Source organism: Vulpes lagopus, chromosome 24 (genome assembly GCF_018345385.1).
Source record: "Vulpes lagopus strain Blue_001 chromosome 24, ASM1834538v1, whole genome shotgun sequence".
Taxonomy (NCBI): Eukaryota; Metazoa; Chordata; class Mammalia; order Carnivora; family Canidae; genus Vulpes; species Vulpes lagopus.
Window position 1 is genome coordinate 11,992,201 of NC_054847.1, and position 72,089 is coordinate 12,064,289.

The following is a 72,089-nucleotide window of genomic DNA, read 5'->3' on the forward strand; positions in this document are numbered from 1 at the left end:
CTGATGATCCCTTCCTCATTCACCCACAGCTGAATGCATCAGCAAGTCCCAATGGCTCCTACTCTTTGACATGTGTCTAGAAATGGAGCTCTTATTCCCATTACCTTGATAACCAGGTTTATGTCATGTTCATACCTCATCTAGACTGCTTCAAAGATCTCTCATCTGATACCCCTATGTCCACTTTTCATCATCCTATGGACTATTCTCCCTATGGCTGCCTGAGAGGTCTTTCCAAAGGTAAATCTGATTATGTTGCTCTCTGATCTAGAGTCTTCTAGTAACTTCCTAGCACATTTAGAAAGAGATCTGATGCCTTACTATATTCTATAAAGCTCTGTATTATCTGTACTCTGGCTTCGTCTCTCATTTCATCTCCTATAGTCCTTGAACCTGAACAAGGTTCTAAGAAACTGCACTGAATGCTTTTTGCACTGAGGTTTGTTCCCTTTGGAGTACACTTCCCACATCATGGGTGTGGCTCACTTTCTAACTTCATTTAAGTCTGTGCTCTAATGTCACCTAACCAGAAAGGCTGTCTGTGGTCTTTCTATGAAATACCACCTCTATTGTCTGTCTACTCATCTTATTTTGTCTCCCCACACAAATCACTCACATATCCTATATTTATTTGGTTATTGTCTTCCCTAGTAGGATATAAGCTTCATGGGATCAGGAACTTTGTCTTCTTTAATTCATTCCTGTGTCTTCAGTACTTAGGACATTGACTGGGATATAAGACATGTTCAATAAATCTTGACTTATTGAATGAATGATATAATTAATGAATGAGAGGATTAATGAGCAGCTGACTTCAAGAAACTTGGCTGCTAGAGAATGAGGTATTTGTTGTATCATTTTGGATCGTAATTTCTGGGACTGGGTAAGTAGGTAGGTATAGGGAGATTTAAAGACAGCCTTTCAGATTAGCACTGATTCATCAATAATAGTTCTAAGTTAATTATCTAATGCTTACTATTAGATGGATGTTCTAAGTACTTACATGTATTAATTTTCACAAGTTGATGAAGATCTATTATTTTCAACATTTTACAGATGAAGAAACTAAGGCATAGGGAGGTAAGTAACTGCTGAAGATTAAGGGTAAAGATGTAAGTCCATGTGCTCTGACTTCAGGGGTCACTATCTTAACCACTGAGTTGTATTGCATTTTTTAAAAATTTTTTTAAAAAATTTTAATTTATTTATGATAGTCACAGAGAGAGAGAGAGAGAGAGAGAGAGAGGCAGAGACATAGGCAGAGGGAGAAGCAGGCTCCATGCCCCGGGAGCCCGACGTGGGATTCGATTCCGGGTCTCCAGGATCACGCCCTGGGCCAAAGGCAGGTGCCAAACCGCTGGGCCACCCAGGGATCCCGCATTTTTGGACTAAAAGAAAGGCACCATGCAATAAAGAATCTTCTCTAAGGTCTGGTAGTACTGATAGGAGGAGCTGAGTGGTGGCTTCCAAGATGTCTTTGTAGCCCACAATGGAATCTTCATTGGATTCTTTTTTACAGAACTATCAGGACTACCTTGGCTAAATCAGGGGTAGGGGTTGGGCTTCCCTTTGTACCCCCTGGTGGGCCCTGACACACTTTTTTGGTTAATGGGACTCTGGAGAGTCATGGTGCCATGGGGTAGAATTGGAGTCACATAGACCTAATCATGAACCTGCTATTCCTCTGCTCTGTAGCCTTGGCACGAATCTTCTTTCTGAAGCTCAGTGTCCTCTTCTATAAAATGGACTTAATAACACTCACCTTCTCTGGCTGTCATGGGGTTTAAAATTTATGGACAAATAATATATACCTGGCACATAGTAGGCACTCAAACCATCGCAGATGTATTATTATTATTTGTAATAATAATATTTGACAAAATTGTTATTATGACCAAAAGTTACTTAAGGTGTTTTTTTCCTTTTGCTTGGAAACTGTTCCTCTGGTGGAGCCTTACTGCTTGCAGTTTTTCCCCTGGTAGTCTGGGATCCATTACTCTTCCAGGTCCAGTGGGCCTTCCTGGATGGGAATCCCTGCTACTGACCTTTTCTCTTTTTTACGAGAAGCTCCACTTAAGTGTTCTCTGAACTTTGTGACTATCGTCCGACCATCCTACGGTCCTCCCTTTATGGAGACTCATATCATAATCCTTTGTACTAAGTCTTATCTTTTAAAAAAAATTTTTATTTTGGGCACCTGGGTGGCTCAGTGGTTGAATGTCTGCCTTTGGCTCAGGGCGTGATCCCAGAGTTCTGGGATCGAGTCCTGCAATGGCTCCCTGCAGGAAGCCTGGTTCTCCCTCTGCCTGTGTCTCGGTCTCTCTGTTTCTCATGAATAAATAAAATAAAATGAAATGAAATAAAATAAAATAGATTTTATTTTTATTTATTTATCCAAGAGACAGAGCAAGAGAGAGAGCATGAGTGACAGGAGGAGCAGAGGGAGAGGGACAAGTAGATTCTGTGCTGCGTGTGGACCCCCATGCATGGCTCAATCCCAGGACCCTGAGATCACTACCTGAGCTGAAATGAAGGGTCAGACACTTATCTGACTGAGCTGCCCAGGTATCCCTTATCTTTCCAACTAAAATAACATATTTAGCATTGGGCACAAAGAAGGCAGTTACTAAATACTTGTTAGATAATGAAGATATGACCTCGAACAGAGGATATGTCACAGAACTTGCTTCCATTTCTGGGGCACCTGTTAGATCAGATCCTAGTACCTCAAATTCTCACAATGAGGATAGTACCATTTTATCTTCTTTACAAGATGAGGAAACTGAGTTTACGATATCAAGTGGTCTTCTAAAATCACCCAAGTGGTAAGTGGTGAGAGGCTGAGTGGACTGTATGACTCTCAAGTCTGACTCACGGCCCTCCGTCTAATCGGGAGGAAGAGCACCTGTGGGAGTCAGGAAGCCTTACCCTGTAGCCCACTGTTGCATGCCTATGATATTGTATCCTTGAGGCGCAACTGCTGAGGGGGCCGGGAATAGAGCAGGGCTTGTTGCCAGAGGAACGTGCACCAGCATATGGGAACAAAGCACAGATTCAATGAAAATGGAAGAGGTACACAGGAGGAGAGCAGGTATGCAGGGCTGAAGAAAACCATCCAAGGATACAACGTAGCCTGGTTTGGGCTGGGAGCAAATTTCTCCCAAGTGGCAAGGTCCAGGAAGGAAAAGGCAAACATACGCTGGTTCTTTTGTACCTCTGCAAACTGTGAACATGGTAATTAAGGACAGTGAGAGGAGCATAGGACGGAGAGGCTCTGAGCAGTCTGCAGGCAGGTGACAGGGACACAGGACATCTGACAAAGTGGCTCCCAGCAGACTTTCCCTCTTACCCCCACTGCTTTGAAACAGGAACCTCCATCTCGAGCCTTATCTGAAATGCGGCATGGAGAGATCAGTGCTTTTCAGAGTGTGGGTCCCTGACCAGCAGCAAAGGAATCAGCTGGGAATTCGTCAAGAATGCAACTTCTTGGGTCCCACCTCAGGCTGAATCAGAACCTGGGCCTGGGCTTCAGCTGTCTGGGCCTTCACGAACCCTCTGGGTGATTCTAATGCTCAAATCTGAGGACTCCTAGTATACGCCATTCTCCTGAGATTGTAATTCTTTCCTTCCTGTGTTCTAAGTTATTACCTGTTCTCTTGTATCTTTCCCCACATATTAGGATTATTTCTATTTCTCAAAGCCCTATTTAAGTTCCTCCACCTTCCTGCAGCTTTCTCTGGACCCCAGTCACCAGGTCAAAGCATCTCCTCCATTGGTGGCCTTGCATTCTGGATGATTTTTCCTTCCTGTGACAATGTCATCTGTGTCTGGGCTATGCTGGAAGTTTCTTACTGTTTGTTACACTTATTTGTAGTCCCTACAATTCCTTGTACATAAGAAGTGCACAATGAATGCCTTGCGGTGACTGATGGAACACTGAGCCTAAATATTTTATTTCTGACTATCCATCATTTTACGTGCCTGTGTGTAACATAAAAGTGGAAGAATTCTTCTGGCAACAAAGGGAAAATCTGTTTTTACTTTGTTATATTGCTTCTTGTTCCAGAAAGGATTTAAGGAGGCTTAAAATGCAGCAAAATAACATATATTAGAAATAAGAAGGGGAGAAAAAAGGCAAAGCAAGGTTAGGAACATAAAATGGATCCAGGAGTGAGACCAATCCAAAAAAAGCTGCTACATAGTACAGTAACCTTACTATAGACCAACCAAAAATGTAGCTCTTAGCTTTCTTGTCAGGGATTTGGAAAATAATGGCTTTTAAGCCGCAAACAGAAGTCAGAATAGATTTGCCTTTCATGAAGTCATATAAACCCTCAAGTTATTTCCTAGCTCCTTTCCCTGCCTTTGGATTGGCCAAACAAATCCAAGTTGCCAAGAACCTATTCTACATCGTTTTGAAAGAAGATTCCAGAACATGATGGTCCTCATCACTTGCAGATGGCAAGGTAGTCACTATTGCGAAGGAAGACAGCAGAACATTTTGCCTTCTCTGCATCTCAGGGGCTGGGAAACATCCCAAGGGAAATGATTGCATGGAGAGAGAGGGCCCTGGCCTCTGTGGCACCACTGCCGAGCAAGGAGACGTGGTCTCTGTCTTAGATATTGTCTCCATTGTCAGAAAAAGCATTTACTAAAGTGGGTACTTGTATTTTTTAGAGCTGGTTTTGGATGACAGTATCAGAAACTCATTTGAACTAGCCAGTATAGAAAATGGAATTTTAATAGAAGGACAGTGAAGTGTTTCCAGGAATGTGCAAAGGCCCAGGAATAGACAGGAACCAGAACATGGGAAGCTGTTGGGCGTACTTTTATTTGGCCCCTGTCAGCGTTGCATGTTTCTTCTTTCTCAGCAGATTGGCGACTTTAGTCATCACATCACAAATTCTTGTCACTTGAAGGAACTTTAAATTGCTCTTCACACCAAGTCCTGTTTCCTCTGGAAAGGACTCTGGATCAAGTGTCCATCCACTCTTGGTCCATTAGATACAAATGCTCTGCCCAATAATCTGTATGAGAGCTGAGACCCTAACTTCTGGAGAAGTTCTGGGTCTTGCATTTGGATCATGACAGCGTCTCCTATTTATATGTGAAGTGTCCAGTTATTTTCCCACAAATCAGCTCATGTCATTCTTGCCACGCTTCCATAGGGGTAAAAAGACTAGAGTCCTCTGTCCATTTGATATACAGGGAAATGAAAGTCCTGAGAATTGAAGTGACTTTTCTACAGTTACCCATCTGGTTACCAGCAAGGATGATCGAGGGGTCAAAAAACCATTCTAGACCTGTCTCTGCCACTCACTGATTCGTTATTTTGTCAAATCTCACCTGTTCCCTCTTTTCTCAGCTATAAAATAGATTAGTGATTCCATCTGAAGCCAGCACACAAGGTGACTTCAAGAATCAAATAAGTGGTCCTTGAATCTGATTGATCATTAGAATAATATAGGGATCTTTAAAAAAATCTTTGGATTCCAGCTCTGTATATTCTGATCCAGTAGATCTGTGGTAGGACCCAAGTCTGTGTTCTTATGAATGTCCCCAGGAAATTGTGGTGATCAGTCTGGATTTGTTAATCCTTCCACAGCTTCAGAAAATAGTCCATAATTTGCACAGCTTTCTGTGCAAAGAAAAATAGATAGAGAACAACCTCCCCTGAATTACATTCTGTACTGGGTGCAAATTGCTTTCTCCTCCAGGATTATTTAGAGAGATTACTAAAGAATTGTGGGGTAAAATGGGCCCCCATTCTAGGAGAGGCCCATGTGTTTGAGTGTGTGTGTGTGTGTGTTTGTGTGTGTGTATGCACGCATACATGTGTCTGAATGTGTATATATGCATAGGAATGTGTTCATGTGTGTGCATGTGAACATGAGTGTGCATGTGTGAATTCATGTGTGTATATGAGTGTGTGTGCATGTATATGAGTGTGTATGGGGAGTGGGCAACGATCGTGTGTGGAATGTGTTTATTGTAGGACATGCTTCTGCCTTAGGTTGAAGAGGCTTGAATAATTTCTAAGTTCAAAGAGACAACGCATCTCAATTATTTGTGGCACCCTTCCTAGGAACCAGGCAGTTTAGACATGCTACATTGAATTTCTCAGATAAGCATGTGGTGTAGATACCATTACCTCCATCTTACAGAACAAGAAGTGGAAATAGTTTTTCTTTTGTCCGAAGTTGGACAGACAGGAGACCGCAGAGCTGGGATTCAAGTTTAGTTCATGGTTTGATTTGATTTCGAGAATTTTTCAGGAGATAAAGGTTAGGAAGGAAACCTGAGTAAGCAAAGAATGTTGACAGAAGAGCCTTGACATCACCACTGAAACAAACTTTTGAGGGTCACCACCTCCTGTGACCACTATATTTACCTTGGCCTTGGACTGATGTTGGCTGTCTCGGGTATGAAATAATACTGGGGTACTGTCAAATGAGGCTGACATTTTAGCCAGAGTAGTGATGACATGACTAGTAGCTATAAATGTGGCATTATTAGTGGTATCTGCCATGTATTGCCCAGACGTTATGGATCAGGGACTACACTGGAAGAATATAGCTATTACTGACAGCAGCTCTATGAGGGAGATATCGTGATCCCATTTCACAGATGAAACAGGCTCAAGGAAAACTAAGCAAACAGCATAAGGCCATGATGCTCCCATGTAGCAGAGTGAGGACTGTTTAGAAGCCAGGTCTGTTTGGCCCTTTGTGATTCATGCAGCTGCTTCTGTTTTCTGCAGCTTCCACTGCTGTCTGGGTGATGGGGCTTCATACAAACCTATTCCATCTGCTTTTCCCCACCTCAGCAAGACCCTTTCTTCCCTGGCTGGCACTTTTGTTCCTTGATTCAGAAAGTGAAAGAGACATCAGCTGTACTTGTGATTCCTTTATAAGCAGAGTTTAAAAATTTAATAAGTGTCTTTTGGAGTTAGTCGAGGAAGTAATTAACACCAGGGCATGGAGGGCACCCTTAGCCTCCAACGTCTGGCAATAAGGAAGTCGACTCTTCATCATTAGCACATGATTAAGTAGTTTATCATGGGAAGGCGCTGCTTGTAGTGTGAACACACTTATTTGTATTTATTTGAGGCTTGATTTTGTGGTTTTTTTTTCCCCCAAGGCCTGGAGAGGCTGGAAAAGGGGCCATCCCCGAGGGCCAGCGCATGAGGAAGGGAGGTCTCAGGTCTGCATGGGGCCAGGTGGAAGAGCAACAGGGTTGGTTGGGAAGGAAGGTATCAATTACTGGGAACAATGACATTAGGAGGCAGTTTCATCCTCAGTTTTGTCCAGGTGGGGGGTGAAGATCAGAAACGTGAAATGATTTGCCTAAGATTAGTTGGGTAGCAAGAAAGGAATACTGTTTTGCTTTCCTCTGACCCCAAATTCAAGCTGTTATGCCTTAAAGCTGTTGGCAGGTAACTGAGGTAAAGATGGAGACCTGGGAGCAACCAGACTGCCATCAAAATGGAGGTGGAACCAGAAGAAGAGAGGTCAAAATATTGACCAAAGAAGAAAGGTAGATGGAGCAGATTGTATTTTCTAGGGATGGCCACACTGTATCTCTTCCACCCCACTTGCTCCTCTTACAATGCATTGAACTTTACCATCAAGATGTAGGGTCCATTTCCCTTCCGTTGAACCCTGGCTTATTCATTCTTGGAACATGTGCCTTCGGAGTCCTGATCCAACAGGTATGAAATCTGACTACCCTGAAGCTTCCTTCCTGGAGAGATCTCACGGAGAGAGCATGGAGAGAAGAGAATTCTTGAAAAGTTTCAGCTGTTTAAGGACCCAGCTATTTGAGCCTCCCCAGCTCAGACCCCGGACATGTGAATAAGTGAGATTTCACAAGATGATTCTAGCTCTATCTTGGAAAACTGCCCCATCTGTTAGAGTAGAATGGGACAAATGATCCCTGTGGATCATTTGTCTGCCCTATTTGCAGATTTGTGAGCAAAATAAATATTGTCATTGTTTAAGCCACTAAATTTTGGTGTAATTTATTACACAGTCATAGTAATTGCTGAAGTAACTGGTGAAGCAGATATTTCAGACTCTAAGTTTGTGTGATCTGAATAGCTATCTGGGTGTCTCTTCTATGCAGGCTCAGGCACAATGTATGAAATGAATTAAGAATGCCAGGAGGCTTTTGATCCTCTTCTGAGGATCATTCGAACATGGCTGCCTTCATTTGACTCCGGGAGTATCCTAGCAGTGTGCGGTTGTAGGCTAGTACACGTGAAAATATCACCGTCAACACAAGGCAATGAAGTCCAAAGGCAAACTCAGAGGGAGCCAGATGGTTGTAGGTTGGGCACGTGGGGAAGAGCCATAGTAGACTGCCAGAGCAGTTGAGATTTGGGTTAAGTTCAAAGGATTTTGTTTGGCATGGGATCAACAGGGCATCCTGCTCAAGAGACTGATCTGGGCAAGGGTATGGAGTGGCCAAGCTTGAGGTCTGAAAGACCAATGTGGCCAAAGTAAAGGGTCCAAATCTGGGAAGAGGTCAGGGGTGGGTGTGGAAGATTAAAGCACCTGAGGGAGTTCCAGAGAAAGACATTGAGAGCGGAGTCTAAGGGAGAGCAAGGACAAGGTCTCCTGAGGAAGGAACATGAATTCTAATTCATTCATTCATTCATTCATTCATTCATTCACTTGCTATTCTTTTGTTTAACATTCCCTAGGATTACAAGGTTCCCAGGGCCTGCTCCAGAATCATGGGGGATACCATACATTTCCTTAGCAGAGCACACAAGGAAAGATCTGAGGGCCATTGTAACTTTTCCACTTAGTCCCTAAAGGGCACCTCTTCCAGTATCTTCCAGATTCTTACTTCTAAAATTAACTCTTCTCTGGCCCATTCCATCCTTCTTTACTCCCTTTAAACTCATATAGCATAACCATAGCTAGTATCTTAATTTTTTTTTATTGGCATTCTTCTTCAACAAATGCAACTACTGTTTTATTTACTCTTCAAAGTAGCTTTCCTTAGCTCTTTTTAGTTCAGCACCGGCCACAGAGCTTTTCCACTACCTATGTATTTCCTATGGCCATGAGATCATCGATGGTGTTCTTCTCTCTGTTGCATTGGAGGATGCCAGCCACCTTCTCCGAAGTAGCCCAGTCCAAACCATCACTCTTCATTGCTGCCAACTGCAGCCCCTTGTCTTCTGCTTGTCCATATCTCTTGTGTTTCTTTCCTCTCTTCCTAAATGCAAGCATTTTACAAGGGTGTTCGAAGACCTCTGCTCTCCCTTATACCTTCCCCCTAATACATTCTCCATCATTTTCCATCCCCCAGGCCATTCACACTTAATGTATTCAACTATCAGTTCTATGCGAACAGCTTGATAACTGTGACCACAACTGTCAGGGCCCTTACATACTGTGTGCTAATGGGTGCTGCCTACTATGAGCACTTCATACTCATTAATAAGTCCCTGTGAGATTGCTGTTATCACCATCATCAACAAGTAGGCAATCTGAGGCTCATGGAAGTCTAACTATAGCCAATAAGAACCCAGTATTGCCTGCCTTTGAAATCAGTGTTTTTAGTCCTTGAGCTGAATTGGTGTTTTCGTCACTCTCCTGAGCACCCCAGCTGTCAAGGGATAATTTCACCGGGATGGCCTTCTGTCATTTCTAGCTTGTTTGATGGAAACCAAATATCTCCTCCTCAGAACTGCCTCCATTCTCAAAACCAGAACTGCCTATAAACTTCCTGAACTATTTTTGTCAACCCTTCTGCTATGTTACTAACAGAATGTCTTCACATACCATCAGGGCGACGATGGACAGGTCAATGTGAAAGACAGTGATCACCATGGGGATGAGCACCACTCTGCCCCCTTAGGAATGGTGGCCACCTCATGAGCTTATGATTCAGAAACCAGGCTGTAACCTTGAAAATGCACATTCACTCATTGAATCAGAGTAGAGGATTGGAGGGTGCAATCTGCAACCATCATTATGGGCCTCTCTGATCAGCATCCCTAGCAGCCCTAAGCACCTTCCTCTTCCTGTTCTTGTGGCAGACCAGAGAAGAGGAGCCCATCTGTTCTGGATCACTGATTGTGCAGTGTTGGACCTTGTGTGCAATTTTAATTAATTTAGGCTAACCTCTTTCTTTTTATGGATGAGAAAATGGGGGCTCAGCGGCATCCCTTCCTCCATGAAGGCTACTCTGACCACTCTATTAAAAATAGCTACAGGTTCCCGTTCCCACCCACACTCCAGACTCCCCCCGCTTGGTGCTACTTCTTCTTTGTCCATGGCTGGTGTAACCGTGCACCCCTGTTTGCCATAGATAGTCCCAATGTGTCATTATTATTTCAGAGTAATAATTTTTTTCTTTTTAAAAATTCAATTAGCTACCATATAGTACATCATTAGTTTCAGATGTAGCTTCCAGTAATTCATCAGTTGTGTATAATACCCAGGGCTCATCACATCGTGTTCCCTCCTTCATGCCTATCACCCAGTTACCCCAGCCCCTCACCCCATCCCCGCCAGCAACCCTCAGGTTGTTTCCCAGAGTTAAGAGTCTCTCATGGTTTGTCTCCCTCTCTGATTAGTATAATAATTAATGGTGCTTTCTTTCACTTTTGAGCTTCCCAGTTTGGATGATAAATTATCTGGTGACCCTATCCATTGGCCTTAACACCTTCTAACACCCTGTATTATTTACTTGTTCTCATTTAGGGTCTATCTGTTGCTAATTGTCTTACCATCGCTCCCCTAGAGTTGAGGGTCCCCTCAGGCAGGGATCTTTGTTTTGTTGATTGCTGTATTCTTCATAATCAGAGTGGTGAAACCACATAATCAATAACACTGATAGGTGGGCTTCTGACCTCTCCCTTCCCTCCCTCCAGCTCTTCCCGAACACTTGGGGGTGGGAGTCAAAACAAAGTAAGTGGAATTCAGTCTTATAAAAAGCCTGCACCTGCAAAATTCTGAAGAGTGGAGGGTGGGGATGGGCGCCTGGCTGCCAGCACTGCAAAATCCCTATATTTTCCACCTCTATGAGGGATGATGAGGAAGTCAGGGATGTGGGAACAGAAAGAGTGACCTTCTAAGAAAACCATATTTCCTCCTGCTTATTTTGTTCTTCCATCCCCTGGCTTCCCACTTTTTCCTTGTTCACCCTTGACCTTGCACTTGCCCTTCTATTTCGTAATTATACTTAATTTCTTGAGTTTGGTGTGATGTAGGGTCATCAGTCCATTGTGAAGTTTTTTTCTGTTAAAGATGCTTTAAAATGACCGTAAGCCAAAAGAAGACTGTAATTTATTGAGGTAGGCTTTTAGGATTTTTGGTTTGGTTTGGTTTTAGAAAAAAATTGAGCAAGAGCAAGTCCCCACTCCCTCTTTTCTCCCTGTCTCTTCCTGGACTATCTCCAGAAAACTGCAGACTCTCCTGGACATGGGGAATGGTTGGTTATTTTTACCAGGAATATATTTTTGTCTTTATTCCTTCCATCTCTTCAGATCAAATGCTGATGCACTGGCAGATTTTCAGTGTGTTGCAGGCTTGTTGCCCCCCAACCGCGAGATCATACTTTTTCATTTAGAGTCAAATCATGGAAAGAATCAGGAAGGATTATATTGTCAGAGGTAGAGGAGGGAAGTAAACAAATGTCTTATTAAACATCCTCAGTGGAGCCTCCAGGTGCAGGCTGATTTCCCTGTTGAAGGATGGAAGTAAAATCCCTGGCATTTCCACAGGGCCCTGGAGACCCGGGCTGCAAGGTTGTCTGTTTGTGCTCTTGCCCTACATGGCTGTGGTGTCAGCATTATTGATACATGTGTGATTCAGGTGCAGCCCAGGCCTTCCCACAGCTCCAGAGGTCCACAGTAGGTGGGTGGGGATGAAGGGAGTGAAAGTGGGCAGCCTAAGCCCCTGAGGAGGGAGTTGTTTGGCAGCTTCCAGCTCCAGGGACTGACTGGATTCTAGGCACCACAGCAGCTGCAGAATGCATCCCAGTGAGGCAGGGCATGGTGGGATGAAGAGGAGAGTTTCTTTATCAAGCTTGGTGTGTTACTAATTATCACCCAATGCCATGTGTATTCTCAACCCTGTGCTTCTCTAGAAAGTCCTTTCCTGCCCTTGGCTTATCTGATTCTTTCCTTTATGGTACAGCTGAAAGCCACATCATCTCAGGACACAGAGGTCTCTCCTTTATCATTCTGTCTCTTTATCACAGCTTAGGTATCAGTGATGGCATGGGGTGCTGGATTCTGAACCTGGAAGGGGACATGGAGATCATTTTGGATCACCTCTTATTTTACAGAAATGAAACTCAAGAACATGATTGAAGAAATAGAATTTAAAAAAAAATACACAACTAGATAGAGGCAGAGTAAGAAGTACCTCATAGGTTCCATCTTCCCTGAAGTCTTCCTTCATTAGGACACTCTGAACCATACTAAAATTGCTACAGTTTTTCAGAGACTCAGGCTCATTATAGACAGGGAGCACTCTGTGTGCTTAGCTCGGTGTGACTTGTCTTGCTGATGTTAAATTATTTTACCCTTGATGTACTCTACTTTTGTGTTTGTGTTTTCCTGTTGTTCTGACATTTTTCAATTATTCTGGTAATGGTATGCAGCAAATGGGAGGTAGAGGGGTGATAGAGGAGATGATAGTTGGCAACAGGGTCAAGAAATTGAGACATTTGGGAGATATGTCATCTATATGGATAGAAAAGTCATCCAGGGTCACGTCTGGACTCCTCTGGTGAGTGACCCTCAGCTGGTAGACTAGTGAGGTTAGACCACAGTGGATGATGTGGGTTTAAGGTTGGCTACAAGGATGTTTTGGATCTAAGGTTGTATTTACATTAGTTTCTCCAGAACCAGCAAAGGATATATGAAATTGAGGGTGTCAGTGAGGGGCTTCATGTCTTTCTAATTTCCCATGGAGGTACAGTAGAAGCACGACAGCCTGCATAGCTTGATCAGAGTGAGGATTGACGGAGCCAGAACTCAGATTTCTCTGCCTTTTATATTAGTGCCTCAACACCATTCAACTAAATCTTGCTGCCATAGCTATATTCTTCTGCTTCCTGTTTCTCCTCAGTCCCCAAGAAGCCTGTAGAGATGACAGTGGTATGGAGTGCAAGTGGATCACATAAGCAAACGTCATACATTTCAAAGGAGGAGAAGCGATTGTTTGCAAAGGCTGTAGGAAGAAGAGAGAACTGTTATAGCTGGAACATGAGAGAAACAGTAGCTATCCAGGCAAGAAAGCCAGGTTACAATGAACAGAGTAAGTAAGTAGAGGGATTTCTCTGGGAAGATGTTGAGGAGCTGGAGAATCTGTTGTGCATGGAGGCCATAAGAAGTGTGGTTAAGCGTCCAAGGATTCCGGAATCAGATTGTTTGATTCAAATTTCTGTTCTGTCATTTGGTATTTGTGTGACCTTGGGCACTTCATTTAATGTTTTTTTGGGGCAGTTCCTGAGGGCACAGGGGAAGGGTATGGGAAGTGATGGAGGAGTGGAGAGCTGGATGAGGTCAAGGATGACTACTGGGGATGATAGTACAGAGGAAATTGGCCAGGTTGGCATGCACCTCAGCTATGGAATGCTGAAAAGAGTGAGAAATGGCCTTGTGCACACGGTCTCAATAGTCTCTTCAAGAAGGGGAGGGGTCGCTGGGACTGCTGCCTAGGGGATTCAGGGCACAAGTCCACAGATTATCTCTATTCGTGCAGCTCTGGCCTAAAAAGAGCAAGGAAGAGATGTATGGGTCAAGGGATACAGATAAAATGATTTAAAAAATCATGCTGATAGAGAAGGAAGTAACAAATGCATGAAATCAAGATATTTCTTGCATTTGTTACCCAAGGCCATGCTCAAGATAGCTCTGAAAACAAAGAGAAGGCCCGTTTACAACCACCTAGATGAAAAGATTGCTTTTGTTAGAGTTTGTCACAAAGTATTACATATTTTACTCAAAATTTAAAAGTACAGTTAATTTCAAACTCAGATTTTTCTCATTACTGGTGAGGGGAAAAAATCTCAGTTTGCTGCTTTGCAATATGAAGAGTGTGATACTTAATTTCACAGCAAATGGGTTTTCTATTTTCAGATACTATTCTAGTTCTTTTTTTGAGATTTTCCTACTAAAGACTTTATAAAACCATGTTGCAGCATTTTTCCCCACAGTACTCATGAAATATGCTTCTTAAACTTTCTTTGTCCATGGATGGGATGGAATTATGAGAGGTGGAGTCTCTCTGGTTCACACAGTAGATGCTGAAATGGTCCTTCACAGTAACACAGACTTTCTGGCTCAGCAACCTTGCTATTATCCTAGACGTTGGTCCAAACTGGTATTCATGGAGGGAAATATCTATGCACACTAAAGATTGGTTCATTGGAATACTATTCACCAGAATTGTTAGCATTTTTGCACATCTACAGATTATATATAGTTACTCTGTAATAAAACTAATTGACATTCACAAATACCATTGGAGTTTTAAAATGCTATTATATATTGTGTTTTGTTTGATCCTCAGAAACCCTGTGACATGGGTGGGTTTGACTTCTTAGTTTTGTAGTGATCTGAGTCATCTGCATCAAATGGCCCATCCTGTCACATTGCTAGTGAGTAGGGGGTGGGCATCCCACCCACTCTCTAAGTTTCAACTTTTTAAATCTAGTTTCTTTCGAAATAGTATAGAGATGAGTGGGGTAGGATTTTGGTATTAAGTGTAATATCTTTGAAATTGCTTTGATATGATAATATGAAAGGTAAGTATTAAACCAAAATATTCAATCATCCATTTTCTCCCAAGTAATAACATTTGCTATGTTATTACACATTAGTTCAAGTAGCTTTTGTGGTAGAAAAAAAAAGTCAGGCTGTTATGGGCAGGCAATTGGCCTTTGGATATTTCCTCTTGACCAAGTGCTGGGGAAACCAAAACCAAAACCAAAGCCAAAGCCAAATCCAAGAGGATTTGGCTCCTTGTGGCAGTTATTTAAGCAGGGCAGTTATCCAGCATGTTAAGTGAATCAATCAATGTTCCCATTAAACTTGGGGGAAAGTTTCAACAAGCTTATTCATCCAACAAAGACTTTATTTCCTTTTATTAGAAGGAATAAAGCCAATAACACCTGGCTACCTTCATTAAAATTCCTAATAAAACATAATCTGATTATTTAAAATGATAGACTGAGCGAAGAAACAAAATATTACAATACCCAAACACACATCCCCCCACATATGCACTCTAACACATCCCATACAAACTCTCATATGTTACCCTTTACATCACACACAATCCCACCCAACAAATGCAGTGAGTCTCTGATATAATCTTCTATCAGCTCCCATGTATAAAGAGACATACTTAGACACAGACACACAGATGTACACGCCTCTACCACACACCCATATTTTACACACATTCGTTAACATACATACTCTTGATGCTCACTCATTTCTACCGGTTAATGTTGGCTTATACTCCTTGGGGTATGTACCACAATTCCCACACACATATCACAAACACCTCCAAATACCATATTCAATGACTATTACAAACAGATGAGATGAGGTTCCTATCTCCCTCCCCCATACACAGATACAACAGGGTTTTTAATTCCTGTGTCTGTGAAATTGTCCTCTGCCTAGAAGCTGCTGATGCTTGATAATGCATCTCATGTAGCTAATTTTCTATTTTGCAAGCACAAATCTCGCTTGATCCCTGCTAATCTAGAGGATGCTGTTATCAGGTAAGAAGAAAAAAAAGTATAACTAAATGAGTCTCTTCTATTTTCCATTCAGGAGGTTAGCCCATGTTTCTGGGTAAATAGATTAAGTGAAGGAGTTCAGAAGAGTCTTCAAGGAGAATGGGGACACCAAAGGGTCTCTTGATTCTCTGTGTTGTGTACTAGAGAGCAAAATACTTCCTCAGTGATGCTTTTTAAAAAAAAATTAGTTTTCTATGACTTCCAAAGAAGGTGTGTAACATGTATATACATATATATGTAAGTTATGAGCATAAGCAATAACTCTCCATCCACCCTAAGTTCTAGAATATAACCAGCACTAATGCTTGCTTTTCTCAATCCATGTGTTTTTAAAATTGCTGTGATATAAGAACTTGAGAACATTTTGCTTCTGATCACATACCCACTCGCAGCAGATTTTTGTCCAATATTTTATTTCTGTTTCTTTAGGTCCACAAATTCAATATTATTACTTTAAATTTTTTATAAGATAATGTTTGGTTAGATTTACATACATGTCATTTTATTTGCTCATATTTTTTTTCTTTATCTCTCTCCATCATTGTCTTTATTTAACAGCTTTTTCTTAGGAGTCTGGTGATACAATACTAGGTTTGGTGACTTTTTACCAAATATTATTCCATTGTTTTCTGGCTTCTGTTGTTGCCTCCAGCTTTGTGTTATCTTTTTTCCCCCCTCTTCCTCTTTTGCCTTTTCTCTGGTCCTGATATTGTGTTTTCACTAGATATTGTGTAGCTAGGGATAGATTTGTTTATTTATCCTGCTTGGGATACATTATGATTCATGTTAAGCAACACCCTATTTTCTGCTTTGAGAATCTGATTAGTTGGCTGTAAGACCATATCATTCTATTTCCCGTATGTCTTAAATCCTAGCTCCTGTTCCCATCTCTGTGTTGTGTTGTGTTCATGGCCAGTTCTTTTACTGTGCTGTTTTACTCTTCATTATGTGTAATTTGATATTTAACCCAAACTCTTTTCTAACAACTTTTTTTTTAATTTCTGGAAGCAATTAAAAATTGTGTTATGCTCATAATTATATAATTTTCTATATATTGTCATTTCAGAATTCAAAGTCCTTAGAGAGCTAAGCCTGTTGTCTGTCGTTTCTGTTGAGTGTCACTCATGATGGTTTGTTTCCCTGTTTTGTGAAATTTACAATGAATTTGTTTGATTTTAATTTCCAGGAATGCTAGAAGTTTAAATTGTGGAGGATTTCCTTCAGAGAAGATTTGTGTTGGCTTCTGTTGGGGGATTCTCAGAATTTGGAATTATATTGTCTTCCTTTGATGGTCTCTGGCTTTATTGTGAGCATTTAATTTCCAATGTCTGACTTTGCTGCTGTCCCAAGATAGGGTCTCTGGATTTCAGTGTCACTGTTCTCAGGGCAACCCCACCTTTAAATTTGCTCACTACTTCTGGATCTACTTTCAGTGTTGCTGGAAGGGTAAGAGCCTTGGAGGTTTCCATTCTTCTTGGAGAGCTAGCAATGTATTAAAAAGAATATTTCATGTGAGATGTAGATGTTTTCATATAATACTTCTTTGGATTAAAAAAAAAATACTTCTTTGGATTATGTAGTCCTTGACTCCCCCCAAAATGGATTTGCAAACTCTGCTTTTCATTGGTAATCTGCTCACTCTACTGATATTGAGAATCTTTCAGTAGGTTCTCTGCTTATAAAAAGACTTTGATAAATATTTCAGGGGATATGACCATGAGAACTTAGAGAATGATGAAGGATATAGGCCAGACATATTAAAAAATATGTAGCCAACAATGATGGAGTCATTACTGCTGAAGAGTGAAAACTGACTTATGCCTGGGGCAAGGAGGAGGAGAGGCCCAATCTGCAATGGAAGTTATTTTGCACATTTATTGTTAAGATATTATTACAATCTCTTTGATGAAGACTTCTCTGACTTCTCCTGAAAACTAATCTCCTGCCAGCCCCGACTCGGCCCAACTATACTTCGTCTCTCTTTATGAAAGTATTAGGGGTTCCAAGGATACTCAGTAAACTCCCTGAGTCCAGTGGGAGGACTTTACATCTTTGTCACATCATCCCAGTATTTGGTATAGTGGCTGGAAAGTTGTGGACGGTCAAAGCATATTTACTGAATATATTAGTTCTATGCTGTGTTGTAACTATTTATATTGTGAGTCTCTAGACTAGGTTTTACTTATCTTTGTATTCTTTCAACACTTACCCCAGAGCCTTAAATAAGATAAGTATTGGAAGGTATAAGTAACTGAATTAGGTAAATGTCAAATAAATATGGCTTTGAGTATTGGATAACTATTTTAAGTTCTTATGCCTTTATTAAAGGTATTAGAGCTTGTAAGCAAGTGAAAACACAGTTTGCATTTCTATAAGTATATGTGATCATCTCATCCCACATTTTCTGGTGAATAATCATAGCAAGCCATTCTTTCATGTGCTGACCCTTGTACTTTGTACCAAAAATGATTATTTTCCAAAATACAAGAGTAAATAGAATTTAGGATGCTAAGCTTCCTGCTGTTCTTATGTTTAATCATTACAGGTAATATAAAATATCATAATAATTTATTCCTCACTTTATCCATGTCTGAGTGCTTGGAGGACCTATAGAAGGAAACAACCAAGTAATGTGGGATACTTCTTGGGAAGCCTCTACTTTTATTACGTTTTAAAGGAGCCTAAAAAATGTGGTTTATTTGAGGGGGGCATATTGGATTAGGAAGAGATATAAAACTGAGGCTTTTTCAGAATGATTTCAGAAATCATTAAGATTTCTCTTAATGACTAATCTTTCAGTTAGTCATTAAGAGAAATTACAGACTTCCTTCTGGTGCTGGGTGTGGAGGCCCAGCTTTGGTGAAACAAGCTACAAAGAAACTCTGAGAACATGAGAGATCCATTGATCTCACTTGAAGAGATGCTTTCACCTTCCTGGGTATGTGTAGTGTGCTCATTAGTCTCCTTAACTATTTTGGGTCAAGGATGGTGCACGGGGAGGGAGTCATCTTACAAAGTATTTTTATTATTTTTCTATGTTTTTAATCCCTTGTTTGGGATCACATGCTTAATTAAGAATTGCAGTCAGCCTACAGTTTTTCTTTGTGTCACCTCATTTCATGGTCATTCTTGTTGTCGGGAATGGACAAGAACCTCACCTTGACCTTGGACAGCTGGATAAATTTCATGTAGGGCTATCTCTTGAAACAATAAATTGCTTTCTTCTCTGAGCTAAAGTATAATGCTTTCCCTGACAAATGAAGCCCACCAACTCCCACCTATCTGAAATTGAAAAAGAAGGGGCATCAGATTACCCCTGAACTCCTTTTGAGAAGGATCATAGAGATGGACTTTCAGCATGTGTGAAACTTAATGACCATACCTAATAACCAGTATAGCCCATCAAATGGTTTGCAGAGAAAAGCTGTTCTGTTGTCATTGATCTTTACCAGCTATAGTTACAAAAGAACAGAGTTAGACCATGAAATAATCATGTGTCCTATATTACTGCTCTCTTTCAGATTGCAGAAAAGCAAGTCTGCTGCCTTTTTTGGAGATTTAAATAAGGCAAAAGATTTTATTTCCCTATAGGAGGTAAAAGAATAATTGTTGCCCTGCATTTAGTTGTTTAGTGTCTAATTCGAAGCAGGGGCACTTGGAATGGACTTGATACTGGCATTTCCCTCCTGTACTGACTCAACACTTATTTCAGAAAGATTTAGAGGAACTCTTTCTGTCTCTGAAATTACAGTAGGCACTGAGAAAGGCAGGACAGGTTTACAACATTGTCTCTGCCCCCTGAAGCTCTCATCTGTGGTTCTAGACAGAAGAAACAGATAAAACTAAGTGCTAATGTTACTTGGTTCTGGAATTTTTGGAGTGCTTTCTTTGGTGCAGATGGTAGTATAGGGCCGTAGGGTAGACCTGTTTTGGAAGAAAAACTAACCTTGACAGTACTCTTTCAAATGCTGTCTGGTTGTAAAGAGGACATAGCATGGCTGAGCCAGGAAAGCTATCTCAGAAGTGAACAAAGGCTGCTTTTATTGAAGTCATTGTCTGTTTCTGATGGTCTGGTTCGCTTTTGATAGAGTCCTATGAACACCTTGGAGCAACATGCCAGGGCTACAAATAAGAACTCTTATTGCTTTTTATAACCACAAAGAAAGGCTTTTTATTTTTTGGTAGAAAAATGATGGAATCCAGAAAAGGAGAAAATTAATAAAAATCACATGAAATTTCACTACCCATTGACAAAAATTAACTTTTAAATGATTTACACTTTTAAGCTACACATAAATAGTTGTGACTAAAATTTATCTTTCACTGGTTATTTTGTTCTAGTTTATTCTATTGTCTTTTCAGGAAACACCAATTATCTGCATTTTGTATTGCTCTCTTTCTCTCTCTTTTATATATCTTTAATCCTGTCCTTCCCAGTTTTTTTTTTTTTTTTAGCATTATGTGTGGTACACTTCTACTTCTAATTCAGTTTAAATCTCAGCAGTTATATTATTTTTCTTTTCAGTTTTCCTCCTTAGTTCCTCATACTCCATTTCATTCATTCCATTGTCTCTCACTTCTCATCTTTTTTTAAATGAAGTCTCAGTGTTCAATTTCTTTGAAAGTTCAAAGCAGTTGTTTGCCTAAGATAGTCTTCATCTTCCAGAGAAAGGTTTTTGTTTGCCTTTTCTTGTTGCTTTTTTCCTGTATTTGTCTCATGATTTTTACGAGATGCAGTTAATTTTTTTTAACGTGTTTTCTTTTGCCTTCAGGCAATTTTTTTTCCTCCCAGTGGACCTTTGTTTGCTGGTGTTTTATGCTATTCAAGACAATTATTTCTAGATATGCTCAATCTTCCCTCTGCTCATGCCGGCAAAGTTGGTTGGCTTTTCTTTCCTGGCTACAGGATGCTCTTTATACTCAGTTGGAGAAAAAATTCAAGTGCATTAGGCACATATCTCTCCTTGTCCACCCTCCTTCTTGTCCCCACGTTACAGAGGAAGTAACTGAGTCACAGAGAAGCCAGATGGCAAATCTTTGTTTATATAGTCAGTGACAGGGTAAGGGCTTGAGTGTCTTCCTGATAGACTCTTATCCTAGAGTTTATGCTACAAAAGCTACTGTGTCACAAAATTCATAGGGATTTTGACCTTCTTGTTAAGCTAGTCAGCTGCGACAGATGGTAGTTTTGTTCAGGTATCTCATTCTAGGCCTGATGCAGTTTACATGAGCTGGCTGTTTGATTGGGTTTATTTATAAATGTAATGGTTCAGTCAAAGGATATGTGGTTCTTACATGTTGCACCACATGTAACATGGATCACCATTTTTTTTTCTGGCTTCTTATGTAGCAGATCTCTTGTCATTTTTCCAGGCGTGTCTAACAATTTCTCAGGACTTTTTTCAGGATTCTAAAGTGGTTTTCTCAGTATTTTCTGGTCCCTGTTTTAGTTTGAGATGCTATAACAAAGTGTTATGACTGGATGCCTTATAAACAACAGAAATTTTTCACAGTTCTGAAGTCCAGGCCAGAAGTCCAAGATCAAGATTTGGCATCTGATGAAGACTTGCTTCCTGATTCATAGATGGCTGCCTTCTCTGCGTAGCTTCATGCAGTGGTAGGATAGAGTGAGCACTCTAATTCTCTTCTATAAGGTACCAATTCCTTTGACAAAGTATCCACCCTCAACTCCTGGTTACCTCAAAGGGCCCACCTACTAATACTATCAGGATTAGGATTTCAACATACGCATCTTGGAAGGACATAGTCAATCCATAATACCTTTTATAATAATTTCCTTCCTGCCTGTGGTTCATTCCCAAAACCAGTTCCATGCACTTTAGGTTATTGTTATATCAGAGCTCACTTTTGGTACCAGCTTTTGTATAGTTACCCATTGCCATCATATAATGCTGCATAACAAGCAAGGCATCTGATGATGGATGATCTGGGTAGAAAATGTAGCCCCAGCTGATTAATTCAACAGGCAACATATATTGAGCAGCTCCTAGTCTTGAGTATAGTATTGTGCTAGATGCTGAGATTGTCTTTTAAACAAAATTGATGACAACAGCTGTCCTGGAGGGGAGAGGAGGACAATGCAGCAGGAGATGGAAAATGCAGACAATCACAACCTTGCCAAGGAAAGCATGGCAATAAAACTCAGCTAACAGTTCCTCAGGGACACCACAACTACTTTAGACATCGTCAACCTTTCTTTACAGAGAGTAACATGACAAATGCTGTTCACATGGGAGACTTTCCCACAGATGCGTTGGTCTTGTTATGATTGCTTCTTGGCATGCTTGGTGTAATGTCCTCTCTTTTGCTGCAACTCAGAGAAACCTATCACAAGGTAACTAAGTGTTATGGATATCATTATAGGCCTAACTTTGAATTTGTAGTTTATTAAAATAATCAGGTGAAAACATCAGTTGTTTTAGCTTTTATTGGTCATATATCACTTAGGAACTCTCTTACACCTTCACATCTTCTCTGTTTAACACCCTCACCCTCCAATCTAACTGGTCTGCTCTTGGTTTATCAAACTTATTGTAGGGACAATATTGTGCACAACATCCTATTTCTAGCCTACACGTGTGTATCCATGCTCAGCTGTGTCTCTGGAATGATCTCTTCTTCCCTTCTTCCTCCTCCTCGAATTGGTTAACTTCTAAGATTTTTAAATTAGTTATTCAACCATTTTTTCAGGAAGTCTAAACTTCTCTCCCTTTATATGATTTCCCCATATCCTCCTCTGAGTTCTTATAGGATCCTATGCATATCTCTATCCTTAATCACATGGTTTTTGTTTGCCTTTTCTTGTTGCAAAGGACCAAGGAGAGACTCAGCCAACCTTCTCGTGCTTGAACTCCTAGGAAGACAGAAGACAGTTCTCTCTAGAGGTCTCAATTCTATTGCTTTCCAGTCGAGGGTGCTGCTGATTTGATTATCTTCCAATCCTCCTGCCACCCTTTTTCTTTTTCACATAATTAAAAATGCTTAACACATAACTATTAAATTGTTAATAAGCAGGAGTAAGTATGTCATTAATTTTAAAATACTTTATTCAGAGGATGGACTTGCTGCAAGATTTTGGTGGTGGCTGCACAATAATTAATGAATTTAATTTCCAGTGCTAAATACATCATCATTTGAGGCTGAGTTTATGAGCTAATTACAATTAGACCCAAAAGACAGGATATTTTCTTGCACTACCATCATCTGTTTATTTATATTTGGTCTTCCTTTTGAAAAGCACATTCCTAAAATGAGAACTTCTAGGAGGTAGAGTTGGCAAGAAACCTGTCACACTGGGCCTCACAATGCCCTGGCTTTGTGTCTGCCAAGAATTGCGACTGCTGGCTCTGATATGGTCATGCAGGCAGGCCTGGATCTGAGGGTCAACTTTGGCTCTTGCTCCCCATCTGACTTTGAGCAAGATTTCACCCCCTGAGCCCTCCTTTCCTCATCCAGCAGAATACTTAAACCACAACTAAATGATGCATGTTTAAAGATCTGCCACACAAATGCTTAGTACACTTGATGCTACTATCATAATCTTTACTACAACAGAGTTGAGGATTTCTGTATCAGTTACAGGCTAAGTGTTGAATACATTGAGATTCAGGCCTACCTCTCCAACTCCCTCATGACCCACAGCCTGGCTCAAATGCTTCAACTTTGAACTGTTATTCTTACAGCAACTTGTCACTTCCTACCCTTTCGATCCATCACCTGCTGCTCCCTGGGTGTACAATGAGAAGAGCTGTCATCTGCAAAGGCTGGATCACCGATGGAGGGGACCCTTCTGGCCCTGGGGCTTTGGCCTTCACTCCTGTGACCTCCCTGTGGCTCTCGAATGCCCTGGCTTCCCATTAGGAGAGCCCATTTTCAAAACTCCAGAATAAAGGCAGGCATTGTGTGTTTTTTAAAATGTATTTTTCCTGTGCTGCCTACAATTGCATTCGATGCTGCAAAGTGAAGAAGAAAGGGAACATGGTTGGGGGTGGGAGCTCTGTGGTGTTTGATTCCCTGAGATGCAAGCCCCTGCCAACCAACTGTTTGGCCACCGTGGGCTAATTGCACACCACATCCACCAGAGGAACCTCAGCGCATCCCAAACCAGACTTAGCAGGCAGTCTCCACCTTCCCAACTAATTGAAAGGCAGCTGAGGGGCTAGGCTGTTCCTGTTACCAGCCATAAAAGGCTCCTGGGGTTTGTGTTTGCAGTTCACCCTGAGGGAGCCATTGTCTCAGTTCAGGACAGTGAGCTTGGGTTTAATTAATTCAATGTTTCTTATCAAGTTGAAGTCAGGAGGGTTTTCAGGTCTGCTTTCATGGGAGGCCATTTCTGGTTTGTTGGGTAGTGAGTTCGTTAAATAAGAAAAAGATGGAGACCCTGTTAGCTGTGGATCACGGAAAATGCCCAAACTAAGGAAAACACTATTTAACCAGATTCCTCAGTTGACTGAGTTGTTTTGTTTTCAGTTTGAGTGGGAGAGGTCAGATGAGACCTTTGCAGTTTAATAATATGTTTTTCCTCCACAGAGGAACTTCTGGGCTGTGATCTAGACTTAGAGTTTCCCTTTATAATGATCTCCACTGAATGGTCATTTTAAGACTGGGATTAATTAAAAGAAGATTGAGCTATCTTCCATAGGTTGAGTTGGGATCAGCCTTAGCGACAGACAGAGTGCTCTTTGGTGATCGGCTATGATCTCAGTGGAGCTAGTAACATACCTACCTTTCATTTCTTCTGTGTTTATTGTCTCTTTAACTGAACGGAGAACCTTTTATTCATCATTTGAGGGAAAGCTTAGAACACAGATTTGTTACAAAGGAAGTAACCTTAGACTGACAATCACCTTTACGTGATTTTTCCTTGTTCTGCTGATGGGAGAGGAGGTCAGGAAGAAGGCCCGGTCACCTGGGGTGTACACAGAGCCACCTAGAGGGCGGACCGAGGAGGTTGCAGAAAGGAGACAGGCTCCATCCAGGGTCATTTTCTAACCTACCCTCAGCTTTTCTTTAAAATACCCACGTGTGTGTTCGTTTTTATTCCTCTTGCCTGAATCAGATGGTAGCATAAGTGGATAAAACTTCAGAGTCAGTACTTGCAGAAATAGCTGTTGTTGGTTTTTTTGTTTTGTTTTGTTTTGTTTCTTCGTTTTTGTGAGGGAATAAACAGGGGGGTGGCTTATGTTACAAATGGTTTGGGAGCAAAATCGGGCTTGAATGCCTTTGGGAATGTCGTCAGACCAATCATACATGAGTCAGGTACCATTAAATGCCACAGCTGAAATTTGGAAAGGTTAAATAATTTTTCCCAGGATCACAGAGACCAGAAACTGTGCAGTGGGTTACTTTGCTAACTGCCTCTGGAGTCAATTACAGTTCCTGGTTCTCGAGTCTTCTCCAGCTTACTTAGAGACATCACAGAACACTATCCTTGAGTTTCTTAGGTTGGTGGGAAAGGTTTATCCACTCTGTTGGCCTTCCTGTAAGTTTCCAAAATTTTCCTTCTGTTTCTCTCATTGTCTCTTGCTCTATCCCCTTCCTTAAAATTATGCCAGCCTTGTCTTGGTCTTAGGAGAATCCCCATGATCAAAGTACCTTATTACAAAGAAAATAGATTTCTAAGAACATTAGATGAAGTAAAAATTTCAATTAATTTACAGTCTATTTTATCAAAAGTTGTTTTCCATTCTCTATGGACTCCAATCAATTGGAGCTTTGCTCTAACATGCCAAAAATATTGGATCAAAGAAAGGAACAAAGTGCAGTATTCTTGAGATGAGTAAGCAGTGTTTTTTGACCCTGGAAATCTGGATGTTGACTGCATGGAGTACGATAGTTGGATATTATGAAATATCACAAACCAATGCGAGATTTTTGGAGAAGATGAGGAATATCTCACTAATGGTACCAGGCACTTGAAGCTCCACTGAGAAGGGCATGAAATATTTACCATCTCTTTTTAGGTGAGAAAGAAGAACCCTCATTAAAATTTCATATTTACATTTCCATCCATCAACCAGCTTTCCACTTTGTGCCATGTTCTCAAATTGTTCAAAGAACTCATGCCTTCAGGGAATGAATTGTGAGGGGAGCCTCTACAATATGTGTGCTGAATTTTCCCTCAACTGGGATGGCTGGGGAAAGCTTGAATACTTTTTTGGACAGGGCAGGCCACTCGTTTCTGCTTTTATAAAGAGCCCAAATCTCATAGAGAGGACCACAGATGCAGTGGCCACTCTCATTACTGCACTTACAAGGCTAGGTCCTTCCTCCACGACTCAGAAGAGTTGAATTGACAAGGATAAATGGTAGTGAATGCTGACTTCATCTGTCTTAATTTCTGAGTGTACTGTAGTTTGCTAACTATTTTTTGAATATGCTGACATATTTTTATGTGGAAACTTTGTATACAAGATAGCAGATTATCTATGTTAGTCCTCTCCACTCAAATAAGGAGCTTCCTGATTACACATGTTCTTCGTGATGTGCAATTTGCGGTGCTTTCATTTGTAGTGTACACCTCCTATAATCATTTTCACAGGTTAGTAACTAATTATTCTATTTGTTTCAGGGATGCCCAACTCATATTTTTGCTGGAATTTGGAATTTTCTGTAATTATTAAGCATTTATTTATTTATTTATAAATTTTAAAAAAAGATTATATTTATTCATTTGAGGGAGAGAGAGTGAGAAAGCATGCATGAATGGAGGCCGGGGAGGTGCAGAGAGAGAGAAGCAGACTCCCAGCTAAGCAGGAAGCCTGATGCAGGGCTCTATACCAGGGCCCTGAGATCATGACCTGAGCTAAAGGCAGATGCTTCACCGACTGAGCCACCCAGGTACCCCTGTTGAGTGTTTATTAAACATTCATTCAATGAATATAGGTTAAGTACTTCCTAGGTATCAGGCATTATGCTCTGTGGTGGGGTTGCAAATATAGTTGCGCAGTTCTTGTCTTTAAGGTTCTCTTTAAAATGCTACATAAGTAAATAGAAGGTCACAAATGTGTGTGTGTGCACACAGACTTACTTGGGTGGCTGGAGTGCTAAAAGAGAGCCTCACCTGCATTGCACGAACACAGGGAAGAGACAAGAACAAAGAGAAGTAATTTTTGGGTCATGGGCCCATGACAAGCCTTCCAGGAAACCTGGTAGAGATGCTGATGGAAGGCCCCAGAAAGACTTTGGATGCCCATATATAGAGAAATGGAGGCAGAAAACAAGAGACAAGAGAGAAAGGGTGATAAAAATTGAGACAGAGAAGGGAAAAGGGAAACCGTGAGAAAAACCCAGATTCAGTCCCTGTCACTAAGGGAGTGAAAAGGCAACCAGTTGAGCAAGACAAAAGATAGGCAGGAGAGCAATGTGAACACCAGGGTAGGGGGAGCCCTGTAATGAGGAGAGAGGAAATCCAACTTGCAAGTGTCATCACTTCTGACTCTTCTTAAGGAATCAGTGACAGGCGGCAACCTGGTGAAGGAATCCAGCTGGGGAAGCTGCAGGTGCAGGCTGAGGAAGGAGCCTTCGGCTTCCTCTGTCACAGAGTCCTCTGGCCCAGGGCAGCTAAGACTGTGATGGGTACAGGGAGGCTTCCCCTGATGACTCTCTCTGTCCGTGAGCACTGAAAAGCAGGAGACCCACACTTTTGTTACTTTTGCTCTGACAGTGGAGAACGTACTTTAAAAATTTTGTGGGTTTATTGTGTAGACCTTCAGTTCATATCATTTTTATTTTGAAAATGATTTGTAATCTTTTCTCCAGTTATTGTTTTCAAAGGCTTAATATGATGATTTAGGGATAGGTCCTGTTCTGATTACCTCATTCATTCAGAGAATGTTAACCTTCTCATCTGGAAATCAGAAACTTGGGTGGATCCCTCCTTCTTAGTGCCTGCTGAATCCATCTGTGTCTTTTAACCCCTATTGCTTTGCCTTGCTTAAGGGTCCTATTCTCCTCGCCTTCCTCTCCCCCTCTCCTCTCCCTCTCCCTCTCCCTCTCCCTGCCTCCCACCCTTCCCTCTCCCTCCTCCTCCTCTCCACTCTCCCCTCTAACCCTCATCCCTGTCCCTTCCCTCCTTCTCCCCCTTCCTTCCCTCCCAACCTCACCATCCCCTGTCCCCTCCCCTTTCCGGGATGGGAGCCTCAGCATCTGTCTTTGTTGTCTTCTTGCCTTTTATCTTACCACTTCCTCATCCTCAGCCACTTTCTATTCTGTGGCATCTCTGATGTCAAAGACAAAACTAACTCGAAAAAAATCAATGCAGGCTGTTTTTTCAAAGACTTATGGGGAGGGATCCATTTGCTGTCACGTTTATTTCAGCAGAGTTTCAAAGCATAGAAAAGAGAGTCATTTTCTAGAATAAAAAGAAGGAGATTCTGAGACAGACTCTGATGGGCAGGTATTCTATTAGGTTGGGAGTTTGGAAGTGGGGGAGGCTTTCTAATTGGTCTTCAGTACACCTGGCAGTCTTTGGCTGCAAGGGGACAAGCAAGCAGTTTGGTGACATTTCAAAAGATGAAGGACTGTTCAATAGAATAGGTGGAGGTTGTTCTGTGACCTGCTGTTTCCGGGACAAAGAGGGAGTGGGTGCAGAGCTTTTCAGGGTAATGGTCCATGTGGAAAGCCAACTGCCATGGTGGGCTATTTCTCACTGCTCATGTCATTCATGGCTTCATCTTCTTCAATGGCTTCCCTTCACTCTCAGTAAAAGGCCAATTATTTTGGCCTGATAAGTAGGGAAGTCTTTAATTCTTGAGTCCCATAAAGTAATTTATTTGCAATTGCCCAAACACATGTAAGATATCTTCCTGGGGACTTTATATATATTTTTCTTTGTATCTACAGCTTTCTTCGTCCCCATCACTATTTTTACACCAGCATACGTGTATATGCACATATGTGTACTTACATACAGTATCTTCACCTAGCTAATTTTTGTGTCCTCTTTGGGAATCAGCTCAAGTGTCTTTTCCTGTGGGAACCTCCTTGTCTATACTGCAAACCTCTTCTGCCCCAGCAGCACCATGGGTATTTTTGGAATTATTACATTGCATCCTCTTACTCATTGTTATTATTAGTTGTGTACTGTGGGTCTCACTTTACTGTATATTCTTAAGAGTAGGGAATTAGAGACTCTGTGTCATCATCTTTGGAGCCTCACAGATCAGCCTTAGCAGGAGCTCAATAAATATGGATGAGCTGATGAAACCATTCATCAATTCTTGCTTGGAGTTCTTTTGCACCGAAAGCTTGCTCAAAGGAAATGAGGATTTAGGGCTGAGTGTGTGGATCTCTGCTTTCTGCTCAAACATCACCCATAATTTCTACAACAGCCATAGTGAAGCTTCTCGCTAGGTATCTTCTTAGAGCATAAACATCCCCTGTGTGCTGGTATCCCGCACACAGCAGTCACCAAATGCTTATGCCTTTGCTTTTGTTTTCTGGTGACTGACGACTTTCCTTTTATTTGCAAAGGCAGACAAAAGCAGAAACAATGCAAGTTTCTCCTAGGGGAGGTGGCAGTAGATGCAGGGCTGAAAGGGTTTCTAACAGACTTCTTTTCTAATCCTCTGTACTGGTCCTCTGCAGTCCTGCAGCTAATAGATGATAGAATTGGAAGCAGTCTACCAGGTTTCTGCCAGGATTGTCTGCAATCATCACAGCACTAGTTCAAATGTACTTTTGTTTGAGATTCTTTTTTTCTAACTTTTGGACTGGTGAGTCAATGCTTAAAATCATTTATTTTATTTTTTTTCCCTACCAGGTGCTAATGTGATTCTCTTTTCCACAGTCTCTACTTAAATATTTAAGAGCAAGTTTTCCCTGAGTCCAGAGTAGATGGCAGAACTTACCACATGGAAGAAAAGGAACATGGAAGAAAGGAAACCAGTTGTGTTCTCAGGCTTTTCTCTTGTGACTACTGGCCAGTCAACTTCTGAATCATACATGCCCACATGAATTTTGTATTTACTTTTGCCTTCAGTACATCAGAAAATACTATTTCATAAGCTTCCCGAGTCCACAATGAAATATTAGCCAACCAAATTCAACATCATGTTAAAAAATAAATCAGGTTGAGTTTAGCAATGTAAGAGAGTTTTAATCTTAGAAGAATCTATCAATATAACCCATTACGTTAATGGATTGCAGGAAAAAAAAAAGAGTGGTTATCTCATGAGATGAGAAACAAAACAGTATTGGATAAAGTTCAACACTTATTTGTGATAAAGCCATTTGAAAACCTATGATCAGAAGGTAATTTCCTTAACTTGACAAAGTCATACACAAACATTTTATATAATGGAGAAATATGATATATTGGTCTTAAGATCAAATGAAAAATAACGAAAAATGCATGCTATCTATGGTTATTTAACATAACGTTAAAAGTCTTAGATGAATTAATAAGAGATATAAAAACACAAGATAGAATTGAAGTGGAGGACACACAGTCCATTCCTTACAGGTGATAATTATTTATTTACATTAGTAACTCAATAGAATCTACAGATATTATTAGAATAAAATAGAATTCTGAAAGGTTGCCAGATCCAAGATGTATCTGTATTAATTAATAATCAATGGCATCCCTCCACCTCAGCAGACATCATCTGAAAAACATAACAGTCACAAAATAATGTTTCCAATAGAGAACAAAAACAACAATAACTATGGATTCATAATTTTTCTTTGCAGAGAAAAATCAACAAGTGTTTAATAAGCTGAATAAATGGAGATTTCTATTGGATTGATGATGGCAAGACCTAATCTTGTAAAGACGTTATCTCTCAGAATTAATTTATAAATCCAATGCAATTACAGTAAAAATTCCTGGAGGAATTTTTGAATAACAATAAACATTCTAAACTTGTATGTGAGTGTTAGTATTCACAAAAAGCTAGGTCCATTTTGAAAAAGAAGAGCAAAGTATGGGTCTTGCTACATCAGATATAAAGGCATATTGTAAGTTACTATGATGAAAACAGCGTGGTACTAGTGCAGAGGCAGAAAAATGTGTTAATGGGAAAATAGATATGGTAAGAATATACACCCAAGCTTGCTAGCTTGCTGTATTTATTTATTTATTTATTTATTTATTTATTTATTTATTATTTATTATTTATTATTTATTTATGAGTTACAGAGAGAGAGAGAGAGAGGCAGAGACACAGGCAGAGGGAGAAGCAGGGGGCCTGACATGGGACTTGATCCCGGGTCTCTAGGATCAGGCCCTGGGGCGAAGGTGGTGCTCAACCCTTGAGGGCCCCCCCGCCCGCCCCCCCCCCCCCCCCCCCCCCCCGGCTGCCCTACACTCAAGCTTTAGATGATAAACATGGCATTGAATATCAGAGGTAGGTTGGTGTGATACTGTGATTTATATATTTCTTGTATATATTTGGTCCTCATCCATGGTTCCTGGCTCACAGCTCCCAAAACCCTTAGATTTTCCTAAGTGTTGGGAGGTAAAGGCATCTTTTGTAATGCTAATAACGTGACTTTTTTAAAAAGAAAGAGGGGAGGGGCAGAGACAGAAAAAGAGAGAAAGAGAGAGAGAGAGAGAATCTTAAGTAGGCTCCATGCCCAGTGCAGAGCCTGACATGGGGCTTGATCTCGTGACCCTGAGATCATGACCTGGGACAAAATCACGAGTCAGATGCTTAACAGACTGAGCCACTCAAGTGCCCCACTGATGTGACTTTTGAAAGCACCCAAAGATAGGGCCTGGTTGCCAGAGAACCAACACTTGGATTAGAGGATTGGAACTTTTAGTTTCATCCCCCTGTCCTCTAGAGAAGGGAGAGAGGCTGGAGACTGGATCAATCATCAGCAGCTAATGATTTAATAAATCATGCCTGTGTTATGAAGCCCCAGTAAAATCCCAAAAGGATGGACTCAGAGACTTCAGGGTTGGTGAAAAAGTGGAGATTTGGGAAGAATGGTGCCCCTGGAGAGAGCATGGAAGGTCTGTACCCTTTCCTCTGGAGGTGCCCCTGTAGAGATACCCCTGGAGAGAGACCCCTGGAAGGTCTGTACCCTTTCCTCATACCTTTCACTATGCATCTCTTCCATCCGATTCATTCTGAGTCAAATCCTTTTCTAATAAACTGGTAATCTAGCAAGTAAAATGTTTCTCTTGAGTTCTGTGAGTGGCTCTAGCAAGTTAATTGAACCTGAGAAGGATGCCATGAGAACCTCTGATTTATAGTGAGTTGGTAAGATATACAGGTAATTACCTGAACTTGAGACTAGCATCTCAACTCCAAGAAGGATATTGTGGGAACCTGCAATTTGCAGCCAGTTGGTCAGAAGTACAGTTAACAACCTGGTGCTTGCAATTGGCATCTGAAGTGAGGAGGGGATGTAGTCTTGTAGGACTGAACCCTTAACCTGTAGTATCAGATGCAATCTATGGGTGGATTGTGTCAGAACTGAGTTGAATTCTTAGATACCCTGATGATGTCCCGAGAATGCATGGGAGCCATTCCTCCACATATTGAAATCAGTGATTAGAGCATTCAAGGAATTGGCTGGCTGGGAAAAATGGTCTCACATAATACAGAAAAATATTTGGTCCATATACCAAGGTGAGCTGCACAGAGATTAAAGCCCAAATGTGATAGGTAAAACTATAAAATTAAGGAGGAAAAAAAGGAGATGTTTACTCTATGATATTGGAAAGACCTTCAAGGTACACACAGACCATATAGTGAAAAAATTCAAGATTTGTCTATATCAAGAGTAAGATTTCTGTTTAACAAAAGGAACCATGGACACTGTTAGCAGAAGCATAACAGGCTGGGAGAAGACATTTGCATGATCTGAAAACAATACAGGCTCAAACCTAGAAAATACTAAGAATGGCTGCAAATTAGCAAGGAAAAGATGGGACACTCACTAGAAAAAATAAGTATAGGATATGAGTCAATGAGTTAATAAGGGAGAAATCTGGAATCAGAACATGAAATTAAATGGATGCTCAACCACACTGGTTGGCAATCAATGCAATGCAAATCAAAATAAGAAGCAGAATATCACTTTATTTTCTTCAGATTGCTGAAAATCAGAAATGTGGAGAATTCCAAATACTATATGGATGTGGGGAAGCAGCAGGATCCCTCACACACAGCTAGTAAGAGGCTATAATGATATAGTCCTTGTGGAGTGCAAAATGACAGCAATGAGTGGGTGTAAGTAGATAGTCTATGACCCAGCAGTCCCACTTCAGAGTAACTCACAAGAGTCCCTGGAGGCCTGCTTGAAGGTGTTCATTACAGCGCTCTTGGTGGAAGCAGAGAGTTGGAGGCAACCCAGCTGTCCATTACGAGGAAATGGATTCATAAAATATGATGAATATAAATGATAGATTATTTTGCAAGAGTATTTTTGTGAACTGCATGCACTTACCATAACATAAAAATATTTAAAGGCAGTATTGAACAACAAAAGTAAGAAACCGAATGAGATCCACATAAAAGCATTTCACATTTCTCAAGAAAACACATTGATCCAATGATATATATGCCTATATGTTGGGTTGGAACATATAGAAAGTTTACAAGTGGCGATCTGAAATGAATTAAAAAATTCCTTAAAAATAAGATAAGTGTTTTGCATGACCTAAAGATGGTAGTATGCTATGACTTGACTAAAATAAAATCTGAACAGAATTTATACACGATTCTGAACATATATGTTGCATATTTAGGGAAGTCTTCCAGGGATCCCAAAAATTCCTCTAAGGTAAATAACTTAGCTGGAGTCTTAGAAGAGATACAACGTTGGGATATTGAAAGGCTTCCCTCTATTCTAATAAATATTCATGGAACATAGTCTCATACTTGGATCACTTTTTAAGCTATATTTGTTTCAAATACTGTGTCAACGGTATTTTTCAAAAGAATATTGTGAAATATATTTTTATTGTTTTCAATTTTCTAAATAACTTTTCCTGCAGTGTTATTGAAACTTACATTTTCTGACTAGTAAAACTGAAATTGGCAACACCTTCATTTGACTTTGTTGCAGATCATAATTGAGAAAATTCTTTTTCTAAAGTACTAGTGCAATTAGATCAGTGCAAATGGGAAATAGTCTCAACTCTATTTTTAAATTTTGAGTGAATATTTTTGCTCAGATATATTCATAGATACTGCTTTTTTTTTTCCATTCAGACTTTTTCTTTTTTCTTTCTTTCTTTCTTTCTTTCTTTTTCTTTCTTTCTTTCTTTCTTTCTTTCTTTCTTTCTTTCTTTCTTTCTTTCTTTCTTTCTTCTTTTTTTCTTTCTTTCTTCCTTTCTTTCTTCTTTTTCTTTCTTTCTTTCTTTCTTTCTTTCTTTCTTTCTTTCTTTCTTTCTTTCTTTCTTCCTTCCTTCCTTCCTTCCTTCCTTCCTTCCTTCCTTCCTTCCTTCCTTTCTTCTTTCTTTCTTTCTTTCTTTCTTTCTTTCTTTCTTTCTTTCTTTCTTTCTTTCTTTCTTTCTTCTCTTTCTTTCATTTACTCATGAGAGACAGAGAAAGAAGCAGAGACACAGGCAGAGGGAGAAGCAGGCTCCATGCAGGGAGCCCAATGCAGGACTTGATTCCAGGGCTTCAGGATCATGACCTGAGCCAAAGGTAGACGCTCAACTGCTGAGCCACCTAGGTGCCCCCATTCAGACTTTCTTCAACAGATATTTTTATAAATCCATCAAGTAACTTATGACCATTTTTCTTTGATGTTGTAAAATTTCTTCCCCTTCAACTAAAAATAGAGGCTACAACAAAAAAATCTTCTTACACATGGAGATACTCCCAAGTTCAGTGCCATAGTTTAGGGACCAAGGTCAGGTCACCTCAAAATGTGCCACTTGGGTATATTGATTATTTTTAAACATTAAAAAAAAAAGGTTTGTTTCAGACAGCCCACGTGGCTCAGCGGTTTAGTGCCGCCTTCAGCCCGGGTTTGATCCTGGAGACCAGGGATCAAGTCCCACATCAGGCTCCCTACATGGAGCCTGTTTCTCCTTCTGCCTGTGTCTCTGCCCTCTCTCTCTCTCTGTGTCTCTCATGAATAAATAAATAAAATATTAAAAAAATATTTATTTCTTTTTTTTAGAGAGAGTTTGAGGGGAGAGGCAGAAGGAGAAGAGAGAGACTCTCACTCAGACTCCCTGCTGAGCATGGAACCCCATCTCAGGATCCTGAAATTATGACCTGAGTAGAAATCAAGTCAGTTGCTTAACCAACTCAGCAACCCAGGCGTACTTGATTATTTAAAATAAAAGTTACTTAAAAATATAGCCTTGAAAAGAACACTCTGGCTCCTTTCTCCTTTGCCTCTAGAAAGCAAGAAATAAATTTCTCCTGTAAATAGTACCCTCCCTATAGAAGGAGGTAAAGAGACATCCTTATCACCAAGACAGGAAATTAGGGCCTAGAAGTCTGTATGAAAAATCTTTGTTACTTTTTACTTATTTGCTACTGTAGCCCAAATTGTGTTTAGAATTCCTTACTAATTGAAACTCCTAAAGTTTTCTTTGTTTTGTCAATTCCTTACAGATTTATTGTCTGTCTAAAAATTATAAAAATAACTGCTTGCTTTGGTTATTTCTTTGGGTCTCAATTTCATTATTGGGCTTCTGTAAGCACATAATAAAACTTTTTTTTCTCCTATTAATCTGTCTTATATCAATTTAATTCTTAGTCCAGCTGGGAAACTTTGAGAGATAGAAGGAAATTTTTTTCCACTCTATAATAATTAATATAAGTCATTTTCATCATTTGAGATTTCATCACTTAACTGATTGAACCCCCTTCTTACAACAGTAAGGGTAAATTTCAATGTCTTCTTGTTGAATGTTTTTTTTTTAATAATAACTTTAATTCACAAGTAGCTTTGAAAACTGAAGACTTTTGGTATTCTGCTTGTTGAATAGTATGATTAAGATTTCCAGAAAAATAAAAAATATTTTCAATTGATTCTGAACAAAAAGCAATCCAAATTTAGAGAATTTGTTAGTAAAAAAATCAACAGATTGTAGCACACTTAGGCTCTCTAAAAGTTCAAGGATTTCTAAAATTTTATTGTTGGGTGGTAAAGAGAGACAGTGTGTCCTAAATATTTTCAGCTATTTAACTCTAATTGTATTACAAACGTTTTATAGTTCAGTTACTCTAATATAGTTTGGATGAGAATACGAATAATTTATGTGCCACAACTAATTTCAAGTACATATTTTTTTTTGTACCGTAAGTACCTTTGATTGGTAAGAATGTGCTTCTTACCGCAAGATTGTGTTCCCCTAAAATCTGCATCTTTATTATTACACCTCAAAACCTATAATTTAATCTTCAAGTTTGAACATTTTAACTCAGGGTACAATAGCATTTTCAACGATGGCAGATGTTACTCTCTCAGTAGAATGAACTTCCAAAAAGTTTACTTTGTTCTCAAAAATTAAATAAAAAATGGAACCACTATTGGAAATCATTGCTTGTTAATTATAGCAGCTGATGATAGTATTGGCATCACTAGGCAGTTTGAATGTTATTGATTGACTGATTGGTGTTTTGCAAAACAGCCATCTATTCATATCTGCCCAAGAAGTTTCAAAATTGAAAATAGAATTAACTGATGGGCAGCCCCGGTGGCGCAGCGGTTTAGCGCCGCCTGCAGCCCAGGGCGTGATCCTGGAGACCGTGGATCAAGTCCCATGTCAGGCTCTCTGCATGGAGCCTGCTTCTCCCTCTGCCTGTGTCTCTGCCTCTCTCTCTATATATATCTCTATGAATAAATAAAATCTTAAAAAAAAGAAAAGAAAATAGAATTAACTGAGAATAACAATTATTGGATCTAAATGAAAAGTCATGCTTCAAAGAGTGATGAGTAAATACATGTCTGCTTCTCATATGTTAAATAGTTGCCTTTGGGTACAGTTGTCTTAAAGTAATTATAAGCTTTTCAGATAATGTGACTGTTTCACAAAAAATGTTTTTGTATTTCTGCTTTTGTGTGTGTGTGATCAGTGCTCTCCCTCTCCTATGGATATATGTCAAAAATTGTTCTGTACAAATCACATCTTCATCATCAATTTATAAAATGGACTGTGAATTAGGCCAAATTTATGAATTCAGTTTAGGTATTAAGAATGCACGTTTTATTCCAAACAGAATGATTTACAAGTCATTGTTAATGATGATAGTAGTGCATGATTTTTATTTAAGAGCAGGCCACATCTTCCACTTGATCTTTTCTTTTTTTCAAACATTTTGAGCTCAAAATGCATCCATCGGTCTCTATATTTTAAGTAGGGAGTGTAGATTAGCTATTTGTAAATGCATGTCTTATTGAGTTTGAAATGAATTTTTTTGACTCTTTATGTATCAGTTGGAATTTGTATTTTGTAGGAAGAATCTTCCCAGGACAATGAAGACAAAGGTGATTCACCATAATAAAGGTCTCATGTTAAGAGATGTTAGTGTGTAGCATGATGGACAACAGTTCATGATCAGAGCAAAACTTTTCAGAAGTTAAAATGCAAGGGGTGCCTGGGTGGTTCAGTGGTTGAGCTTCTGCTTTTGGCTCAGGTTGTGATCCTGGGATCCTGGGATCGAGTCCCGCATCAGGCTCCCCACAGGGAGCCTGCTTCCCCTTCTGCCAATGTCTTTGTGTCTTTCTCTGTGTCTCTCATGAATAGATAAATACAATCTTAAAAAAAAAGAAGTCAGTATGCAAGCAGGATACAAATGTCGGTTTACATTAAAGAACATTTGGTTCTTTCATCAACCATCAGTTATTGGTGAAAATTCTCCTTTTGGAGCACTCAAATGTCCTACTCCAGCCATAAAATTACATCGGGACCTGAAGTCCTGACAGGTGGAAACAGTTGCATAGAACGTGGAATGTGACATGTTGAAAGAAAAGAGGAGTGATAGGATTCCTTCTTGGAGAGAATCAAAGGCTGATCAGCTCCCACAGAGCAAGGTGAAACCTCTTGAAGTTTCTGAAAAAAGAGAAAGAATTTTGGACAAAGAAGAGCTTTGTATTCTTGTAAGCAAATACTAGACATCTGTATACAAGAGTAATGTATGAAAATAAAATAAAAATGCCTTGTGTTTTATCATATGACATTTTAATATTTTTTTCTAGTTCAGCATTTGGTTTTAATCTTTGATACAAATAAAACGTTCACACACATACACACACACACACACACACACACACACACACACACACACACTACCCCATCCTCCCTTCCCTAACATACCCTAACAAACACATTCATTCTACCACTATCCCTAAAATCTTGATCATGGGTAACTCTACATCTTTATCTTTGGTGAAAGCAAACAAAAATTTCCATTTTACTGCTTTACTGAGACACCCATCCTGGAGTTACCACCATCTAGTGACAACTAGGGGTATATAATACTTTTATTTTTCAAAACTAAAAATTGCTGAAATTTTTAAAAAGTAAAATAAAGAGGAAATAAACAAGAAAATGAATATAAAAACTCTGAAAGAACTCTTTAGTTTATAATATAGCTGCTACAGGACTGTTTGTAAATGAAAGTAATTTTGTTTTCAAATAAATTGGACTTCTTCCAGTTTTCTAACATGTTAACATTTACTTTCTGACGAAAATGTAAACCATACAGATTATGTATTCCTTTGCATTTTAAGCTTATTGAAATTCTGTGCTGAAATAATAGTTCTTTTTATTGACTGGTTGTTTTCAATAATAATAATTTGCTATTTTAAAAAATTCACACTTTAGTTCACAGCTGCCAATGGTGTTTATTGCAAAATAAAAAGAAAAAAACATAAAATAAGTAAACATTGGAGACGGATGCCATGTATCAAATGGCAAAGCCATCAAACAAACCATAATAAATGTGTGCCAACTCTGTGTGCTCCACCACAGGAGTACTCAGCTGCCATTTCTTATACGTATGTTACATGCTATAACTCATATTTTTGCAATTTATGATGTCCCATGTTTCTTAAGGACCCAACTGACTGAAGGCATTTTGTAGGCAGTGTCCCACGCCGCAATGTAACTGGCTGCTTTACCAATAGCAGTTTTGAATACTTCTCTCACCAACACTTCAACTGTTCCAGTGGCTACTGTCTGAGCACACTTTGTTTTAATGACTAAGCATCCTAAATAATGTCTTAAAAAAGGAGGTATTAGTTATATTATTCCTGCAAAGGTTCAGGAAAAGAAACATGAGTTATAACTAGTCATCTCAGGCTTTACCATGTGTCCAGGTCAGAAAGTTCACATCCTACGATATGAGATGATGGCAGAAGCTGGAATACAGAATGGAGGTCTACCAAACTACCTTATCTCAACATAAACATTAATAACAGTATTTTGTAAATAAATGGAAAATCCAGGTGGGGTTGGACAGAGAGGCAGTAGGAGCAAATAAGGACTGTCCTGAGAAAGCTGGAAGCAATGGACACCGTCTGTATCACTAATCTTTTGGATAAAGAGAATTATTTTCTGAGAGGAAGTATGCATTTGCATGCATATTTACCCAACTGTCATTAACCGAGCTAATGGAGATGGGGCTTAGTAAGGGTAAGACTAAATTGCCAGCAATATCCTGATCTTTACTGTCATGGTCACATGATCTGATGTTTAAAAGATTAGATGTCTAGGGGTTTATTCATTACGGATTCAATAAGCTTTTACTGAATAATAATTTGGATGATTATTGTCTTCCAGTTCTGAGAGAGAGACCCAAACTCTCTTCCCTCCCTGACTCTTAAATTGTGGGTATCAGCTTGTGGTTAAGTATAAGATATTTGGGATGACAGACACAGATGTGAATCACATAATAAAAATAACGATGATCTAAAGGCAGTATTTGAAGAAAGTCAAGTCATGAAATTGGACAATATTAGGAAAAAGAATGGGAGAAATCCTTCCAACGGGGTCTGTGGGGCAGTACAGAAATCGGTCTGACTGGCCAAGACACAACATAGCTTGAAAACTGCAGTCCTTGAGACCACTAGATAATGGATGTATATATACACAAAATAATGGGAATTCCAAAGAAGGATTCCAACCCTTTTCTGGGGAATCAAGGCAAGTGTCAGCCCTTGTAACCACTAGATAATGGACATATATATGCAAGTATATGTTTGTATACACATTTGCGCACACACACACAAACACACACACGCACACATATATATAAATATGCAAAACCATGGGAATTGCAAAGAAGGATTCCAACCAATCAAAGCAAGTGTCACAAAGACAGTTACATTGAAGGAGCAAGAGGGCCATGACAAATGAACAAAGGATGGAATGTTCTATGCGGAGAGAGAAGTGTTTGCAAAAGCAAAGCAATGTGAAGCCCTTGTTACCTAGAGATAAGTTAAAAAGGCAGAAGCTGAAATTTTTGAGCACATCAATTTATGTCTGCTAAAGGATGGGACTAGACAAGAATATGGGAAAATGGAAATTGTTTGGTTTTAGAATTGTGGAACTTCTCTTTTTTGTTAGCTGCTAATAAAATATAGTTGTGATAACAGTCTGAAGAAATTATTTTGGTTGAATTGAATTCATAAAAAGAAGAATTTTTCAATTGGATTTTTCTCTGTTTTGGTCACTGTGCTCATAATGAATCAGCACACTGACACAATTATAATATGTTTATAATAATTGAGGTTAACACATTCCTTAGCCAACTATTGTTATTCTGAATACGAGTAGGACTTTTCTCCCAATGTGGGAAGTATGAACTCTTATTAATTATCTGCTTTCTTATGATTTCATCACCTTCATCCCTCCTGAGTGCCTTGAGAGCTTTCATCAATGCGAGGTTTAATTTTAGTCCAACCAAGCTGAGTGCCTGTATGTTTACCCCTGATAAGTGCTATGCAAAAATAGGTGGAAACTGGTAGGAATTGTCACTATTATTTTAAAATGCAGGAGTTAATTTGGCTTTCACAGAAAAGGAAACTCTCCCTAGCTGTGACAGGTAGATGTAGATCCAGAAATATTGTGTCTTTTGCTCCCTAGCCTGTCCTTTTTGGCTCTGCTATGCATAAAGCCTGGACATCTTCCTCCATGAGAAGCATAAGCCACAAATCAGGGGTGGAGGCAAAGGTACCCTTAGCAATTTAAAACATTTCTGAGTTGCCCTGGATAATTTTAGTCACCTTTAATTCTTCTTGTACAACAAGAATAGTTTAATTGTTGCATTTTCTTGTCTTTATTGGTGGCACTTATGACAGTGATGTCCTTGCCAAGGTGCTTGGGTGGCTCAGGTGGTTGAATGTCCAGCTGTTGATCTCAGGTCTTATCTTAGGTCTTGATCTCAAGTCTTGATCTCAGGTCAGTGTCATGATTTCAAGCTTCATGTTGGGCATGGAGGCTACTTAAAAAACAAAACAAAACAAACAAACAAAATCCCCCCAAAACATCATGTTCTTTTCAATTTCAGACTTGAGGTCTGGCTTGAAGAGTGGATGAGGATCTGAGATATCTGGAGGTAATTTCAGATTATCTATCAGTTTGACATACTATCTTCAGTGAGCTGCTGGGGGCTCAAGTTTCTTTGTGAAAAATGGGATAGTACTTACTCCCAGGTTTGTGTCCAGGTCAAATACAATGACGCATAGGAACTACTTTCTAAAAGTATAAAGTACTAGGAAAATTTGCGTTAGTTTTCATATTTATCAAGAAGTTAACTCTGGGCACCTGGGTGGCTCAGTCGGTTAGGTGTCTGCCTTCACCTCAGGTCATGATCTCAGGGTCCTGGGATGGAGCCCTGCATCTGGTTCCCTGCTCAGCAAAGTCTACTTCTCTCTCTTCTTCTCCTCCTCCCTGCCACTCCTCCTGCTTATACTCTTTCTCTCCCTCTCACTCTATCTCTCAAATAAATAAATAAATAAAATCTTAAAAATAAGAAACTGATTCATACATAGAGGTATTAAATTGATGCATTTAAATATGTTGGTAGTTTTGAGCAGTGGTTTCTTCCATGATTAAATTAAATTAAATTAAATTAAATTAGTAAATTAAATTAAATTTCTTCAAGGTAAAAAACATAGTATGTGAGCTTCTACCATTGTGATAGAAATGTAATTCCTTTTTATTGCCTTGTATCAACATTTTATGACAAATACGTATATCTATTCATTTAAATAGCAAAGACTTGGAAGCCAAAATGATATGACTAATGAGAGGAATAGCTACTATTTATAGTGCTTATTATGTGTCTCTGTAATAAGTGCTATATATGAATTTGCTAATTGAACATTCAGAATGATTTCATGAGATAGATTCAATTCAGGTCCATTTTACACATGAATAAACTAAGACCTAGAGAGGTTCGGTTGTTTTTTAACCAACACTGGGCTTCCCTACGCTCCTTAGAGACACTGTGTTGTATTGGACCTTGGACCTTGGACCTTTGACCTAAGCTTGAATTTCATCTTCATGACTAATTAGCTAAGTGACTCTGTGTGAAGTTATTTCAAATGTGTAAGACAGAGTTTGTACTTTTGTAATGAAATAGGTTAATGTGAAAATAAATGTGCACTAATGGATTGTGATAAAGAGATTTGTGGAGTATTTTTTACAGGGCTTAGCATACTGCAAGTACCCAATGACAGGCAGTTGCCATTATGATGATTATTATTGTTGTTCTTACCTCAATGATGCTTTTTGGTACTTGGCAGTGTTACAAAAGTGAGACAGGTCCCTGGCTGCAAGGTGTTTAAAGCAAATTTTTTCAGGGGTTATCCTCTAATCATCATTGCTGAGCATCGTCTAAAAAGTGTCACCAGCCTTGGTTGTAAATTATCAGCCTTTCTTCGCCTTACCAGTGACCAGCCTGGTTATGTCCATTTCCACCCTCATCTTCTCCCCTGGGCCTGATGCAGGCCCTTTGTATGACAGAGGCTTTGGCTCTCCCTTAATAATGATTTTGACTCTTCTTCAAGGTGAAACCACCTTGGGCTGCCCTGGTGGACACCTTCTTGCTCATGTCCAGGGAAGATGCCCACACTCCTTCCCCTGTGTTCCACTTTGACTTCCTGAGGAACCCTTTAATGTGGTGTATGATAGAAAAAATGAAGTAAGCCCCTCAAAGAGGTCTCTCTCAGTTTCAGAGCTGGTGGGTTCACTGTGTGCCAGGCTCTGTGGAACAGGCCATGTCTTCCTTGAGAATCGTTATCGTTATCCAGAGAATGAAAGAGAAGTACTCTTTCATACATAGTTGGCACTCACCAAATATTTGCTGAATGCACAGATTTTCCAATTTTATCTATACAACAACTCCAGTCAAGAGGTAGAAGGTGTCATCCATACTGTACTGAAAAGTGCAAACCGAAGCTCAGAGTATCTGTCATGTGCTAGGCTACCTGGCTAGCTAAGGCTACCCGGTATCTGCTAAAGATTTGAGTCAGGATTCTAATCTGAGCTGTTTGACTCTGGTGTCTGCCCCTCAGCCACTATGAAGTATGGTCTCTCATGCTTTGGGTCTCTAGGAAAAGTCTGAAAACATCAGACTTAAAGTCAGATGTAGCACTTAGTGCAAGGTGTTTGAAATGCTGTACATTTTCTACTCCCTATCTTATACTGGTTTCTACTGGTGCTTTGGTTATAACAACACATTAATTAGAGATCATTTTGTTATCAAATTGTCCCCATCCCTAAAGTATGAATATGAAATTAAGGTGGACACTTCTAAGGGTTGGAAGGTCCTAGAACGCCATTTAAAAATTGAGATGTGGGGCCTTAGGCAACTTGTGGTATTTAAATGCCTTGTCCTTCTTGTTTCTCAACTGGGTCAATCTATTACCATGGCACTGGAAGTCAATGAAAACAACCACTAGGCTTCATGACCCTGTTTTATGTGTCCTTGAGCCTTTTAGCTCTTGCCTGGCTTACTCTCTTTCCAATTCTATGACATTTTGGATTTATTTCTTGATTTTTAAAAAATATTTTGTTTATGCATTCATGAGAGACACATAGAGACAGAGAGATGGTGAGGCAGAGACACAGGGAGAGGGAGAAGCAGGCTCCCCGCAAGGAGCCTGATGTAGGACTCGATCCCAGGATCATGCTCCGAGCCTGAAGGCAGACACTCAACTGCTGAGCCATGCAGGTGTCCCTTATTTCCTGTTTTTAATTATAAATTTGGCTTGTCTGTTTTTTAAGCTCAGGATTCCTTAGAATATGGCTTATACTAATTCTTGGCTCCTCCTTTTTTCTTTTTTTTTTTCACTCATTCCTTCTTTCACATGTTTAGACTCTAGAAAATCCAATGTACTCAGACTTGAAACTTCATCTTATCACTTGCCTGACTATGGGAAGTTCCTTAGTCTCTCTAGACCTTATTTTCCACATGGTAATAATGATAATATCTGTCATAGACGGTTATTGTGAGGATGAAATGAATCAATGTATAAAAATGCTTGGAACACTGCCTGTCATATAGTGAGGGCTCTATAAGTTTGCCATTCCTTTTATTATTGTAATTCATTTCTTCATAATTTACTAGGTATACTCTGTGCCAGACATTATGCTATAGTAAATGAGGGATATAGAACACATACCCTCTGGGACCTCATAGTTTATGAGAGAAATAGATATATAATTAAATAAGAATTGATAGTATGTTTTATGAGTTATGGGACAAGAAATTACAGAGAAATGTGAAAGCACAAATCAGAGGCATCCACTAAGTGCATAAATTAGGGGATCAAGGAAGGCCCTACAAAAAAAAAAGATACTTAAGCAGAGACCTCAAAGTTAAGCAAAGAAGATAAGCAAATAGGTATAACACATAGGCCTCCTTCAGCTTTTACAGGGCCCAGGAAGAGTGTGCAAGTAGAGGCATACATATCACAGGCCTATTTGAAATTTTGAATTAAAAAATAATTAAATCAACTACATTTTATCTTGCCTACACTGAAAAGATACTTTTTTTAAAAACAGATTTTTAAAATTTATTTATGAGAGAGAGAGAGAGGCAGAGACACAGGCAGAGGGAGAAGCAGGCTCCATGCAGGGAGCCTAACATGGGACTTGACCCAAGATCAAGCCCTGGGCTGAAGGAGACGCTAAACCACTGAGCCACCAGGGCTGCCCTGAAAAGATGCTTTCATAACAACCTGGAAGACTAGCTTCAAAAGACGCTAAGTTCTGTGTTCCAATGCAGCAGCACAGGGACAGCTGTCCCTGACTCCTTCCTGGTCACAGAAAAACTCTTTCTTCTTTGTGTCCTCAGATCTGTCAGGCCCCCACAGACCCAGAGAACACAGACCCTGGAAGCAAGCTTGAGGCCACATGAACAGAAAATTCTGGCTCCTGGTACCAAGGGTGAGGTCTAGAAGGAGAAAGCATGGCATCTAGGACTCCCATTCTATGAAGAGGGCCACTGTTAGATGGGGACCAGACTAGTGCTTTGAATGCAAGGATTCTCAAAGTTTAAGATTAACCAAAATCATCTTGAGGGTTTATTAAACAGGTATCTGGGTTCCACCTTGCTGAGTTTCTGATTCAGTAGGTTGGGGTTGGGGTTCAAGAATCTGCATTTCTATCAAGTCCCGAGGTAATGTTGATGCTGTTAGTCTGGGAACTATGTGAGAATCACTATTGTCAGCCTCTTTTATTGAAATCTAGGGAAGTGGGGTTTATTGAATCCAGGACTGCTTCTGGTGGAGGGGACAATATGATCAGTGATGCAGAGACAAGTGAAGCCAGTGTTACATACATGAAAGTGATCCCCGTACCTTCTCAAGCTCTAGCACTGGGAAGTTGCCCTGGTACAGGCCAATGTGTCCATGTTGGGAGATTGCCACATAAAATGACATCTGACCAGAATACCTGGGTCAAGTGCCAGAACTCTGGGGTGAGAAGTCTTCCTTTCTTGTTTGTGTAGCAGCAGGGATCGTGGATCAGAAATCTTCCAGAACCTAGATGGTATCTTATGTACAATATTTTTTCCCCTTACATTTTCTTACATTGTCATTGCTATTCAGTCTCTATAGCTCAGCTCCAGGTGGACATGGTAAGCCTCCAAGCTGCTGATTTTTGTAATGAAACACCCAATGGATTAGATTGCCTAGTAATCTATAAAGGACTCATCTGATGAGCAAAAAATAACATGTTTAGGTTCTTCTAGGAACTATCTGTTTACTCTACTTTGATGGTAAGAATTACATTAAGGCTGAACCTTAGCTGTGGAGATCAATACCAAATGGATTTATTTAGCACGTGCAGGAGAAAATGGCAGAAGCGTCTGTTAACCTGATGACATTTTGTGCTGTTATTGAAAGTTCATTATTTAACTGATGTTGTTACACAGGAAAGCAGAACTTTCAAGTATTATTAGATATGCTGACTGAAGCAAAGGCTGTAGCACAGGAGTCTGAACACTGTTTTGTTTTTTCCTTTTCTTCCTTCCTAGTCTAGTGTGTCCCCAAACATGTGTGTGCTGCGCTTTAGTATTTGTACTACACAGATTTTTTTCCTTTGCCTCCCTTTTAATTTCTTTTTTTTTTTTTTTAATTTTTATTTATTTATGATAGTCACACAGAGAGAGAGAGAGAGAGAGGGGCAGAGACACAGGCAGAGGGAGAAGCAGGCTCCATGCACCGGGAGCCCGACGTGGGATTCGATCCCGGGTCTCCAGGATCGCGCCCCGGGCCAAAGGCAGGCGCCAAACCGCTGCGCCACCCAGGGATCCCTCCCTTTTAATTTCTTAGAAGGACTTTATCTTTTTTTTATGGAGTTCAGGACTAATGGGCAGTGTTTGCCAAGTTATAAGGATTGAGTCCAGGCTGAGTCCAGGGCAGAGCAAAAGCAGGATAGGCAGTTGCAGAATTTATAGAAGCAGGTGTAGTCTGACCAAATAGGTAGCAGGATCATGCAACAGATCCAAGAGAGGAGAGATGAGTGACAGGGTATGACACAGGAAGAACAGAACAAAGAACTACCATGTAATAGGTAAACTGATATGATCAGATATAGGCCATGGAGGCTGCTCAATTAGTTGGACTGCTTTCACTAGCTATATATTCTAATGCCCATAAACCATTTTTAATATTCTGATTAAACTTACTTTGGTCTATTTCATTACTTAAATGGATTAATTGGGCCCTGTTAAAGAATTTGGAAATAATTGAGTTGCTTATAGTCACATGATTTTCCTTTAATCAAATGAAAAGCAATAAAACAAATAAACAAACAAACAAACAAAAAGCCACCCCAAATCTTTAAAGGCATTTGCCCAGATTACTGTCTTTGTGGTGAAGGGCCTAAGTGCACTAAAGAAAAATGTATATTCTACTGTTACAGATTGGATTCTTCTGTATCTATTAGCCCAAGTTGATTGATGGGGCTGTGTGGTCTTCTATATCCTTAGATTTTTCTGTGTCTTATTCTATGTATTACTGAGAGAGAAATATTTTTTTTTTAAACTTACGATTTTAAACCATTGGCATTTTTTTTTAATTTTTTAATTATTTATTTATGAGAGTCATACAGAGAGAGAGAGAGAGAGACAGGCAGAGACATAGGCAGAGGGAGAAGCAGGCTCCATGCACCGGGAGCCCGATGTGGGATTCGATCCCAGGTCTCCAGGATCGCACCCTGGGCCAAAGGCAGGCGCCAAACCGCTGCGCCACCCAGGGATCCCCTGAGAGAGAAATATTAAAATCTCCTTGTGTAATTTGGATTTGTCTATTTTTTTTAATTCTTTCAAATACTGCTTGATGCATTTTGTGTTCAGTGTATATACATTTAGGATTGCAATGTATTTTGGCTAAATAACACTTTTATCATTATGTCATGTCTTCTTTTTATCCCTGGCAATTTTCCTTATTCTGAAGTCAGCTCTGTGTGCTATAAATAGTCACTCCAGTTTTTTTTTTTTTAATTAGTGTCTGGATTATATATCTTTTCAAATTCTGTTATTTTAAAATTATCTATAACATCATTTCAAGTGGATTTTCTGTAGAGAGCATATAGTTGGATTTTTTTGTTTTGTTTTATTCAATCCAACAATCTCTGCCTTTTAATTGGTACATTTTAACTATTTACATTTAATATAGTTATATGGTTGGATTTAATGCAGTCCTTTTCCTATTCATCTTCCATTTGTCCCTTCTAGTTTTCATTCTTTGATTTCCCCTCTTCTTCTTTTGTTAAATTAGTTGAATATTTTCAAATTTCCAATTTTGACTTGGATAATTTTTTTTTTTAGTGGCTAAACTGGGGATCATAACAACACACTAAACTTTATACATTTTACTTATAAATGATATTTTATGTTAAGGAATGTACAAGAAGCTTATGACCATTTAGGTCTCTTTACCAGCCTCCCATTATGAAGTGGCTGTCATATATTTTACATCTACATATGTTAAAAATCCCATCAGAGAGTGGGATAATTTTTGTTTCATTATCACACATAATTTTAATAAATTTAAGATATGACCTATAGTGTATTCTCTTTACACATGCTTACCATTTCTATTGCTCTAACTTCATTCCATGATTTCTTTTGCTATCATTTACCTTTCACCTAAAGAACTGCCTTTCTATATCTCTTTTAAGGTGGGGATGTTTACTTCCCTCTGAGAAAGTCTGCATTTTGCTTTTTTTTTTTTATGTGAGATAATTTCACTTATTGTTGGATTCTAGGTGGACAGTTCTTTTCTTTGAGAAAAATATGGTCCTACTGTCTTTTGGACTCCCTGGCCTCTGATGGCAATCTGCAGTCATCTGATTCTTTGTCCTTTGATATGTAGTATGTCATTTTCCTTTGACTGCTTTCAAGATTTTTATAAATCTTTATTTTTCAGAAGCAATGTGATTATAATGTGTGTTAGCATAATTTTCTTTAAGTTTACCTTGTTTGGAATTTTCAGTGGCTCTTGGATCTGTAAACTTATATCTTTCACCAAATATAGGCATTTTTCAGTCTTTCTTTCTTTCTTTCTTTCTTTCTTTCTTTCTTTCTTTTCTTTCTTCCTTTCTTTTTTTTTTTTAAGATTTTATTTATTTGACCAAGAGTGAGAGAACACAAGCAGGAGGAGCTTCAAAGGGAGAGGGAGAAGCAGAGTCCCCACTGAGTAGGGACCCTGATGCAGGGCTTGATCCCAGAACCCTGGGATCATTACCTGAGGCGAAGGCAGATGCTTAGCCAACTGAACCACCCAGGTGCCATTTTTAAAAAGAAAATAAAAAGATTTTATTTATTTATTCATGAGAGACATAGAAAGAGAATCAGAGACATAAGCAGAGGGAGAAGTAGGCTCCAATGTGGGACTCAATCCCAGGACCCTGAGATCACTACCTGAGCCAAAGGCAGAGACTTAATCACTGAGCTACCCAGATGTCCCCAGTTATTATTTTTAAAATATTTTCTCTGCATCAGTCTCTTACTTCTTGATTCTGGTACTCTTATCATGTTAGACCTTTGATGGTTGGTCCCACAAATCCCTGAGTCTTTTTAAATTTTTCTTATATTATTTGTTTTTTCCCTCTCTGTTGCTCAGATTAGGTAATTCCTATCTCTCCCTTTAAGTTTACTGACTCTTTCCTCTGTTTTCTTGATTCTATCATTGAGCATCTTCAGTGAACTTTTTATATAAGATATTATATATATATTTAAAAATTTCCATTTAGTTCTTGGTCCTATTTTATTCTTAAAGAATTTTACCTTATCTTTATTTTATTTTTTTAAAGATTTATTTATTCATTCATGAGAGACACACACACACAAAAGAGAGAGAGAGAGAGAGAGAGAGAGAGAGAGAGAGAGAGGCAGACACACAGGCAGAGGGAGAAGCAGGCTCCATGCAGGGAGCCTGATGTGGGACTTGATCCCGGGTCTCCAGGATTACACCCTGGGCTGAAGGCAGCACTAAACCGCTAAGCCACCTGGGCTGCCTTCATTTCTTTATTTCTTAAAAAGATTTAATTAATTTATTTGAGAGACCGAGAGACAGAGCATGAGTAGGGGAGGAGCAAAGGGAAAGGGACAAGCCAACTCTGCACTGAATCTGTGGAGTCCAAGGTGGGGCTCGATCTCATAACCCTAAGATCATGACCTGAGCCAAAATCAAAAGTCATTTGCTTAACGGATTGAGCCACCCAGGTGCTCCAGTTCTTGGTCCTATTTTAAGGTTTCTGTTATTTTTTAGTGAGAACTTTTATTTCTGTTTTTTTTTAAGAGTATTTTTTCTCCCTTTTCAGAGCTAGTTAGAATTTTAGCTTTAAAGTTGTTGTATGATTGTTCTAACATTTGTTTGATCTCAGGGATGGCATCTATTGATTGCTTTCCCCCCTGAGAGTTGTATAAGTTTTTCTGGTTCATTGTGTATTAAGAAAATTTGGGAATACTGTCTATGTTGGATATTATGATATTAGACTCTGCTTTCTGTTTAAAACATGTATGTGATGTTGATTAGTTTTTGGTTTAGTAGTCAGTCTGGTTAGGTTCAGACTGCACATCTTGATCCACTTTTTCAAAAAACATTTTATTTATTTATTCGAGAGAAAGAGACAGACAGACAGAGAGAGAGAGAGAGAGAGAGAGAGAGAGAGGCAGAGACATAGGTAGGGGGAGAGGCAGGCTCCATGCAGAGACCCTGATGTGAGACTTGATCCTGGGACACCAGAATCACACCCTGAGCCAAAGGCAGATGCTCAACCGCTGAGCCACCCAGGCATCCCTTGATCCACTTTTTTTTTTATGCGAGCTCTTGTTCTAATGTGAATTATTTTTTCAAACTCCTTGCAGTGCTAATTCCAGTCAGTTTCATGCATATGCAATTTCAAGGGTAACTCCTGAACCTTATATGCAAATTTAAATATGCCTTTTCTCTAGCTGCCTCCTTTCCATTATCCCCTCTACCTGTCTCCTGGTTCCCATAGTTCCCTCTTCCTGGGTTCTATCCCACAGGCTTCACTAAAGAGGAGAAGGATTCTGCTTCTTTTCCTAACACTTACTTGGTTGTACTACACTACCTTAGTTGCTCGTGGGGAAGCAGAGAGATCCTCGTTCTCTGTTGGTGTTTGCTTGGTGTACAGTGAAGAGAACTGATATGAATCGACCCTGCAGAGTTCACTGCCTTCGTACCAGTGGGGGGATGCAGGGATGCTGCCTTTTGCTGCCATTTGGTTGGCATGAAGTGAGGAAACCAATAGGACTCTGCCCCACAATGACAGGGCAGGGAAGGAAAGGGATCCCATTTCTTTGCTGGCACATACTTGATTCAGGGTGGGGACATTCTGAGGACTCTGCTTATCAGGGTCCACACCAGGCTTGTTGGCAGAGGGGGGAGAATTATACCACTTCTTTGGTACTGTGCATCTGGAGTGGAGCAGGTAAAGTCAAGAGTTCTGTCTCATGGGAGACCCCTCTTTCCAGTCCTCTGGCTGGAAAGAGTGAACTTTCCTTGGGATTTTGTTTGTTTGTTTATACTTGTGGACTATTCTGTATTTTGGGCTGCTTTAGCACTTGAGCTAGGATATATAAAATGCAAACATATCTCCAACTAATTAACCACTTGGTTATGCCCTTATTCTCAAAATCTTTTTCTGGTCCACTGCTTTTTTTTTTTAAGATTTTATTTATTTATTCATCACACACACACACACACACACACACACACACACAGAGAGAGAGAGAGAGAGAGAGAGGAAGAGAGGAAGAGAGAGGCAGAGGGAGAAGCAGGCTCCATGCAGGGAGCCTGACATGGGACTTGATCCGGGGTCTCCAGGATCATGCCCTGGGCTGAAGGTGGCGCTAAACCACTGGGGCTGCCCTGGTCCACTGCTTTTATTACCTTTCAGAGTCTTCTGATATTTAAGCCAAGGTTTTAAATTGTAGCTAGTGAGAAAGATAGAGTTGAATGTGCTTACTGCCTTTTGTCTGGAACCAGACATTCCAAACCTCTAGCATGGGTAGACTCTAGTTGCTGACTTCATTTCTTTTCCACTCACTGTTCAACGCACTCCAAGCAACATTTAGTCTCATTTCCCCACCAAATCTTTCACCAAGATATCTAGGATTTCCATAGTGCTAAAGTCAAGCAGATTTAATCTTTCAGTAGAATTTGTCATTCTTGAAACAATGTCTCCCTGATTTTTGTGACACAGTAATCTATAGTTTTTATTCTACTTATGTAGTTGTTCTTCCTCTAGCTTCTTGGAGGATCACAACCCTTTGCCTAGCCATTAACAATTTTCATTCTTCAAGGCTCACCACTAGACATTCTTTTATTTTATTCTCCTCTCTGTCTCCCTCCACAATTTCATCTGTGCCCAAAGCTTTCATAACAATCTATATATAGATGGCTTATCAACTTATATCATCAGCTCATATTTCTCTTCTGAGCTCCCGACATTAATGTCCATCAGCTTCCTTAATGTCTCAATTTTAAACTCTTCATGTCTGGAATGGTCTCATGATCATGCATGCAAAGTCTGATGATTTCCAGTGTCCCTTATCTATCCTGTTCTGTGGTTATCTGACATTCTTCTTCCTCTCAGTTATCAATATCCAGTGTTTTACAATTGGTTTCACCTCTTAAATATCTCCACGTATGTCCATATCTCTATCTTCATGGTGATGATCCAAGTTTAAGCCTTATCATCTTTTACCAGGATTATCACAATCATCATCTTTTAGCATATTGCCCTACATTGCATATTTTCTCTTCCAATTAGGATGAGCTCTTTAATAGACAAGTCTGATCATGTCAGTCTGTGTGCTTAAAAGCAATTTGCTTTTAGGATAATTTTTATCTTAGACCACAAGACCTCTTCTGATTTGGTCCCTGCTTAACTCTCCAGTTTGATCAATTAACTCATTCCTGCACTCATCCAGTAAATATTTATTGATTGTCCATCATGTGTCAGCAAAGTGTTCTTATTGCTGGGCATATAGCAGTAAACAGAACGAAGTCCTTGTTTGTATGGAGCTTATATTCTTGTGGAAGGACAAATACACAAAAGGCCCACACAGATGAAGAGTATGGCATTTGTCGACGAGTGAGAACATGAGAACCTCTTGATGTAAGGGGATCGTGGGGCTGTTATTTTAATAGGGTTGACAGGGAAGTTCTCACTAAGAAGGTGACATTTGGGCAGGGACCTGAAGGAAATGACTGGGCAAGCATGCCAACACCCGAGGGAAGAACATTTCAGGTTTAGGGAACAGTCTGTCAGAGCTCCTTCCACATTGTCTCATTCCTTCACCATTTCCATGCATTGATTCGTGGCCTGCTTTTGCACCTAATAGTCAGCACCTGTATATCTGTCAGAGGGTTGCCCTCCGGCTGCCACAGCCTGCCTTCTTGAAGTGCTTGGTAATTTATATCTCTCCAGGGACATCTTTATCCAGGAACTGTTGGATGTGATGAGTGCATGAGTGTAGATATTTAAGCTCCCCTGTCCTTAGTCAGGAGAACTCTGGGTGTGACTTACCTTGTCCCCAGGGGTTCTTTGCAGGATTAAGACAATTATCCTCTGCAAGAACTTTTCTTGACATCAAGGTCTCATTTGGTTTCTCTTCTTTGGTTTCTCATTTCTCCATTTCCCCACTGTTTTTTTTTTTTCCTCCTGAGAATGTTTCCTAGTAAATTCCATTCATTAGGATTATTGTGTTAGGGATTGCCCCTAGAAACCCAAATGAAGTCAGATGCTATATGGCATATAATAAAAATCCTGCATTGGTTTGAAAAGAGAATTGCAAAAGTAGAATCAAATCATCACATGAAATATAATAGTAAGAATTGTGGAACTAAAGGGCTAATGACACATGTGTCTTGTCATTCAGGGCCATATCTGTGTGTGAATTAAAGATTTGTATGGGTTAGGTCATGGCACATATCAACTTGCAATAAATAGGTCACTAGCAGCAGGAGTATAGTAGTAAATACATAACGAGAAATTTTTATGTTCCCAAGTTCAGCAATAACTGCATTAAGTAACTATTTAATCCAGATTTCAATAGCGTCACAGTTCTCTTAGAAATTTGCTTCACAAGGATACTGGAAAACATCTTATTAAAACTGCCATCAATAGTATTCACTGGCAGACTTTAGATTAAGTATAAGATTGGGAACAGGGCCTGGAAGTTATTAATACTGTTTTGTAGAATATAGTTATGCATATAGTCATTCTTTACGCAAGCATTACAAAAACAGATTAAAAATAAAATTGGTTTTGGGGTTACATGTCTTTTTCTCTTGAATGCAACAATGGTCCTTTAATTTCAGCAGAATTATATAACATGTTACATTAAAGTTAATGTTAATTTGAATTTTATTAATTTCATACTTCGTATTTAATTTAAATATGGTTTATATTTGTTGCATATGAGCTATCAGCATAAGGACTTTATACCTTATTTTATATCTGCATATTTTTAAAGTAATATTATGATAAAAATAGAGGCAAGGTATTGGTAGTCTCAATAATTTATTTCATTAAAAGGGGTCCATATATTACTGATGTTTGAGAAACACTCTCTAATCCATTTAATTGTAATCCATTTTAATTTAAAATGTGGTCCCTGAGCCAGTTACAAAATTTTGGGCTCCAGCCAGACTTGCTGAATCAGAAACTCTGCAGTTAGAGCTCCAGCCCTCTAGGTGATTTTGATGAGCGCTAAAGTTCCAGAACAACTGCCCTAACCCTTTCTCTCCTCCTCTGTTTGTACTCTCATCCTCTCTTGGGTTTCTCTAGCTACACTCCTCTACAGAGCTGGGAAGGGAATCTTTCTAGAGCGTATTTATCACCCCACTTCTCCTTTATGTACCTTAATGGCTTAGCCTCTCAAAGACAGATATCTGTAAAATGGGAATAATAATGCCCTCCATCCAGTTGTTGAGGGTAAGCATAAAGTAAGCGCTAATCGTGAGGGCCACTTTTCATTCTTCTCCCCATTGCTTTTGCCATTAGCAGTAGCACCCTCCCATTGCCTAAGGAATTGATTATACATGTTTTGTAAATTTGGGAATTTAAAACCATATGAATTTTCATGGAAGATGATAGCCAACTTTCCATCCTCCTTTGTACTGATGTTAGATCTCAGATGTGCCCGCCTCCGACTCTGAGTTGAGGGTGAATGACTCCAAGTAGCAGAGAAGGACCTGTGTTGGCCTGGTCATGTAGCAGTAGCAGTGGCACTGGTTTTGGGGAGCAGCAATGACAGAGTTTCTAATGGTGTCCACTGTCCGGTACTCACAGTGTCTGTGGGAGAAGCGATGAGACAAGGGTGTGAGCCTAGGACTAATTTTGAGGATGATTTTGGCGGTATCTCTGGCTGCTTAGCTTCTTTTTTCTTGCTTGTCTTCTGTGCCTGATTTTCCAGGATTTGAGGAGATTCTGTAAGCTGTTCCTCATGTTTTAACCTTAATTTTTTTCTTGGGGGTAAATCGCCTAATCACAGTAATTCTTGCTTCTTTATCTGTGCCTATGACATCCTCTGTCTGGGAAACTCTTCCTGCCACGTTTTTTGCTTGGAAAAATCCTATATATCCTTTAAGACCCATTAATTCTAGCTAGTGGTAATTTCTCACTATTGATGATTAGATATCTAATAGGTGGCTTTCTTGTTTTCTGAACAAGAACACTGAAATAAAATACCGAGATACTTAGAAAAGCAATTACTAAAAATAACAAAACTTCCTTTGGCTAGTAAACCAGTAGGACCTTTCTTTCATCTATCATTTCTGTAATTGGTACTGCCTGCTTTTTTCCTGAAAGATTTATGTCATTGAGGCGATTTTTATTGTAATGGAAGATAATAATACATTTTAGCGTTATGACATACCTAGCCCACTATATAATGAGGGGCCTGGAATATGATGAAGATTACTGATAAGAGGAAACAATGTACAAATAAAACCATGAGGTCAAATTGTCTCATAATGTACCCAGGCCCAGTTCTGGGTACAGTGCTTGATTTCCAAGATATTTTCCATCCTCTCTCATATGTATCAAACTGTGGAGTTTAGAGTTCTGGCCTTGGACCCTGTTTAGTCTGAGGCAACCTGATCATCAGTGGTTTAGGAATCTAAATTTAAACCAATCGCACCTGATATTATACTTGTCTAAGTGAATATGGCTCAATCAGACTAAAAGACTTGATTCTTGTTTCCTCCCCACTTCTATCTATCTATCTATCTATCTATCTATCTATCTATCTATCTATCATCTATCTTCCTGGACAGGAGACATGAGGCTTCAATGACCATCATGGACCAAACTGCAACCTCACATTTGAAGCCAACACTATAGACAAGCAGAAAGGAAAGACAGAAAAATATCTGGGTTTGGTGACATTGAACTACTAATCCACCAGCCTTGAATCCTACCCAATGCAGGTCTACTCCACAGAACCATATAATGATTTTACTTAAGTTTTATAAAACATAAGCATAACATAAACATAAACATGAATTTTATTTTTAGTTTATGCATTTTAATTTCTATAGAACAAAATGTGACTGGAGGCCTTGAGGTCCTTAGTCTGAACTTACTGATATTAAAAACAATACACCACCTTTAATGATTAAGGCAGTTTGAAATTTGTGGGTTTTTTTTTAAGATTTATTTATTTATTTGAGGTGGGGAGTGGGAAGGGGCAGAGGGAGAGAATTTTCAAGCAGAATTCCCACTGAGAGTGGAGCCCAACATGGGGCTCATTCCCATGATCCATAAGATCATGACCTGAGCCAAAACCAAGAGTCAGATGATTAATCAGCTAAGCCACCCAAGGCAGTTTGGACTTTGAATTTCAAAGTTACTACTCACAGATGAAAAGAGTCTGATATTCACATAACTTGTGCCTTATTTTGTCACTACATATTCTTATGGCTCCCTGTGTTGCATTGATACCTGCTTGAGAGTAGATCATTTATGTGTCATTTTTGTATAGCTTGGATATGGCCTACTACCTGATACAAAAGGATTCCTGAATTTGGTCAAATTCTTACATTTATGTTCTATTTGTCTGATTGCATTTAATAGTATTTGAGAAAAAAGACAATGTATGACAACTTTTTTATATCTCTGGAATCTATTACAGGAAACACACTTGATATAATTACTTGTTAATAATAATTGATAGTAAAGTTATCATTTATTAATGATACACAGTATATGTCAGTTGTGACTCCGAATACTTCACATCTTTTAACTCATTTAATTTCCACTAGCGATTTTCTAAGTAATAATATCTTCAGTTTGCAGGTGAGGAAACAGAGTCTTAAGAAAGTACTGACCTCTCCATGGTCACACAGTTACCATAAATATAAGACCATGATATCTGGCTCATTGATAAAGATTATAGTGTTAATAATGTAATATAAGTTTTTCCTCCTATGATACTATATAATTATATAACTTTATTCCAAGAAAATAAATCTGGGCTTCAGGGGATTCATGCTCAAAAAACGAAAATGAGCCCAATGATTTCATCCTTGCCCCAGGCACCACACTCCTACTCAGAAAGTCAGCAAATGGTTCAAACCACCTACTCTCTGAGATGGTCTGAAAACCCAGTCAGCAGTGCTAGATGCCAGAGGGGCAAGAATCAATGAGAGCCAAAGTGCTGATGAATATGTTCATGTGCTGAGAAGTCATTTACCAGGACCTTCTGCTATGCTCCCATATCTCAATAAAAATGAAGCATGAGGCAATCACACCAAGATACCAATGTCATATCATCAGTAACTCAGTCATGCAACAATACTTACCAACTTCATATGCCCAACAGTGGGCCAGGCCCAGCAGGAGGCTGAGGAGAAGTAAATGGGCTTGCAATGCAACTGGGGAGATGAATAAAATATTCAATGAAAAGATTCCTAGCAAACAAATGCTAAATGCTAAATGAATAATATAGGGACGAAATATGAGACTAAGGTGGCTGCAGGCTGAAGTGATTAGAAAAAAGCTTTAAAAAATGGTGGAGCTTGACCTGGGCCTTGCCAAGCAAGAAATATACAGAGAGTCAGAGAAAAAACACACCAAAGCACACCACAGAGATCACTATGTGGCCAAAGTGCTGTTAAGAAAGTGGAGTGAGAAGATCATTGAGTTAGATGGAGGGAGACAGACTTAATGATGTGGAATTCCAAGATAAGGTGTTTGGAGTTTATCCTATAAGAGTGAAGTTTCTAGCAGGTTCAGGGCAAAGAGATGATGTGAGAAAAGAGAAGCAAGACTGACTTGCTAATGGCTTTCTCAGACTTAGGTGTTCCTGTGTGACTAAAACTTTAACAGTATTTGTATAAATGTGGGGTCCCATAAGACTAATACCCCAAATCTGCTGGTATTCCTCCCTCCTAGTTACCTCATTCCTCCATAATCTTTCTGAGTCTTCTGGACTCACAGTGATTTGTTCTGCTTTTCTCCCTGATGACCAGGGTGGCTAGGAAAGGTTAATCTCTCACAACTGCCATTGCTACCAGGGCCAGTACAAACAACACAGATGCCTCTGACGTAGGTGTCCAGTATTGTGTTGAGCTCTGCTGGCACTGTTATTTTTGCCATGTGAAAGCCACTCATAGAAGTGGGCATGTGGCCACCTCCTCCACCCACTGAACCTTTTTCCATCTCTTTATTGAGTGCTTTATGACAATAAGATGGTCATCTTCTGTCCCCAGGCTCAGAAAAATGACTAGATCAGCCTGAGATCTAATATCTCATTAAACATGATCTGGGCTTCTAATTCTAGTCTTTTCCCTAAGGGCAAAAAACCCCAAATGAAAAACATAAAAACCTTGTGTAAATTGGCTCCTGTCACCTTCAAATACGCTTAGGTACAGGTATTTGCAGACATGCCCTCAAGATTGGGCATGTTCTGGTGGGGAATAGTGCTGGACTAGAGACTCAGTGTTTACATTTAGGAACCCTTCTTATCAGGCTCTAAGTAGTCGGAACATTATCTCCTTCTCTCTGCGGCTGTACCCATGCATTTTGCAAGCATTACGTCTTCTTCTTCCCAGGTGTGCTGTATCATGAAAGTGCCTACATCAAGCAGCACCATGGGCAACTGTCTCCAAACCCAGTCTCTAGCTGGCCTCACCCATAGAGGATTTGTAGGTCTAAGAGGCAGCCAGTCACTGACAACATCATCTCATCATTTTTCAAACTCATGGTTCATCAAATTCCAAGCTCATAGATTCTACCTGGCTTATAGGGAATAGGATGCTCTAAAGGGAAATGAGACTACTTGGAAGAACTGTGGAGATGAAAAAAAAAACACATAAAAACACACATTGGGGACACCTGGTTGACTCAGTTGGTAAAGCATCTACCTTGGTAAAAAAAAAAATCTGCTTTGGGCTCAGGTCATGATCCCAGGATCCTGGGACAGAGATCTATGTTGGGCTCCCTGCTCAGTGGGGAATCTGCTTCTCCTTCTCCCTCTGCCCCTCTGCCTGCTTGTGCTCTCTCTTTCAAATAAATAAATAAATAAATAAATAAATAAATAAATAAATAAATAAAAATAAAAATACACATTGATCTCTGATGTATGTTTCCTACCAACTTTTAACTTTGACTTTATAAAAAAGATTTCCCCAGCGTCTGGATTTAACCTCATATCTGATCCATAGAGGTTCTCACCTGCTCTGTGTTATCTGTAAATACTTCCTTCAGGCCCTAGAACAGAATTCCCCTTGGCCTTTCAAATGCAGGATCATAAATGAAAAATGACTGGAGTTATATTATCTGCTTATATCAAGGGTCCCATTAGGTTTTATATACTTCTTGTTGGCTTCAACTAAGCATCTACCACCAGTATGATGAGGTAGTTTATATTCAACAGGTCATTAGATTCAAAACTCTCTTAGTACTGATTTTATTTCTGATTAATTTCTGAAATTGGTTTTCAGTTGCTTAGGGTTCTTTTGGGAGAAAATAGGGGTGATTATAGTTGCAATAAGCAAAGATCTTTATCTACCCTAATGCTTCTTAAATATCCAACCTCTTCAGTGCCATTGCTAAGAGGCCTGACAAGACAGAGATTACTGTGTGAGGTCAGCCTCTGCATTTCAGGATGACTCTACCCAGATATTTGTCATGGTGGAGCAGGAGGCACACCACAGTGTTGTTAACTGATGGAAGTGACCCATGTGCTGTTTACACTGGCATCACAGTTTTGATAGACTATGAGGCTGGGTCTAACCAAGCAGAAATTTTTTATCAATGGATGGGTTAGCAATCTGGAATTCAACTAATTACAAACAAACAGGGAAGCAGGGATTTAGAAACAGGAGGTAAATGGATGTTAGGTCTGTCTGTCCTAAACTCAGTAGGTGGTAGGAGGAGGAGACCGATAAGACCTGAGTGTAGCCATGTTGTGAGGGAAGCTAGACTATCAAAATCCTTGTGTTCTGGTTGTTTTAATTCATAGTCAATACTTTTAGCCAATGAATTAAGGATCCTAAATTTCATGATATTCTTAACTAGGTTTGGTACAGCATGAATATTTGAGTAACCAAAACACACCAACTTGTGAAGTGCTGAGGCTATTGGAGTCTGTATATGTTTATACATTTATACACATTTACGGATATGTACACATATATATGTGTACCCATCCCTCTTACAGCCCTGTTGGCTGATGGAGAAGAGCAGGAAGGTTAGAGCTTGATCATTTGCAGAGAAAAAGAAAACTCGCAACTCAGTGAGCCTGCCACCATCCTAGAATCAGGATTGGAGTCATTTTTCTATGTATTACATGTCCCCATTCCATCTGTGATCATTCATCAATTCAACAGATATTACCAAGTGTGTATTACATTCTGGTTACTCTCCTGAAGATTACAGATCCAATTCTGAACAAGATGTAGTACTTCCTCTCCAAGAACTTAGAGTCTCCTGGGAGAACAGTCACATAGGCAGGCACAGGTTTGGTACAACATGAGAGCTGGGATGGCGGACAGTGCCCTGGGGACAGGTAGGCAGCTAATCCAGTCTTTGTAGAGTCAGGGAGTCTGGCAGGAGTAGAATTTTGAACACACTGTCCTCTTCCTACTCCCCGTTCTGCTCACCAGTTTCAGGAGGACCTCTTAGATTAAAATCCCAGCTTTGGCTACATTCTACATGTCACACTAGGGAGTCACTCGTCCTCTCTGTGCTCTGCTTTCCTCATATGTGAAATACTGATGATCATACCACAAAGTGATGTGCAGATTAAATGAGAAAACAGAGGCCAAAAAAAATGTAAACATGGATGGAATAAACCCTGAATAAATGTCAATTGTCACTGCTGTTTCTCTCACCATTGGTACTACCACTGCCCTGTCTGGGACAGGAAAGACCTCTATCATGGGAAAAATGGTCTATGGGTCCAGGTCCTTCTTCTCCAGGGTGTTCTTTCTCCATCTCAGCCTGACTGTCACCAATGCCAGTGTTGCCACCATCCCCTAAACCCCTAACAAAAAGGAAACAGACATTATAACTAGAACAAAATGCTTCCTCAAAAAACATTAAACTACTCCCAATTGCACAAAAATTGATTCTTCTGTCTTCATGGAGATAGAAATAAAATAATGTAGCTGAAAGAACTTTGAGGAAAAAGTCTCTTGACCAGAGTATGCATTATTTTTATATTAGCAACAGGATTGCCACACTTTCGATAGGCATAATACATTCGAAATTCTTTTATTTCTTTCAAAGAGCAGCAGGTCTGGAACAGAGAAACCGAGGAGGAAAACAGCCTCACCCAACCTGATAGAAATTGGACACAGAGGAGCTGCGAGAGGGGATTTGTTCCTGACCCACAAGAGAGCAAAGAGCAGGAACACCTGAGGTTCCAGAGGCCACACTTTTATCAAATCAACTTCTAACAACATTCTGGATAATGGCTTTCCTGAGAATCACAGCTAAAGGAGCTTGGGACGTTAAAAATAACATCAGGACTCCAGCAGCACAAGCTTTGATCACTAACGAATCCAGTGTTCCTGCTATCCAAGTGACTAAGGCAGCTGTCCTTTGAGGCTCTGTGTTTTCAAGAACAGACAGTTGTGAAATGACCCAGCCCTGGTCCGAGGGACATGTGCTTGAAATGCATTCATTCTATGGGAGAAAGGACCTGGCGGATGCTGCTACTGCACTGGCCTTTCTCTGCTGCTTTTGGCATTTCGTAGGCCAGGCTATCACTGATTATCTGGGGATTCAACAATGGCCTCATTCTGGTATCAATCATTTTGATTTTGTTGAGAAATAAAACTCTTTTTAATTGAAACTCTGGACGGTGGGACAATGAATGAGGGAAACAGAAGGTTGAACACCAGGCATCCTTACTCTTTCTCTTCTTTGGGCTAGGAAGGAAAGAGCCAGAAGAGCGCTCTCCATTGCAAACCGGTTGCTTCTGAAAGTCAGGTATTATTCCAATGATGGGCCATACATTAGTTTTCTGTCTTCATGAACTGCCTTCTGAGTTGGTTTACAACACTCACAAATGAACCAGTCTATGTCTTTACTAAAGTCACTTCTTATTTATGATTCTTTAAATTGTCACCTGCTGACTCCAGTTCCAAACAGCCTTAAGTTGGCTCCAGCAGTCATATCTTCCTTAAAAAATATGATTCAGCATCATTTAAATATACTGAAAAGGAAGTTCTGTAAAGTTAAGTGCAGAAGACTAGTTCACAAAAGTCTAGACCACGGCCAACATCACTGGAAAAAAATACATAATATATAACCTACCGAGATAGTTACTTTGAAGAGGGGAGCTCTCATTGTTGATATATATGTCCTGGTGTGTTTGGTTAAACAATATTATGTTTTTTGACCATATAGTCATACCTTAAATGTTAGTTTGTCTTTGTCTACAACAGAAGGTGACTTATTATTTTATATCTGTTTGCCCTGTATATTTCTTGAATTTCTGGGAGTTAGGGAACTGTAGCCTGACATTTTGTAAGTCTTAGGAATGTACTTGTTTCATGGCTATACTATCCCTTTGATGCTAAAAAAAGCTGCTACCATCCAGCAGTGATGCAATTCGATTCATCATATATTTGAGGGAAATTTGAGTGCAAAAGGATAAATTAAGGTACATGATAAAGATGTTTTACTTATATATATATTCCAATTTATTTAGTTATATTCATCTATATTTCTCAGTCTGGAAACAAAGTTGGAGAGAGGGCAAGAGAAAGAGAAGTAGGAGGATGTGGGAGAAAAGGAGGAAATAAATGAATTAATTTTAAGTCTGCAATGATCATTTTATCTTAGAGCATGAAAATTTGATCTCTAATAAACAATGCTTTCATACTTGAGGGTTGAAGCTTCCGAAAGACCCCAAATTATCTATATTATCTATGAGATTTACAGAAAAAGAATTTCCCCATTATCCCATCTTCTCAGAGAAAATATCCTAGACATTTCAAACATAACACATGGTTAATAAAGGAGGAAACCATTCAAATATAAAATGCTCTACAAAGAATTCAGTCTCAAAGTTGATAGGAAAGCACTACTGGAATCAGTTGCCAGCCAAAAATACTTGCTGAATGCCTACTCTACTTATGCTGTAGAGTCTATGCAGCCACACATGCCCAACATGTGCCCAAACCTAATCAATTACCAGAAATGGCCCCACCAATCTCAAGGATTCCATCTCTGAACATTTTCTATTTTTTCTAGAATATTCTCTGTGGTATGTGTACTCTAACAGTCCTTCCATCTATTAACCTGACCACCTGTCCAGTGTCCATTGCCATTCTTCTGTCATGCCTCCTTACCCAGTTTCTACTTCACAGCTCTTCAACACTTTCACCTTTCCCTTGCCTTATACTTCCTGACAAGAGCCTAACTGGTGAAATCCTGCTCTCTTACCACTGGGTTCCTGATTGCAAGCAGCTGTACATGGATAAAAAAAAAATACATAGTCAAGCTAACTGGTCTAATGTTAAATAATCACCACTAATTTTGAGTTGCTCATTATTAGTCTCACTACATTTCCTTAGTCAATTTACTTTCCCATCCTCCAATTTAAATATTTTATATCATTTTATACTTCCCCTCACTTTAAGTGTTCAAAACAGGCTCTTCAGCACCTTACTCTCAGCTAATATGCTTGTTTTTTCCCCCCTCATCAAGAAAATAGATTATATCTTCTATTGAATTGGAGATTGCTTGCCCTTTGGTTTGTTGCCAACCTGTAAACAAATCATGTGAACGGTAGATAGACCCAAGACTGCATGTGAGTGAATGTGACTGCCCATTACCTCCGTATTTCCTCCCAGAAATCCCTGTTTGTTCAAACAACTTGAACACATGGAGGCATCTATCAAGTCAGAGGAACTCAGTAATATAAAGACTCACTGCCCCTCAGACTTTTAGCCAGGGGGCAGCCACAGCAATACTCAAGGTTCTACGTCACCAAGATATAAGGAGTTTCTCTCACATCTCAGGCTCTACCTTCAAAACACGTTCAAATCTATTACCTCCACTGCACATGTCTTACTCCAAGCCACCATCATCTGTGAACTGGATTATTGCAGAAGCCTATATTTCTATCCATTCCTAGCAGCCAAAATAATCCTTGGAAAGCAGGAGTCAGGGCATGGGCTTCTATTGCTCATGACCTTCCAATACTTTCTCATCACCTTTGAAATAGCATCCTAAGTCATTATGACGGCCACACACATGATTTGCCCTGGTTGTGTTTCAAACCTCATTTCTTACTCTCCTTCTCCCTCTGATCCAGCCTTACTGGTGTTCTTGTTATTGCACAAACACACCAAATATGCTTGTGCCTCCATTCTTTGTACTTGTTATGCCTTTACTAATTAATTATTGTGCCTCAGCTCCTCACATGGCTCATCTCTTATGTAATTAAGATCTCTCTTCGAATATTGCTTCATCAGAATAGTCTTCACTAGCAACTTGTCCAGAAGCATTTCTGCACTCAAATACAATTACTCTCATTTTATTCTCCTGCTTTATTATTTTCCTTAGCACTAATCACTATCAATGATTGTATATTTATTTGTTAATTTATTTATGTTTTTCTCATCCCCTAAGATATATATATATATATATATATATTTTTTTTTTTTTTTAGATTATTGCCCCTCCAGCCAATACTGACGGTTTTTCCATCACAAACACGCAGTCTGCAGCATGTTTTCTGACCACGGTGCAAGGGCATGCTCACTAATCTTCATCTGTTCAGACAAAATGCTTAATACTAAGAACTGCAGTATCAATTCTAAGGAAAGTATAATACTTGATAGAGTGCTTCCATTTAGATTTAGTAAGTTTAACCCAGTTTCACATTATTTAATCAAGTTCCTATATTTTAAGAATTAAAAGTGGTCAATCAGGACAGAAACACAGTTTGCTCCAACAAGGTAATTTGGATCTCCAGGAAGACACTTGTTTTGCCAGGTTTTAGGATCACCCGATGAGGAGTCGGATGATTTTAGAGCAAAAGACCAACCGTCAGGAGTCATGGACGCACAGTGTGGCAAGCACAGCTCCACGGGCTTCAGGAACTTGAGGCCATGGGGCCCACACATCACTAAGGGGCTCAGCAGTGTCTCACCTTTCTCCTTATCTAAAGGGGGGAGGATGCTGTTGTCTCAGCAGACCTTGATCATAAGGGCAAGAACTGTCCATGCAGTTCTGTGAATTCCTTGCATCTACAGTAGTGCCCATAATATCTTAGGCACTTGGTGAAACATTTGTTGAAGAAATGAACAAGTTATTAGCACTTTACTTATTCTTTCATGTTTTCACCAAAACACTTTGAATGAATTATCTTACGTTATTATTTTTTTTACATTATTCTCCCCACAAATTTATCAGGTAAGTAGTGCAGAGATTATTGTGTTCATTTTTTTAAATTAAGAGAACTATGTCTCAAAATTTAATATCCTGCCACCCAGCTTATAGTGGCAAATTTGGACACCTGTCTCCAGAGTCCTGGTTCAGTTACCATGTTTGCCTTTTTGAGCAAGGCTTATTTCCATAGTATATTTTAATGAGCAACTCCAGGTCACTTTGCAGGACAAATGTTCTAGAATGCTACTTGCATTAAAAACATGCTTCTCCACTCCACATGGCTTTTAAATATTTATGGTTTTCTAGACAAAGTATGATTACAATTCCCATTAGAAAAAAAAGGAAGGTGAAAGTAGTCTTACCGTTTCTTTTTTTTTTTAAATAATATAAATTTTATGGTATGAAAGAGCATTTTTAGCATGATAAAGGACCTCTTCTTCCAAAACATCATCTATGCCTTAGCCCCTTGTCTCTTCTGTCATGGAGATTTAGTTTGAGAATACTTACACTCCCAATTTTATTTGTCCATGGCCCTTATCATGTACTTAGTTCATAAACACTGCTAATTATTGTAAAGTACTTTCTTCAGTTTAATGCCACTTGGCCACATATTGCTGGCAGTTTTCACAGCAGACTTTTGCTTAGAGTTTCCTTTCAACTGTAGGATGCATGAACAGTGAGCTGTTTTCCACCTTGCTGAATGAAGACATGGGAATGTGACTCAAACAACAATTTTAGCTCAGCAGTTGACAATAATTTTGAGGCCACCAGCAGCCTTTGTCTGCCTGCCATGGTGTCCTAGAGTTTTCCAATGCATCATGGCAGTAGGTGGTAAGCAATGTGCCTTTCAGTGCTCCCAATAAAATTTTGACAAAGACAAGGCAGGCTCTCATCACTCATGGTCAAGTCACAGATAATGACACTTGAGGGATGGAATAGTTAAGTATAATAAAATCCTGTGACTTTGCCTTCCCACACAACTTGCTGCTGTGCTCATGTTCACGAACAAGCTGTCCTTCCCTTGTACTCGCTTTACTTATAGCTCCCAGTGGGGAGCAACAGAAATCACATTTTATATTTATACTTCCTGCTGCATCATGAATATTTACATCTTTTTTGCATTTCTCTGCCATTAGCATTCACTGTCTAACTGGTTAATGGATAACGGTTAGTACCACAGAACAAATGCTGAGTGCATTCAAAATTCCAAATATTATAATATAGTAGAAATATACTCCTTTGCCCTGTAAGTGGACTTTCCTAGGTAATCTTCTGTCATTAGAGGGCATCTATAATTAGTGTTTGATTTTACATTTTACAGCAAGGAAGGATGTTTAATATTTAGAAATGGAGGCTATCAAGGTAAAAATGAATATTTTTTTTCCTGTTACATGCTTATATCTGGACATCTAGCGAGACTCATACAGGTCTCAGGAGAATGTAGTCTTGGTCCCTGCCCTGTATGACAAGGGGACAAATATGATAGAGGGAGATTACTTTCGATTACCAGGGAATAGGGCTATAGAAGTGTTGGCAAATATTTTGTACTGTGCTCAAACATTCCTGGTTCTTTTTGCAATTCTGGACGCCTCTATATCCACTGATAATTTAAGAGTGATTTATTTGTCTTGAAAGACTGTTCTTCCTTTCCTTCTTCCTATCTTCCTCTCCTTCTTCCTCCTTCCTTTTTATCTCCTTTTGAAACTTACATTTCATGGAGAGTCCCAGCTTGAGAAAATGCATAAGTAAGATAGCAACCTCCACTGCTTCAGGACCAGTTCAGCAGCTGGAAGTTATGGATCCTCAAGCACATATGTCCACCTCTTTCTTTTCATAGGAGAGATTGAGTCCTGGACTTTGTCAAGGACAACATTGCAAGTGAGTAGATGCAGCTGCTCATTACCTCCCTAGCTCCCCAACACCTCCCAGAGGTATTGTAAGTTTAGTTAAAAAAAACTTGCATGGATGGAGGCATCTATAAGGTCAGAGGAGTCCAGAAATACAAAGGCTCACTGCCCTTCAGACTTCTAGCCAGGGAGCAAGCACAGCAAAAAATTGCTGGAATGTTTCTTAAATTACTGCAGAGGACTGTGAGAGGTGAAAAATTTCCAATATTTTTTCTCTGAGGCCATTCTCACTCTGATAATATTGCACCATAAAACTACAAAGCAATCTCACATATGAATAGTAATATGAAATTTTAAAATGAAATATTATATTAGCAAATGGAATTCAGCAACACGTGAAAGAAGACCTTACTACAATTAAGAGCAATTACATTAGGAATGCAAGGATGGTTCAACTTTCATAAATCTATTAATAAAATGTGCTGTTAATAGGGATCAAAGGAGAAAAGTAATACAATCCTTTTAATAGGGATCAAAGGATAAAAGTAATACAATCCTTTCACTATCTGTGAAGAGTATTCTAATATAGTATTTGATAAAATTTAGTAGACATATTGTGTAAATACTCTTAGTCAAATGCTCATAGAAATAAATAAATACTTCCTTTATTTCAAACCAGAAACCAGAATCTTGGTTAACAATGAAATATTAGTGGTTAACAATGAAATATTAGTTTTGTAAGTACTAGGTTATACAATTAGATAGGAGAAAGAAGAAGAGGTATAAAACTGTAAGAGGTAGAGACAACATTGTGATTATAGGCAGATGGTATGATTACACATTTGAAAACACCATGAAATAAAATTATTAAGGGAAAGAATTTAATTATTTAGTAGATTACAAAGTTAATATTACAGGGTAGTATTTTTCTCTAAAGATCACAAATTAGAAAATATAACAGAAGGGAAAAAATCTCATTATAATGGTCATGACAGTTATAAAATGTCTTGGAATAAAATTAATAAAAATATACAAAACATAAATAATAGTGAAAGGGAATAGAAGGGAAGGGAGAAGAAATGGGCAAGAAATATCAGAAAGGGAGACAGAACATGAAGACTCCTAACTCTGGGAAATGAACTAGGGGTGGTGGAAGAGGAGGAGGGTGGGGGGTGGGGGTGAATGGGTGACGGGCACTGGGGGGGGCACTTGACGGGATGAGCACTGGGTGTTATTCTGTATGTTGGTAAATTGAACACCAATAAAAAATAAATTTATTATTAAAAAAATATACAAAAGATATAAATGAAGAACTTTAATTGCCTACTGAAAGACATCAAGAATTTGATATTTTTACAAGATTAAACTTTTGTATTCCAGAACAAGAGGGTATGAGAATTTAAGTGTAAAGATATTATCTTTAAATTGTCCTATGAATGTAATTTAATACATATTTTTAAAATGGCAATATTAATTTGTTTGGGAAAAAGATGCAACTTTTGTATGTTTGCATAAAAAAATAAGATAGGAGAATAGCCAAAATATTTCTGAAAAGAATGGTGATATTGTCATGTATTTTTAAGTTATTAACTGAACTTTGATGCAGATATGCATCGCTCATCCATCTATTGCCTGTTTATTCATGAAACTATATGAAACTGCTGATTTCCAACCCTTTCTGACCTATGAAAATGGCAGTTTCATATGGTTTAAGATCATATGTTGGTGGCATTATGAGGCACCTGGCTAGAGGTAGAGCATGTGATTTTTGATCTTGGGGTTGTGAGTTCAAGCTCCATGTTGGGCGTAAAGCTTACTTAATTAAAAAAAGATACGTAGGTGGTATTTCACATCAATGGGAAAAAGACATCAGTTCACAAAAAAAGCCTTGAATTGCATGGAAACCAATTCAGCCTCACTTATAATTAATAAAACTTGTGTTTAAATATAGCATTTGGAGATGAAGAGAGTAAAGTAAGTGTAAATACACATTGTGTTGACAAATGCATGAGGAAACAGACAATATTTTACATTCTGGTGTTTAGATTGCTACTGACTGTTAGAAACTGCCATCAATGGTTTCTGTCAAAAAATGCACAGTTTTTTTCCTTATTATTTCCCTTTGAGGAATGTATTTTACAGATACATTTAAACATGTGTGGACAATCTATATAAGAATATTAAGTGTTGCCTTGTTTAAAATAGCAAGAAAGTAGAAAACAACCTAAATGTCAATCAATCAGGGGATAGGATGAGTAAATTTAGAGTGTGTATATTATGGAATGATATGCAGGCATTGTAAATAAGGTAAACACATATGTGTGCCTTTACATATATATTTCTAAGAAATAGTTAAATGGAAAAATGCAAGATGTAGAACAGCAAGAATAGTAGATCCTCAGTTGTGTACAAAATTAAAAGGAATAAATATGTAATATATATTCTATATATACATACACATGATATATATACATATGCATATATCTACATATTATGCATTATGCATATATGTATATTAAATAAACATGCACATATGTGTATATTTACATATTATATATTATATACAATACTCCATAATACTTTGCAATACTTTGTAAAGGCTATTTCTGGAAAAAAGACATTGAACTCAGGAATAGTGGTTATTTCAGAGAAAGAACAAGGAAACAAGATCTAGGGTAGGAACGAGACAGACTTTTCATGTGATTCCTCTCTTATTGTTCGAGTTTTTATAATATTACTGGAAAACACCAATACTTGAAAACAAAACCAAAATATATTTGTCATATAAAATTTTGGGATAAATTTTCGCTTTGTTTTGAACATTAGAAAAGTTTGATGTATATGTAGAGAGCCATTTGTATTTCTATTACAAAATAAAAGGAGTTGAAAAACAATTTTGATATGGGAAATTAATATTAGTCAATAAATATCGCAGCTAAAAAGATATATGTCTCTCTCATGATTACCGCTTCTTGAGTTGGGGGGTGGGGCAGGACATAATGTTCCTAATGAGTCATGGGAAAATTATCTGATCTATTTTCTTGGTGAAAACTTGCTGGCCACAGCATGCCTATTTTCCTGTGCCCCACAAACATTTCTGTGAATGGGAGTATACTGCCCCAGGCATATTCCAAAACCCACATATACAGTTTGTATCTATCCTTGAAAAAAGTGTGTTGGGAAGAAGTCTGAATGTTGAGAAATCCCTTTTTACATTTCCTTCTCACTCTGCAATAGTAGCACCAGCAGGACTGGAAAATAATGTTCGAGTCTGAAGGCACATACGGTAACTACAGAAACCTCCTTTGATACTTCTGAAGTCATTTTAAATGGGCCGTCCATTTGTCTGAGTCGTACAACTCATCCAGAACCTAGTACAGTCATCTATCATCGCCCGCTGATCACCTGTTCCTCCCATGATCTTTGTGTTTGATCTTGGCGACATTAAGCAGCATGGAGAGCAAAAGCATCATTGGGTACCCTGCCACCTGCCCTCGTCAATCGACTTGATGGAGAGAACCTTTTTATTTGCCATTTACCCACTGCCAGAGAGGGTATGCTGGGGTGAGTAGTGTATGTCTGAAGAGTTCAGCAGGGGGTTCAGCCTGCAAAAAGATAACCAAGTTAAAACACAGAAAATGGTAATGCTTTTAAGCAAGGAAGTGATGTCAAACACCAGGTGATCCATTTAAAGAATGGAGTTCCACTAAGAGGCTTGTACAATTGCTTCATGGGACATCTTCCCTCTTTCCTTGAAGGGTCAGCTTGGTCTGGGAGCTCCTCTCAAAAGACTCAGCAGGTAGCACCAACAACTCCCTGGCTAATAAAGAGCTTTTTCTATTTCTTTTTTTTTTGTTTCCTTCTGGACTCTGATATTTAAGTAATCGCCCTGTGAAAAGCAGTTTATGCCAGGGCACGATCATCTGCCCATGCAGCCAAGGTCAATAGCAAAGGAATTGATGCCTAGGGTAGTCGATTGCTGGGGTTGGGCACATTGCCCAACAGTGGAAAGCTAGACTGGGCTGAGGGGAAATGAGGAGTGGTCTATAGGGGAGAGCCACTGTGGTGGCAATTGAAGAGAACTAGAAAATACAAGCGTCTCCGCCTTTCTCATAGCGAAGCACTGTGCTCCACGGCACAAGAAAAATCAGGGCCAGACTTCTAAGCACATGGACTGGAAGTTGTAACCTAACACTCTCCAACCCTGTTTTCTTCAACAGGTTCCAATGAAAATGAAGGAACTTGTGCAGTAAAGGGCACCCTGTCTTCAAGTTTCCAAATCAAACTCAATACATAGAAATATATTTGAAAAATTTTCCAGTTGGAAAACAAAGTTGAATTTATTCCAGTGATACCAAATTATTCTTTCTAGAATAATCAATATATGCTTGTTATATCAAAAGAGATACTATTTGTGGCATATTATATGATACAACATATCTAAAATTTAAAGTTTTATTTTAAATTAATTAAAAGGAATGTGTGTTTCTGCTGTTGCAATTGAACAAACTAACCAAGACAGTCAGATCATCCATTTTACAACATAATCCAGGCTACATGGAGATGGTGGTGTAGGTTTTGTCTCTGGTCTCTGGATTAGTCTCTTACTAAAACCTCAGTTCATACATTGTGTAGATGGAGATGGGCACTGACCTCTGTAATTG